The sequence below is a fragment of the Dipteris shenzhenensis genome, chromosome 1 (genome assembly GCF_047967505.1).
Source record: "Dipteris shenzhenensis isolate YYH24624 ecotype China chromosome 1, Dip_SZ_1.0, whole genome shotgun sequence".
Classification (NCBI taxonomy): domain Eukaryota; kingdom Viridiplantae; phylum Streptophyta; class Polypodiopsida; order Gleicheniales; family Dipteridaceae; genus Dipteris; species Dipteris shenzhenensis.
This window is the reverse complement of record NC_141596.1, coordinates 65128589-65200677: the sequence shown is the minus strand read 5'-3', so window position 1 is coordinate 65200677 and position 72089 is coordinate 65128589. Positions and strand designations below refer to the sequence as shown.

Sequence of the window (72089 nt, the reverse complement as noted above, 5' to 3'; positions counted from 1 at the left end):
TAAGGCGGTCAATCCAACAGTAATCGAGGGAATTTCCACGGCAGAGGAAATCATCGTAGTGGACATTCTAGTCTCAGAGTCATTTTGCAAATGAACATGGGAATATGTTTCTTGCAAGCGAGGAAATGCAATAGATTGATACAGTGTATCTAGACACACTAATTACAATCCCAAAGAGGATTTCAACTATCAAGTTGACCAAGCGGAATAGGATCCTTGGTATATCAATAGCGGTGCATCATCTCACATGACAAATCATCAGGAATGGTTCACAGAGATGAAACCATTAGAAGGTAAGAAAAATGTCATCCACACAGCAAACAATACACTGAATCCAGTTCGAGGGACAGGTGTTATCCCCATGAACAATTTTACTGGTACAAAAGGATTGGTGAAAGATGTGCTCTATGTTCCAAAGCTCAGCAAGAACCTTTTGTCAATAGGTCAAATGACGGAACACAATTATCCAGTCATCTTCAACAGAGATGAATGCACTATCAGAGACAAATCCAAAAGATGTCAGCTAGTAGCAAAAGGTGTCAAGGAAGGACGCTTATATAGAATGCTAGCTACAGTACCAGAAAAGCATGCCATGTCAGCTCAACCACAACAGATGCCACTATCTGCAAAATGGCATAAGAGATATGGTCATGTCAACTTCAAGTACTTGTTAGATCTCAGGAATTAGAATATGGCAATTGGGATTCCTAAGCTAAAGTTTCGTGGAAAACTTTGCGAAGCTTGCTGCTTCGATAAACAAAAGCGAACCAACTTTGTCTAAAGTACCTCTGGTGCACGAGGTATTCTTGATTTGATTCATACAAATGTATGGGGTTATGCCTAGACCCGCAACATCAATGGTTCACTTTACTACTTGACTTTCATCGACAACTATAGCAAATATTGTTGGGTCTACTTTCTAAAAGAAAAATCTGAAGTGTTTTCTAGATTTCAAGGATTCAAAGCCATGGTAGAAAACCAGACATGCAGAAAGATCAAAGTCATGAGATCAGATAGAGGAGGTGAATAAATGTCTTCAGCATTCATGAACTTCTGCAAAAATCACGGCATACGAAGATAATTCACATGTGCAGATACTTCTCAACAGAATGCAAGAGCTAAAAGGAAGAATGGGACTTTAGCAGACAGTGTTAGAGCAATGCTTAGTGAGAAACATCTTCCGAATCAGTATTGGGCAGAAGCAATAGCCACTGCAAACTATTTGCTTAATCGGCTTCCTACCGAACCGATACAAGGTATGACTCCTTATGAAGCATTCACTGGACACAAGCCGAACATTGGACATCTTTGCATATTTGGTTGCATAGCATATGCCCACATACATGATAATCATCGTAGGAAATTAGATGCAAAGTCACACAAATGCATCATGGTTGGCTATAGTGAAGAAAGCAAAGCATACAAGTTGTATGATCCCATCAACTGCAAAGTCATTATCTCCAGAGATGTAATCTTTGATGAGGAATCAGAATGGAAAACCTCACCTACACAGGAGATAGAAGCATTGACTTCACAGTCATCTACAAAACAAGTTGATGTGAAGAAGAGCAAGAATTGCCAGCAACACCCCAAGCGGAGCCATGTGCAACAGCTCACACGGTCTACTAGGGAAAGTAGATCTCCAGCCAGATTGACATATGCTCAAAAAGGCAAAGCAATTCAGGTTGAAACAACCAACTATGCTCTTATGACTACCATCATGGCTACAGAAGAGCTAGTGTATTTTGAAGATGCATCAGACAAGCCAGAATGGCAAACTGCTATGAATAAAGAAATGGATGCTTTGTATAAGAATAATACTTGGGAATTATGCGACCTTCCATTAGGAAAGAAGGCCATAGCAAACAAATGGATATACAAAGTGAAGTACAATCCAGATGGCAGTATTCAAAGATACAAAGCCAGACTAGTTGCAAAAGGATTTGCACAGCAATATGATCAGGACTATGATGAGACTTATGCTCCAGTAGCAAAGATGGATTCCATATGGTTCTTGATATCACTAGCGATACTCAGTAAATGGAATGTGTACCAACTCGATGTCAAGAATGCATTTCTCAATGGTTACCTAAACGAGGAAGTCTACATGCAACAACCAACAGGTTATGTTTGAACCAGGAAAGAAGAATAAGGTTTGCTATCTTAAGAAAAGTCTCTATGGCTTAAAGCAAGTGCCCAGAAGATGGTACAGCAGAATCGATAAGTATTTTGCTGATCTAGGATACATGAAGTCCAGTGTAAATCATACTCTCTACTACAAAGCTCAAGGGGAAGACATTACTATTGCACTTTTGTACGTAGATGATCTGATTGTGACAGGAAGCAAGGGTAGCTTTATTAAAAAACGAAAACAAGACTTATCTGTAGAGTTCAACATGAAAGATCTTGGACTTATGCACTATTGTCTTGGAATAAATGTTTGGAGAGATTCAGATAGCACATTTATGAATTAGCTCAAGTATATTGACAGTCTCCTGAAGAAGTTTCATATGGCAGATTACAAGATTGCAGCCAGTCCCATGGAACAGAGTTTGAAACTTACTAAAGATTCAGAAAAGCCTACAGTCAATGACAGATACTACAGGCAGCTCAGCAGAACTCTTATATATCTGAATATCACTCGGCCAGATATCTGTTATGCAGTAAGCTCACTAGCACAGTTTATGGCAAATCCAAAATAGTCTCACTGGAATGCAGGCTGCAGCCAAAAGAGTCTTGAGATACATCAGAGGTACAAGACAGTTTGGAATAGAATACAGAGGAAGTCATCCACAGTTGCATGGATATTGTGACAATGACTATGTCGAAGATCATGAGACCAAGAGATCGACATAGGGATATGCATTTTTCCTTGGTCAAGGTGCTATATCATGGTTGTCAAACAAACAACCAACTGTTTCTTTATCTTCGACTGAAGCAAAATATAGAGCACCCACTACAGGTGCATGTGAGGCTATATGGCTCAAAAGAGTAGTGTCAGAAACAGATTACTTTGATGAGTCAAAGCTAACAACAATATACTGTGATAATCAATCGGCTCAAGCATTGGCCAAGAATCCAGTATATTACTCCAGGACAAAGCACATTGATGTCAGAGAGCACTTCATCAGAGAAAGAGTGTTACTTAGTGACATCACACTGCAGTATTATGATAGCAAAGAAAATGTTGCAGACATCTTTACCAAACCACTTGGTAAAGAGCTATTCGAGAAACACTGACTAGCTCTTGGTTTGACACAGAGGAAGGACATTCCCATTAAAGGGGTGTGATGGAATGTAATGCTCAGTCCTTCTTCGATTCCCCAGAATCATCATCTTGAGAGAAGGCCTACTTCATGATGTTGATCTTGAGGGAAGGTGTTGAGAGTTCACGCTCAACATCATGTGATCACGTGTGCATAGCGCCATCATGTGATCATATGTGCATAGCACTAACCCAATAGAGTGCTATAAAGGAAAGGGTTAGATCCCCTAACCCTAACCCTGAATGGTTTTTATATATTCTACATTTTCAACTAAATCTAGTGTACAATTAATCATTTTTTATGTGCTCTCTAACTGTGCCCTCTCTCCTCATCTCCACTCTTCTCCTCTCCCCTCTTCATATTTTGTCACAAGAAACTTTCATTTGTCAAATATCATGGAGAATCAAACCTCATTCGCTATCAGGGTAAAGTTTGTTTCCCTCTTTAATTCTTGAATACTTTTGTTGCACATCCTAAACTTAATCATGCACTAAATTAGTGAAAGGTAGTTGTCATTCCCTAAGCTCAAGGTAGAGAGATCTTGCATGGATGCACCAACCCTATTATGTGAGAAAACCCAATAGATTGATTCTGAACATTCTCCATAAAAAGAGTGGGAGTGAGGTGTTGCTACTATTTCAACTTCAATATACCAAAACTCTACCAAAATCTAATCTACTAAAGCACCTTTATCCATATTACCATCAACATACCTTTCTCATCACAATGGTGTAGCCATTGTAGGGTTTTCTTTTAGGGAGCTCCTACTTGATGCCTTTCCTCACCTTTTGGAGGAGGTTGTCAAAGTGAGGGATCAAGGAGGATTAAAGCACCAAAAGAGAGACATAGGGTAGCAAACACTCAATCTATTGCAATATGTGTACTCAACAATACATGATAGGCTTCTTATATAGAGAGAGCCTTTAGAATAGTCAAACCATGTGGGATCCTCTGATCCACATCTCTCCTTGTGGATATACTCAATCCACATCTCCAGATCATGTAGTTCACATCCTAGGGTGGCTACTTTGATTCTTTCCTATACCATACCTTCGCCTCTAATTATGTGCTCATGGCACCACAACTCTCAACACCTCCCCTTGGTGCCATGATCCTTTGGCTACTGCAAGGTGGTCAGATGTGAGTTACAAGATCAAGTCCTCCCCTGGGTGCTTACATGGCTACTCTCAGGTGGTCAGGTTTGATTTACAAACATATGGGCTGAAGGTGGCAAGGATGTTTCTTCTCAATACATGTTCTTGTCATTTGTGCTTATGGCTTGATGATGACTCCATGTAGTTGATTTACTAGTTCTTCAATCTAAAATCTTCTTCCTTGCATCCTAGTTCCTTGCAATGGTGTCGCTTTGGTTTGTTCTTCAGTCTACAGTCACTTTGATAGTGACCCATCCTTCCGCAATGGTAGCACTTCGTTGATGTTTTACTGAACAATGCTTGTTCTTCATTATAGTTGTTGCATGTTGATGTAGATGTTGATGTCGATGTCGATGCCTTCAACTCTCTTTCTTTTTCAAGAAGAGAGGATACTCACTCCCCAAACTTGGGATCTGGAGATTCTTCCAAGTGGTTGTCAGTGCACTATACAGAAGGTGCTTGGATGACCGTAGCTTGGAAGTTGCTCAGGTGGGTCACTGAAGATGCCAAGACTCCTAGGCTTTAGCCATCCCTACCTTCTCCAAGCTCAGCATTGCTCCATCTAGCCAGCTCTTGCACAGACTATGGTGGGCTGGAGGCTTTGTAAAGCATGCATATGTAGTCGTTTGCATGAAGTCGTTTAGGGTCTCTCCTCATAGGTCGCGATGAAGGAGTCAAGAGTAGAAAGCCGAGTCGGAGCTTGTTGTAGCAGGTCCTTTGTTGTATTGGAGCGATATTGTAGCAGGGCCTTTGCTACCTGAGTCGAGATGTAGTCAGAGCTTCAACTGCATGGAGCAGTGGGTCGATAAGTGGCTTTCAGTCGGTTACAGTAGAAGCTGCTTCACAAAGCCCTTCAATGATACTCTCTCCCTCTCTCAAACAGCATGAATGAAAGTGCTCTCTCTCACACAATATCTCAACCAAATGCCTTTGGAAGAATTCTCACCTAAAGAGAGAGAATGAATAGAATTCACTATCACTCAACGAACGGAAATATCTTTCAATAAAATGGATGGAAATGAACTCTCACGAAGAACACTCAAGAGAACTCTCAAACTCTCGATCACTCTCACTCTCTCAAGAATCGCAATGCCTCAGCGAAAGCCAAGGGAGCTCTGATACAATGTCAAAGTGAGGGATCAAGGAGGATCAAAGCACCACAAGAGAGACATAGGGTAGCAAACACTCAATCTATTGCAATATGTGTACTTAACAATTATGATAGGCTTCTTATATAGAGAGAGCCTTTAGAATAGTCAAACCATGTGGGATCCTCTAATCCACATCTCTCCTTGTGGATATACTCAATCCACATCTCCACATCATGTAGTCCACATCCTAGGGTGGCTACTTTGATTCTTTCCTATACCATACCTTAGCCTCTAATTATGTGCTCATGGCCCCACAACTCTCAATAGAGGTCAAAGGGCGATTGCAAGGATTGAACGTTAGAATTTTGTTGGGTTGTGATTACACCATAATTGTCAGATTATTTTACCCATAGGAGAAAGATGTCCATCAGAGGGGCTTCTTCTATTTTCTCACAAGAATCTTCAAGGCCTATGTATTGGGACTCCATGTCCATAGGAAAAGGATGTCCATTAGAGGGGCTCCTCCTATCCCCTCACAATAATCTTCAAGGATTTTGTTAAGAGACTCCATGTCAAAGGAGTCACCATGAACCTTCTAGGTAGAGTGGCAAATAGGATTTTAGATCAGCTCCTCATTGAATATATGAATCCCATAGGCAACATTGATCATTTGGTAGGACATTGGTTTAATCGACGAGAAATCTTGAAAGTAAGGAGAAGAGAGGAGGAAACACAATGGGCAAGAACAATATATAAAGAAGGGGTTGAATTGCACGATGCAATAGAATACCATGACCATAACATGAATGCTATAGGTAGATAGAATAGTGTTGAGGAGACCAATGGAGTGGTCAAGAAGAGGCACAAAGGGGATGGACATGCGATGGTGGTCATGCACTATGGAGTAATTGAAACTACATGGGGAGAATTCTAGAGGTGAGGGGAAGGGATAATTGTTGAGAGACCACACTCAATATCATGTGATTACATATGCATAGCACTAACACATATAAAGTGCTATAAAGGAAAGGGTTAGATGCCCTAACCCTAACCCTAAATGGGTTTGTATATATTCTACATTTTCAACTAAATCTAGTGTACAGTTAGTCATCAGTGTGGTGTGCCCTCTCTCCTCATCTTCACTCTTCTCCTCTCCCCTCTTCATATTTTGTCATGGTATTAGAGCTCCGTTGCCTTCCGCTGAGGCATTGCGACCCTTGAGAATGAGAGAGATTGAGAGATTGAGAGTTCTCTTGAGTGTTCTCCATGAGAGTTCACTTCCATTGAGAGATTTTTATCCATTTGATTGAAAGATATTTCCGTTCTATCATTGAGAGTTCTTCATTCTCTTGAGAGATTGTGAGAACTCATTTCGTGAGAGAGAGAATCGTGAGAGAGAGATTTCTATTTATTTCCATTACTCAGAGATTGTGAGAGAGAGATTCTTACTTTGGAAGAGGAAACCCTGCCTTTGAAAGTAAAAGAGAGAGATTTTTTTTCTTTTTGGAGTGATTCTTGAGAGAGAGCTTTCAAAGCTCTAATTTATAGGGACATCCGTATGCTCCAGCAAAGAGTGGGTGGAGAGAACGCTATTATATAGCTCCACAACAGAGGGGATGGATAAACAATGAAGCCAAGCTTCGTCTTCTTATTGTCATCCACAAACAACCACTCAAGGAGTAAATATCCAAGCCCAGACCCTATTCCACCTCTAAGAGCATTAAAGACTAGGAATCCTTGAAGGCCTATGCAATTGTTTGCCAGTTTGTGGATCCGATCAATGACCTTATCCAATACTCCTAGCAATGTGCTCTAGCTTCAAAGCCATATGGGTAGCCAAGCTCCCAGCACATAGGCTCTCTCAACATGCATTTTCAACTAGCGAGACCAGAATGCATTAAGAATACCTCATGCTATCTCCTCTTCAACGTCAACTATCTCCTCTTCAACAACAAACTACCAACGGTCCATAGAAAGTGGCTCCTTGGCGGCTAGCCCTCTGATAACCCGAACTCCACCAAAGTGCGAATGATGAGCAACATAGAAGTTTTAGGATCTCCTGAGTCCACCGAAACTGATAGATCTGCAAATGGTTACTCCAAACTTGAGTTCCAACACCCGGGCAGAAAAACGTAGGAACTGACACAGTGAGTCAGAAATCCAATGAAATTATCCCAGATTCAAGAATAAAGGTGTTTCCAAGCTCCTGAAGTGAAGTGGACACCAAAAGCAAGTAATAGTTGCCTCTACAAGTCAATGCGGAGTCTCTGTCGTCGAGCGGAACAGGAAAAAGCTTTAAAAACGACTTTTTCTTTGAAAACACTTAACAGGCTCTCAAAACCACTTCGCAAAACCAAAGTGACTTTTCCAAAGGTTCCTCCAAGGTCTCTGCATACTCGGATGCAAGTAAAGTCACCCACAAAGCTTCCCATAGAGCTTCTCCTTCCTCCCACAGAGCTACTAAGCTTCCAGGCATTCACGCACGCTCAGCTAGATCACTCGAGCTCTGATACCAGTTGAGAGTGCTCTCAACGGAAGTGGAACAGAAGAGGGAGAGAGAGAGATAGAGAGCCACACAAGTTTTGGTGGGTGCAAAACCACCCTAATCTTCTTTTTCATTCATTTATATATGTATTTGAGTATTGTACATAACCGGGGTAAAGGCACAATGACCTTTAACCCCCACACTAAGGAGGCTCAAAGCGCACTAAATAAGACATGAGAGGGAGATAGCAAATCTATATCTCTTGCAATGTGTTCTCAACAATACATGATAGGCCTCTTATAGAGAGTGCCCTTTGAATGGTCAACATCTGTGGGATCCTCTGAGCCACATCTCTCCTTGTGGATATCCTCAATCCACATCTCCACATCATGTAGTCCACATCCTTAGTCCACATCCTAGGGTGGCTACTTTAATTCTTTCCTATACCATACCTTAGCCTTTAATCTATGTGCTCATGGCACCACAACTCTCAACATGTCATACAACAAGACATACTCTTTTCCCTCAAGATTAAACGAGGGAAGAATGGGCACAGTGAGGTCGGAGCTCTCAGCCTCAACATCATCCACTGTGACAGCATCTCTTAGGGTCTCATTTTTTAAGGCCACTAGGTCTAATGCTATAACTTCAAGCTCCTCCTCTTTCGGGTTGATCTTCTCTTCCACTTCTGGTAGGTCTGACTTATCTTATGTTTCCTCTTCCTCATCACTATCCTTTGGGTCCTCAACTGATCCATCAGCATAGTGTACATACATGGCAAATGCAAGTGACTCTTCAAGTATCCTGTAATTGCCTTTGTGTAGAGTGAAAATTCCCTTGTGGCAGTCTTGAAAACTCTCAAAACAGCTTGTGCATTTGATACCTCATCTTATCATTTGTGGCAATGTCCTTGAAATGTACAAAAGTCTTACTATTGAGACAACTTTTGATCCTTCAACTATCAGCTTGTGGAAGGATTCATACACCTCTCCAAGAAAATCCTTGTGTTGTGTCAAAAGAGATTGCAAATCCATCTCCTTATTGAACATCTCATGGTATTTGTGATAGTGCATTTGGCATTCTGACTTTTGTAGAAATTCAAAGAGCTGCAGTTGGGGTGACTTCTTTTCCTCCTTCTCCTTTCCCTTAGCAACTGACTGTCCACCTTTGTCTGAACCCTTGTCATTGGGCTTTCTTCTCTTGACTGCATCAAACAAAATTAACATTGAATCTTGTAGATATAGCTAAAAAGAAACAGAAGCACTCATAAAGAAATTATTACCAGGAGATTCCTCCTCCCTCACTGCATAAGTAAGCTGAGAGGTCAATGGTCTTCCTAACAAGTCTTGCTGCATCACCTACATCACCTAGATGGTTAGCTCCTCTTTGAAAGTTTGCTGAAAAATGCAATATGACTGTCTCCCTAGTTAAATACACTGAAATCGCGTTTTCTAGCAAAAAATTCTAGTAGTAGTGAGAAATTTGCTCATAAAAGCGATATATGGTAATCTTAAGCTAAAGAAGGCTCAAATCACATTTTCAAGAAAACTTCTTGGCCACACAGTATTAATCTCTAGGCTTCATATAAAACATCAGGTCCATACAAATTCAGGTAAATCTTCAAGGTAGTTGTCTTGATCGTTCAAAAGATGAAGCAAATGCCTAATAGCTAATGCAGTAGATGAAAAATCAAATCTTTACTTACAATATTGACATTATTTAATTACTTTCAAATACCTGGGGGGCGCTCCAGTAGCTCGGATATACTACTCCTCAATAATCAACCCATCATCATAGAAGTAACTTTATGTATCTCCTCTGCGATGGTGGTAGTGGTAGGCTGTCTCAACAGGAGTAGGGTACGTGCCCACGATATCGAGCTGCAAGATGACACAATTTGTGGAGGGGTTTGTACAAAGAAACAACCTCCTAATAAACTACATAAACAATATAATTTGAGATCGATACTTACAAATTGAGCCTCCCATGATTCAACACCCCCTGCTCTAAAATGCACGCTTCCATATTGCTCCATTTGGATCCTTCATGCCTCCACGTGCTGCAGACTAGGGTCCGCCCTCGTTGCCTTCATTGCGTTCTTCCACTCACACTTGTGAGCGGTGTAGGGTGGGCCCCTTGGTGGTTGACCTCCCTCGAGCCTGGCATTCTCCGCTAGTACCTACCTCTTAAGTGAAGATCTTTTATTGCTAAGTATCGTAACAATCTTTGACTTGGCCCATTTATCTGTGAACTGAACATTGGGGGGATTGGGATATCTAGAGCGAACAATAGCGAGGGTCTCATCAACCAACCTTTTTGGATGGTTTTTGTAGTGAATAAAGCAATCTCTGTAGTTGTTAGCAATTATAGAGTGCATGAAGGCCATGATGTCCTTCCCCCGTGCATCCATCAAGATGCCTCTTGTCTGAGTGATGTCATAGTAGATCGTACCATCACCCTCTGGCATGGCTGCAACATCTGAATCATCCTCGTCCCCACCACTACCCCTCCCAAAGCATTGTGCCATGTATCCCCCATCGCTCTCCCTGCTACTACACCTGTTATCGTGTCCTGTCAAGCTAATACGCTAGCCATTCGTAGCTAGAGAAGCGACTCTCGATTGCATGGGACTACGCTGAGTATTCATAGCTAGAGAACCGAGTCTCGATTGCACGAGAGTACGTCGATGGCTCTGCGAGGCAGAAGGGCCTCTTGACAGCATGGGGGAAGGGGCTCGACTCTGTAGCCGGCTGGGCTATCTCGACTCCACTGGTATAAACTCAGCTGGTGTGGGGTTGGGGTGGTTTGGAGTCTATAGTGCCGACTCCTGGGGGTGTTTAGAGTACCCGTCATGTAGCCGTATAACTCCCCAGGACTAGGAGGGTGCCCCAAAAGGTTATATAACTCCCAAAAGATGGTCTCTCGAAGATCAGGTGAGGCTGAAGAGCTTCCTTGCCACATGATGAACTGAAGAAAAGAAAAAAAGAAGATTACTGATGAACTAAAAAAAAGAAGAAAAAAGAGAGAAAAAGTGGGGATAAAAGAGAGAAAAAGAGAGAAGGAAAGAGAGGAGAAAAGAGAGAAAAATAGAGGAAAAGAGAGGAGAAAAAAAGAGAGAAAAAGAGAGGAGATAAGAGAGGAAAATTACCATGAAAAGAGAAGGAAAGAGACGATAAAAGAGAGAAGGAAAAAGAGAGAAAAGATGAGGATAAAAGACAGAAAAGAGAGAGAAGGAAAGAGAGGAGAAAGGAGAGGAAAAGAGAGGGAAAAAAGAGAGGAAAAGAGAGGAGAAAGAAAGAGAGAAAAAGTGGGGATAAAAGAGAGGAGAAAGGAGAGGAAAAGAGAGGAAAAAAAGAGAGAAAAAGTGGGGATAAAAGAGAGAAAAAGAGAGAAGGAAAGAGAGGAGAAAAGAGAAGAAAATAGAGGAAAAGAGAGGAGAAAAAAAGAGAGAAAAAGAGAGGAGATAAGAGAGGAAAATTACCATGAAAAGAGAAGGAAAGAGAGGATAAAAGAGAGAAGGAAAAAGAGAGAAAATGTGAGGATAAAAGAGAGAAAAGGAGAGAAGGAAAGAGAGGAGAAAGGCGAGGAAAAGAGAGGAAAAAAATAGAGGAAAAGAGAGGAGAAAGAAAGAGACAAAAAGTGGGGATAAAAGGGAGGAGAAAGGAGAGGAAACAAGAGGAAAAAAAGAGAGAAAAAGTGGGGATAAAAGAGAGAAAAGAGAGAACGAAAGAGAGGAGAAAAGAGAGGAAAAGAGAGGAGAAAAAAAGAGAGAAAAAAAGAGGAGATAAGAGAGGAAAATTACCACGAAAAGAGAAGGAAAGAGAGGATATAAGAGAGAAGGAAAAAAAGAGAAAAGGTGAGGATAAAAGAGAGAAAAAGAGAGAAGGAAAGAGAGGAGAAAGGAGAACAAAAGAGAGGAAAAAAAGAGAGAAAGAAAGAGGGGAGAAAGGAGAGGAAAAGAGAGGAAAAAAAGAGAGAAAAAAAGAGGAGATAAGAGAGGAAAATTACCATGAAAAGAGAAGGAAAGAGAGGATAAAAGAGAAGGAAAAAGAGACACAAAGAGAGAATGAAAGAGAGGAGAAAAGAGAGGAGGGCAAGAGAGAAAAAGAGAGAAGGAAAGAGATGAGAAAAGAGACGAAAAGAGAAGGAAAGAGAGGAGATAAGAGAGAAAAAGAGAGACGAAAAGAAAAGGGGAAGGGGAAGGGAAGGAAGGGGAATTACTTTTCTTCATTCATGCAATCACTTATTTCCATCATTTAATATGCAAAAGCTGCTTCTCTTTCTTCTCTTCTTTGTTCACCCTCTGCTTCTCTTTCTTCTCTTCCTTGTTCACCCTCTTCTCTTATGTGCTTGGGGATGATTGTGTAAGCTTGGAGATGAGTGTGAGTGCTTGGAGGTAAGTGTGGATGCCCGGAGCTGTGTCTACGAATAGCAAAGCAAGCTGCGTGACATTAAAAGTATGTGAAGAAAAGCAAGTGCGCTAAAAGTAGGTTCAAAAAGCAGCTCGCAGTTTGCGCATCTAAAAGCGCATCTAAATATGCATCTATCAACGCATCTATAGTACGTTTTAGACGTGCCTATAGACGCATACCACAGTACAGATGCGCCACAGAGTTTAACATTATCAACTCATGCAAGAGCAAATTTTTTGGGTTGTTTATTTGTAGGATGTCTTCATCTTCAACAAGTAGCTCCAGTGAGGATGAATCCCTCCGTATCCACCATCGCGAAATATGATTGGAGCAAAAAATCAAATGTATGTGTGATCGATGTCGAGGAAACATGTATCGTGCACGCAGAATTACACTCAATCACGTCTCAAAGTATGGAGAATGGGATGCGACCCTCATACACATCATGGATCTCGTGTGCCATCAGTATCTAAGAGCGCTTCCAAAGGATATTCATGTGGATTGGCTACTTGACAAAATGGAGAGAGCAGAGAGAGACGAGGGGATGCATATCACAATGGAAGAATGGGAGTATGCTAGGGGATGCATGAGCAAGGTCGGTATATAGAATGTTATGCATAAGTTAGGAGCTTTCAATAATTTAGATTGCTTATTTAATTAATTTTGTCTTGGTGTAGTGTACTATGTTCAATGCTATATGGTGTGAGGGCAAGCATTTTCGAACACAATGGATTGATGATAAGAGAAACACACAAGATTGCGGCGTCATTGCTAGCTTTGAGGGAGCCAATGGAGCCATGGATGATTATTGTGGCATAATCCAAGATATTATTAAGCTTGATTTTCAACGCTTCTTTGTGTATGTTTTGGATGTAAAGTGGTTTAAAGATGTGGTGGAAAGAGGCCCTAATGCAACAATCAAACGCCATGCAAGTGGCTTTGTAACTATTGACTCCACAAAGTTTTGGCAAAGTAAGGACACACTAGTACTACCGCAACAATGTGAATAAGTATTGTACACACATATAAAAATACTCACTTTTAAATATTTGATACCTTCGATGCAAGGAAAATAACATGATTGTATTTGTATTTGAATTAGGTTGTCTATCAACCAATGGTGGATAATAATAGATGGTGGCATGTCATACCTATTACGCCACGTTCCAAAGTGATGTGTACATTTACTAATATGGAGCGTATGGAGGATGATCATGGCCATGGAGGCGATGATGACTGTGATACGAGAGAGGAGGATGATCATGAGATAGGAGATATAGATATGGAGGCCATTACCTGTGAGGATGAGCCTACCATTGGTGATGCTGATTTCAATGAGCACGTGAGTAGCACAAGTAGTAGTGGGTTGAATGTATTTGTAGATCTCAACACTGGTTTGGATTTTGAAGTAGATAGCTTGGCAAGGGTTGATCTCATTGAGGATGAGATTGAACCGATCATTGATATTGGCAAAACTATTTCACATATTGTCTTATTCTCCTCACCTCACTTAATTTTTGTATATGTGGCATGGGTTTGCAAAAAAGCATTGATATTTTTGTTAAAATTGTGTGCTTTGGTAATCATGGGCAATGTTTGGAAAGCAGTGATGTACATTCATCAAGCTGCCCCAAAATCTCACATTCTGTATTCTATGTTTTGCATCTAAATCCGCATCTAATACATAGTGTAGACGTGTTGGTAGAGGCAAGAATAAACGTGCTTATAGACGCACTATTAGACGCACTAATAGACACGTGAATAGATGCGCTATTAGACGCGTCCGTAATTTCTCTATTTGAATAGCGCCTATATACGCACCCACTATTTTGTGCATCTATGAAACGCGTCTATAGTTGCTTTGTGTTGTTGTGAGTTATGCATCCAATGCCCTTCCTATCTCCTAGGACAACTTTGAGGGCTTTTGGGTCGGAGACATTATGTAACATATAAGTACCATACTTATTCAATACTTTGCCTTCAAAGACTCTATTCTTAATACACAAATCTATGTCTTGAACATATAATGGCTTATTATTAGGAGGCAATATTGGGATTGGTTTCTTGCCTTCATTCCAATTCGAAGGAGACCCAACTGGGAGCAAGGGGTCTACAAGGCAAATAGGGTTAAGGGTCTTCGCCTTCTTATCCTCACTTGCTAACTTATCAGGGGAAGACCTCTTCACACACTACCTATAGTTAGGAGAACCTCTCACGGAAGGAGGAGGAGAACCTCTCACGGAAGGAGGAGGGGAAGCAACCAAAAGAGATGCAACACCATGCAATATAGAGGGGCTGGTATTGTGACTGGTAATAGGGGAGGACTCATTGATCAACAAAGTTGTTCCTTTCTCCTCAACAAAAATTTGATCTGCTATGCAAAAAGTATACAAATTCAAAAACTGTCTTTAACAAACTACAATGTCTGCATATGTTTTTTGTACTACCCAATTAATAGTAACTTTATAAAACAAATTCCATGTTACATTCTTTGCTAAGTACATGTACAATAATGAGAATCTCCAGATTGAAAATGTAGAAAGTAGCTTTGGAAATGTGAAAGTGATAACTTAAAATAAAAAATACAGATTTGTTATGGCATTTTTAGAAACCTACCAGTATTGCTAGATTAACCTGTCAATAACTGTCGACTAAAAAAAAAAAGGAATGCCAGTACTACCAATATAAGCTGTCTACTGACTTTATAGATTAACATGCCAGTTATGCCAGTTTTCACTATCCTCTGGCTATAAATTATATAAAAATCAATATCTCATTAAATAAAACAAAGGGAATAATGTCTTGCACTTTAAACCATCTAACATCTTGTCATTTCATTTTTGAAGGTCATTGTAAATGTATTCCCTGCTAACTTTCACAGCTTTGTACTCTAATAACTTCCTCAAATTCGATCAATAAAGAGTGTCATACAATAAGATTAGAAGTGCTTATAAGCATTGTTGCAACACTAGAAAATGAGTAATAGTAGTAGTCGATCTCATATCATTTCAAAAAGCACTATTATCTGCAAATGAATATCTGCTCAAAGTGTTTATTCAAAACGAGTTCATAGCATGTCCACACCAAGTTGATCTTTCTACTGAACATAATATTGGAAGGAAGAATGTATAAGTCATAGAGCATAAGAAAGAGCATGGATGCTATAGGAATGAACTCAAAAGACTGACACAAGGAATCGAACCTTCACATTCAGCCATTTCAACATCTATATCCCACACTAGAGAAGGATAGAGAATGAAACATAAGCTGCGAGTGAGAGAAACTCACAGATACTATGTATTTATAGAGCCCTCTATAGATGTAGAGATTATAGCATGCATGCCCACAAGGAGAGCATGATTAGAACACGGGGTTTCAGTAGAACAATCCACTAAGCAACTTAGTTTCAGGAACAAGAATGGCCACTTGCATAACATCAGGGAAAGAACAATCTCGTTACAGGCTGTTTGAGAAAACAATTATATTTAGCAAGTTGGTAAAGGGCAATCTATCAGAGAACTCTTAACCGAAAAAGATGCATAGAAGATGTTGAAAGCATGAGTTCTCCATGAGGATCTTACCTGCAAACAGAGAATCTAAGTGAGTATTTGGTTCTTTTGTCTTATGCTGAATACATTACAACGATTAACACTGAAGAAGATGAACACACAAATCGAGGGAGCAGATTTGCAAAAAACCCCCACAAACATCCCACTAGAAACTCTTGGCACATTCATTCCATGGGCATGGATGTTCACAACGTGGCGGCGCAATTACCTACAAAGGTTTAAAAAATGTCAGCAAAGAAGACAAAACTTTTAAACAAGGTTAAAAGTTGCAATCATGACAGCTACAGAGGAATGGCAATGAAATCCGGCTTGACAGATAGAACGCCAACAAGCCATGGAGCTCTCCAGCCCTCGTGCCACTGGTAGCAGCGTGGAAGGGCTCTTCTTGCCTCCCCGCTTGGCACTGAGCGCATTGTGGGGCCTAAAGGCCCTTGCTCCTAGTACACGTCTAGGCCCCCTCACCATAGAACAAACGTTGTTGGGCATCGAAGCGAAACAACACAGATACACCGCCGTCGAGCACTGAATCGCATCTACTGCACAAGCAGAGAGAACAGAATCTGTTGAGAGGGAGATGCCGCCATAAAGGTAAGAATGGAGAGGCTTACAGATGGAGGCAAACCCAACAAAGAGGCAGAGAGGAGAGAGAGGCAGAGAGGAGAGCATCAGAGAGGTAGAGAGGAGAGCATCAGAGAGGCAGATCGTGAAAAACAAGAGCCATTGCCACACAACGCATGCAAGCAACCCAAAGGCACAATTGCATTGATAGGGTTCCTAAGATTACCCCTAACCTAACTGCACACTCAACCCTAACTACACAACACTAACTTACTTCTAACAAAACAATTAAAAATATAATGATCCCCTAATCTTGTCAACAAGACTTTCTTCAAAGGAAACCAAAAATCTACACAAAACAAGAGACATCCCATAAGCCCCTTGCAGGTCCAAAAATCCCAAAAGCAGAGATACATAATACATACCAATTCAATCTCTCTAGATACAACTAGCATCTCACATGAACATAGAGTATGGTGCTTGTTAGTTGCACCAAGATTCAGATCGAAAAAAGAGAGGGGGAAGTAACCTCTTTAAATTTTCATTACCCTACTCTCCTCCAATAATCTTCATCGCATTCATTGGCTTGTACTTGTGATAAACCCTCACCTAATACACTAGATATTGGAGCAATCGACCACTTCTTGCAGCCAAAATGAATACTCTCTTCCTTACCCTCATCCTATCATGACTCAATTTTGGTCCACCTCACCCCAACACACTAGGTGCAAGAGCCATAGCTATGGACTACAACATTGCTATGAATGAAGAGGGCTTGTGGCTCTTGTTATAAGCGAAAAATTGGCGAGAAACTAGTAAATATTACCATTAGTTAGATGCCATATTATCATTGTATTGGAGGTAGTATTTAAACTCTATAATAATTCAATAGCCCTCCAGTAGCTAGCCTATTACCGCCTATTGTTCTATTATTACTGCCAATAATGCTTAAAATATGGGTAGTACATTTATCTGGTTTATTGATTATTTCTCAACCTCTCTCTCTCTCTCTCTCTCTCTCTCTCTCTCTCTCTCTCTCTCTCTCTCTCTCTCTCTCTCCATATGTACAGTTATAATCATGTTGGCAATACTGAGGCACACACGGAGCACACACCCCAGCACTAGTTAACACACACAATGTATACACTTCTCAATAAAGATGGCATGATCAAGTTAGCATTTGGGAGCCACACACCCAACCCCAATAGACACACATAAAAAACTAGAAAGAAGAGAAAAACAAATTAAAACATTTAGCACAAGACACTCTCATGAATGGCAAATCAAAGGAAGTGTGTGATGGAATGATGTGAAAATACTCTTTCATATAGTTTTTCATTTATCTCACACATAAATGGATGAATTACAAGACACCACATGAAAGAATGTAGATATATAATTCCTCGTTTTCTTGCACAATAGATGACATATACTTTTTAGTGTGCGCACCACACTTTGGTTAAACCACACTACATTGTATATATAGCACATTGTAAATACAATTATTGCACGACATTAGGTCATACCATGTAATGTGTGGCCAAGCAGCTGCTCTCCTTGACTTGGTCTCAAAAATCATGGTTTTTGTATTTTAAATGTTTTTTAGTAATTTCAATATGGATAAATCATTAAAAAAATTTTAAACCATTTATTAAAAAAACCTTGCCCTTAAATTCAACATACCTACATGTTGTGCAAGCAACTAATGTACTCTCCACATGGATCATTTCTTGCCACTTAGACCTAATTGTTGATATTCTTGTCGGACCAATAGGGATCACTTTTGACTTGAGAGAACCGGAGACTCTAAGAAACATTGCTACTATGAGGCTCCTATGAGGCCTTCAAATTATGGGGGTATTCATATTAAAGGGTGCAAACAATATCAAACATTAATACATCCATATGCATCACCATGATCAACACCCCTAAAGTGCAAATTGTGCTCTTGGCTTGGTGCAGAGAGATCTTAATTCTTTTTATTGGTGAAAATATATGCCAGTTGAAAAAGACTCATTTTATACTAACTGATAATGCTAAAGAAATGATGAAGAGAAGGAAAATTACTATTTTTAATGCCTTAAATTTTAAAATGAGTTCCAAAAGTATGTTGCAAACAAGGAAGGTGGTCACCTTTAAAAGTGATCTCAACTATAATTTTGACTTTGGAGATACCTTTAGGTATTTTCCTAGGTGCATGTTGTCAATATGACATCATTTGAGAGCTCTCATATAACAATTTGCCCCCTCTAGAAGAAAAATTTCCACATTGTCAATATGAATGGCTTGAGGGGTTTCTAACTTTAGGTTTACATCTTTTTATAAGCACATGGGTCTATCCAATTTCATGTCTTTGCATTATTCATTATTTAAGGTCTAAAAAATCCACAAGTTCTTTATAGAAAAGGGGCTAAAATTCACTCAAGTAGGCACCCTTCCATGTAAGATTTTTTTGGAGACCCTTGTATTTTAATAATTTCATACAAAATATATTTTTTGTAGAATAAAGAAGTATTTTTCTGTTTTCAAAAAATATACTTTGACTCTACATTCACGTGAATCAAAGAGTTTTATACATTCTTCTTATGATCATTCCAAAGAACTCTAGCATGGAATAGCAAGTGCATGAAATCCAAACAGGAAAGCTCATTGAACTAGGGTTGACAAGCAAGAATGACCTTTGCAAAAAGGGAGCATTTACAAGTCATTTTATTTAAAGATGTCTTTGAATTTGACTTTGTCTTAGATATTGTTGAAATTAGAGTATCTATGGAAATATATGTTTTTAAAAGTTAAAAAAAGCTACTTAGAATCAATCTAGGAAAGTAATTATTCAGAATGATATAGAAATATGATGAATATTAGAAAAATTAGTTGGAAAAAAAGTGTCTAAAATGTATAAATATGTTATCATTCTCATAAATGTCTTTCTAATGTGGCATGATTGGCTTCTATCTCCAAGTCCCCTGTCAAAGACTGCACTATAGCTGAATTATGGCTTCCTAGTATCTATGGATCAATATCCCATTCAATGTTTGCCATGAAGATTTTGACTTTGAGTTGTTCAAGTTCTTTATCTTATATTCTTGGTTCTACTTACAAAAATTTTGAGCAACCTAGGGTTCCGAGTTTTGCAACTGTTACTGGTTGCCAAGACATGTATACAATTGTTTATGTCAAAATTTTTGTAAGTAGAACCAACAATATAAAATAAAGAATGAGGAAAATACTATTTTTTTAGTGGAAAACTTTTGTCTGCAATTTGCGTCTTCATTCTAGAAAATAATGTACACACATATGAGAATAGGGTAGCTAAAACCATTTGCACTCTTATTGAAATAGGAGATATATTTGGAAGATGGATTATGGATATTATTCCAATGAAGATAAGATTAAACATAACATTGTATTAATTCCCTATTAATTCATACCTTGATACATGCAGAAGGAGTGGTGGGTTACATATGCAGGAGGATGTAGGAGCATGTGAAACTAAGTCTATTTGTAATTATAAGATGTTCTTAACTCTTCAAAATATTTGCAGCCTATTTGTGATTATAAAAGTGTTCCTATTATAATCAAGAGTGTGTCTTACGCACGGAGGTCTATTTTTTCAAACTATTTTTTAAATTGAACCCAAATTGATTGCTAGTTGATGTATTAACACTTTGATTGTTTTGAAAAACAAACTTGCTACTGTAAGAAAGTGCATTATTTACGTTTTGGTAAGACACATCTTGGAGATCCGAAAAACAAATGTTGGAATGCTTAATTTCTAATCTTGGGATACCTAATGATGGAAAAGCTTGCATTTGCTTTTGCATTCCTATTACAGTCTTGTGTGCTCAACATGTTTGCTCACCTTGGGGCATCAAAAAGCTAGTATACATGTACGTGATACAATTATATCAAAAAAGCAATTCTAGATAGACAATGCTCCAATGTATAGTGGACCAACACATTGCTTGTAACAAATATTTTTTACATGCCCATAGATCAAAACCCACATTCAATCCCAAGGCCACCACTCAATGAAACAATGACATTTCACACCATTAGAAGAGAGCACTAAAAAAAGAATATATGAGTCTCAATACAAAACACCTTGAAGAGACCTTGAAAGGACATGAATATCTAGAATATGTAGGAATGAGTATTCTACAATTTATGTAGGAATGAGTATCCTACAATATCTCTAATATCTAGGAATGAGTATTCTACAATTTATGTTATGGAAAATCATTCTTAGATCATTGTTTTTTAATTGAGAACCAAAGGACATATACACTAATATGTTCACTAATAAATTAAGCTTCTTTGGCAATCAAATGTGCATGTAACCTCAACCGCATTTAGTACATGACTAAAATGGACAACACAATCACATAACGTTTGTCAATGAAAGAGCCAAGTGTGTGTATTACCCAAGAAAGCATGGGACAATGAAAGCACGCATGCAATCGTGAAAGAATGCAGCAAATGGGTATATCTCCATGGAGAACAAACTGATTGCATCTACCCAAGAAAGAACGCAGTGAATATACATAACAAATTGGATGCAGATAATGGGTGATTGTATTCTCCATCCTTAACAAATTGAGTGCCCAACTAGAATTTTTCATCGCGTTGTCATTACCTCTTTCTCAATTCATGTGAACACATTCGAGAACGGAGCCTCTGCGAAGAACGAACTCCAAAAATTGTTCTCTTACCCGTAAAAGGGTTTAGTATTTAACAATGTCAAGGTTTCAGAATGATCAACAGGACGAGTCAAGGTTTAGTATTCAACAATGTCAAGGTTTCAGAATGAACAGGACGAGTGGAAGTTGCACAGAACGTCCAAAGGACGTGTAGTTTCGTACCTTGGGACAAATCTAGGCAAACGTACAAAACTGGTTACATAGCTACTCTAATCACAAACTACATAAAGCTTCTCCTAAAGAAGTGTGTTATGAAGCTACTCCTAAAGAAGTGTATTGTAGTAGCAAAACTTTTGATTGTTCTGGGTGCTTGATCTCTGAATTTCAGCCGAAAAGATGCTTTACGTACATAGACATGCAGATTGGACCTCTATACTTCTTCGTCCAGTTCCAGAATATAGCCAAAATCGGGTCATCTCTCTAGTCCACGGTAATTGAAGTAACTTCTTTCGGAGCCGTCACAAAAAGGACTCCATGCTTCATTTCGGACTTGATTTGATCGGACTTTACATTCTCCGGCAGCAAAATTTCTGCATCGTAGGTCCCAAAATTATCCTCAGCCAAAACATCGTCCTGCTGCGCTTCATCTCGCTGCGGTTGAGGATATTTCCCTCTGATAACCAGCTTTCCATTATCGAGATATACTCGCACATCATCTCTACTTAAACCAGGCATGTCCATGCGGAACTTCACCGCTGTATCATCCTGCGCAGCAACCCACGGCCTTCGTGCGACACTGGACGCCACTGAATAAGGAGGTGAGCGCAGAGGAAGCGTATCGTCAACAGGGAGCCCTTCAGATTCACAGAGAATTTGAGAGTCAAAGCCTCTATAGATTACATTGATGTTTTCAAAGAAAGAATCAGACAAAAACGGTAGCCTTTCAGATTCAGAGTGAAAACCCTAGAGTAATTCGACAAAAACCACATTCTGAACATTGGCCTTGGGCACCTACCTTCGATGAGAGATGTGTCGTCAACGTCCTCGATTTCATCATCAGTGGTGGTGGTGTCTGTATCATTGTTTGGACGAGTCACCAATATTTTTGAAGAATACCGTGCCAGAAACGATCGAGAAGCGTACGTATTGATGGTCGGAAGGAGGGACAGCCTCAAAGGCAATTTACTTAGAGACATTGCTGAAATTTTGTTCCTGCCATGTGATTTACACCATCATGCTTCTGTGCGCTTCACCTAAAAAACAGGAGTCGTGACAGAGGCCGAAATGCACGAACGACCACATTGCATGCTGACTTATAGGTCCGGATCCTCTACAAAAATCCGAAAAGAATAGCCAATATGTACAAAATGCAACATGTCTTTGAGATCATCTTTGAACGTTTTGCGATCATCTTTACAAACCGTAAAAAACTCTACAAACTGTAAAAAGAGACTGCATGATTCGTTGAGGTGACCGACTGCGATAGGGCGTTGATAAGCCTTCTTACGGCAGGCTCTCAACGAAGCTTGGCCGACACGGGAAACAGATGAACAAATTTTCAAACCTTAAAACATATTATCTTTACATCAACGCATGCAGCAAACCACAAGCATACAATTCTTCCTGAAATTTTCAAGCGCGAAGGTTTGTTTTCCATCTTAAAAGAGAAATCCGATGCACGATGTTGAGGGACATACCGAAGCTCAGAACGAAGCGGCCAAGAAAGAAAGCGAAACGAGCTGGGGCAAAAGGTCCCGGTGAGAAAGAAACATCAGATTCGATCAAAGACCCCAGAAACGATTTCGAGAAATAGGAAACATGAACATGGAGATCACCTGAACAGGACGACGTGGCTCCGCAGGTCCTAGAAGCAGTACGGGCAGCTCGGACCGCCAAGTTTAGCCGGCCTCCCGCTAAGTCTTGCCGCTAATTTTAGCTATATCCCTCAAACGGCATCACGCACATGGCCTCTAGCACATTTGGGTGCAATTTTGTAGGGCTCATTACTTCTGGATGGACGCTCAAATCCTTTGTAAGAGGCCTTTCTCGCCGTCGCCAACCTTAGCACAGATGCCAACCCCCTGCCAGAGAGGAGCATTTCCTAGCATCTGTCCCCACGAAGGGCATGCTGCGCCAGGCCAGTGGGTATCCGTCAGCAACAACGAATGAAAATTTTTGAAACTTGCCTGCTTTAGGAGAGAGAGAGAGAGAGAGAGGGAGCACGGGGGGATAGATGGCCTTGATGACATGGCTTTTTTTTAAATAGAAAAGTTCTTCTAACTTTGTATGATGTGAACTTTGTTCTTCTATGTGTATTCTCTTGAAGGCCAATGCTAATTTTGTGGGTGTATTTTCTTGAAGACCAACGTTGAATTGCAAGTGGGGATGATGCTTTCTTTCACTAGGCTTCCCTTCCAGTGACATTTAGCTTATGTCCCAACTGACCTGAATCCCTATCTTCCCATAGCTTCGCTTTAATAAATTGTATTTTATTGAACTAAAGATTGGAGAGTCACAAGAAATTACACCAAGACTATCCTAGAAGGCCTTAGAGATTTTTTATAGATGCCCAAATCAAAGAAATTGCTAAAAGCTACTTGCTTTTGCTTTTCTAAAGCACAATTCATTGCCATCCTAATTTTCTCCACCTGAGCAATCCTTTTTGTGATTTTGAGAATATCTCCTTCACTTTGAAAGCCAAAATGGCCGAATCACTATGACCCTTTCTGTTGGATATGCCCTTTCTTTCAACATCCTCTTCTCTTGAGGGCTCTGAGAATAGGAAGTATCTGAATGTATTCTACATAACAAACTACGAATTCCCTTAAGCCAGAAGATAAGATTTAACTATATCATGATCAAGCACTGAGATGAGGAACTCCTTTGATCTGAAAAGTTTGTGGGTCCCCTCAAAATGAGGAGAAGCAATTGTGGGCCAATACACGATTGGGTGTAGCCATTTTTTGTGAGGTTCACAGATTATATTGCATATGGGTAACTTGCCTAGCCCATAACTTATGCATTGCCCAAAGGAATTTGACAAACTTCGTCTCCAAGCAATAGTAGACATTCCAAACTTGAGCATGCATCCTAAACAGTATAGGATACAAACAATTTATCAAAATTCTATTCTTCACATACATGCAACCATGTAATCATTCAAAAGTACACTGCTTGATCTTTCCCTCAACCAAAGGACACTGACCTAATAGAAAACATTTGGTATAGTTTAAGGGGCATCCAATGTTGTGCTACAATTACTACACCTATTTGAGGGGGCTCTCCATAAGTTTTCCTTGATTGGTTGAAACCTAAAAAGGATTGAAGAAATGGAATCTACACTTAGGGGACTAATCCATGGTGGTGTTAAAACATTCAACGTTGGCCATATTGGTGTCTATATTCATCCTAGATTGGCTGAAATAAAAAATATTCAATCCATGCATGTGCAAGATCTTTGAATAAATCCAACATGATTTATAATTTTGCATAGCTTCTTTTTCCATGCATTTCTTTGCTATAAGTGTCAAGGTCATTGCATTTCATAATCCATAGCATTAAACATGCTAGCATGCCCTTTGGCCTATTTGTCTTTTTTACATTTTAGGCCACATTGCAATTGCTTTGGGGGAAGCTAGTCTATCAATTTGCTTATGTGTATAGCCAAAGGGAGAATCATAGCCCATGTGAGCTTTCAAATTTTCATGCCTCCTTCTCTGGTAAATCTTGAGTATGGTACATGAAAAGTTGCATCTCCGTGCATCATGCTATAGTGCAGTGTACCTCTTCCTATGCACACTCTCATTCAATATTACTTTATCATTTATTTGGGTAAGTTGGACTCATCATCTTCCTTTTGTTAATGCATCACAAGCTAGTTGGTCTCTATTATGTCGGTTCACCGATCATTATGTCAATATGAATCTCATCATGGCTTGCAAGAGAAGAAGATAGAGGCTATGAGATAGGATAGCTCGAATCTTTAAAATCTTTAGCTTGCACCCAAAAGCTCATACAGTGATAACTCTAGCAACACCTCGGGAGATGCATGCCTAGGTGGGTTTAGTATCTAGCTTAAGAAGGTACAAATTGGTGGGCATCAATAGAACAAGGAAGTCAATATTGAGTGTCATTGTTGTGGTACAAACATGAGAGTTTTAAGGACGACTGCAAAAAAGGGACGAGATGCAAGAAATCTGATGAGCACATCATACAAATGCTTGGCACCTTGCGCATTAGCAAATGTCATCACAATAAGCTAGGTTGTCTTGGAGCTCATGTGATTGTCCTAAACTAGCTTGATGGTTGAAATTGTTGTTTTGTATTGGCTTAATCATTGAATTTCCACCATTATTTTTAGGTAAAAGAAATTCATTTAAAAAAAAGAGAAAAACATTTTTTGTAGGTTCAATCATTGGGCTAGCTGGAGTCCTAAACATGCCTAATGATTATCCTAAACCAGCTTTGTGGTTGGAAAAGAAAGGAATAGTAAACACAACTAGCATAGCAACTGCAACAAGAAGGCTCATAAGTTGGATATGTCCACCTTCTCCACCTTGCTCCAAATAGCTCGGGATACCATACAGCTCCACATGAGATGCCTCAAAGTTTCTATTGCCATCTCGCATAAGGGGCAATGATGTAGGGATACCTTAGAAACGTCGCCTTACCCGGTGACTTTGAATTCCAGAGGCCTTGCAGTATTGTCTTCCACCAGCCCATACCCCTCCTGACAAACCATTTCTTGTGCAATTTAGCAATTCACTAATGAGACATGTGCATAAACTACTTTAGCCGAAATTTGTTGAAGGCTTGTTCTATCTAGCTTCCATTGCATGACCTTCCACTTATCCGAGGCTAAACAGTTGGTTGGCCAGTAATTTGGCACCCTCTCCATAATTGCCTGCATTAGGTCCCTCTCACTTTGGTCTAAGAGATACTTGGCAATTAAGAGCTCGAGGCTATACCAGTCGGCCTCCCTGCTATTCCACACATCTTCCCATCTCTTTATTCCCTTCCTGAAAACACTCCTCGCCCTTGCTATATCATGCAACGCAAAGGGATCTTTGCAAAATGCTAAACTCCACCATATGCATTCCTTTAGACTAGAATAACCTCTCAATCCATCCCTTCCTCGCCACCTCATTCTCTCAGCGCACATTTTCCAAGCAAACATGAGGCTCGCTATAATCTCCAAAACAGTAATCTTCAACGGAAAGCCTGAGTAGAGTAGGTTGTACCACGATGGACCCCCCCCATGTTCCTACTCCCTCACTTTTCCCCTACTTAAGAATTTCACGATCTCCACCCAGGGAGATCTACTCTCAAATAAGTGAGGCATCCATTTGCTTATGAGCGCTATATTCCTCAATTTGATGTCAGGGAGCCCAAACCCACCATGCATCTTGGGGACTTTTACCAGCTCCCAAGGTATCCCAAGCATTCTCCTCTGGTTACCTTCTTCCGCCCATAAGAATGACCGAAACATTCTTTCTATCTCATCCCAGTGGGTTTTGGAGAAACACCAGACTGTAGACACGTGGACACGTGGTTCAGGTCGCTGCCAACACATGTTGAATTACTAGCACTCTACCATTCCACCCCAGGGCCACTCCATACTTTCAGTTTAGCCTTTTCTCTTCTACTTGAACCAATTAAACCTCATCTTGTTGGTGATTCCAATGCATAACGGCGGGCACTGAAGATATCTAATTACTTCTCCCCATTGCACCAATTGCATTTGACTATTAGACAACCAACTCGGTGGGGGGGAGACACTAGTTTTGATTAACGAATGTCTTAACCCAATTACAAAGTGACCCTAAGGCTTTATGGAAGAGAGAGAATGCATTCATTAGGTCATCCATGCTGTCCTTATCTTCCGTGGAGAAGGAAACATTGTCATCTGCAAAGAGCTATAGATTAAGCTGCCCTCCTAATGGGAGTGAAACGCCCTTAATAGAGTTAGCTGCCACCCCTTGCTTAATCGCATGAATTAGTGGAACAGATCCTAAGGCAAAGACCTAACGGATGGACCTCTTTAGATCAAAAGCCCCAACAATCCCGCAATTTAAGCAAAGAATGGCTGACACATTGCCAAAAAGAGTTGAGACCAGTTTGATTAACCCCCCTCCGAAGCCCAGTTTTTCTAAAACTACCACTATGCATATCTATCTCTCACAAACAAACACATGCAAGGCTATCTACTCTCTTTTTTCCTCTCTCCAAGGTTCAAGGCCCTTAATGAATTTCAACTCATTAGCCTTCCAAATTCAACCAAAGGACTGAAAAGGGAAATGATGGACTTTGAAGATCGAGTTTGAAATAAGTGATTTTAGAGAGCAAAATCAAGAAATCAAATTGTGCACACTACAATAAAACGAGTCGACTTCAACTACAAATCCAAGATATTTTGGTTGTTTGGATGCATCAACTAATTTCTTGTAATGAGTGCTTGATTTATGCTCTAAAAGTGCAGCCAAAAGTTTCCAAATGATTAAGGAATTTGAGTGCAGATCTCTTAGCGAGTCTTGACAAAGAATGTTATCCTCATGGTATCCTCAAAAGGCTTCCACAATATTGGACTAATAGACTGAACTACAAAATCTTGTGACTTACTTATTATGGTTACTTTTACTAAATTAGGTTGACCATTTGAATGAGTTCAATTAATGATGTGTCAATTTTGATTGGAAGTCAATAGGGTTGATCAATGTGGCAATATTAGATTGCTAATGTGGTAGTGGGTGATGATGTGGCCTATTGATCATGATTGCAATCGTGGTGATGACTAACATGGCATGTGTCAATGTTGATGTGGTAGTTTGTCAATGATTATGTGGTAGGTTGAGGTGGTCAATGACAAGGTAGCTTAGATGGGTCCACATGGCACAATTGTTGATTTCTTAATCAGCAGTTTGAATTACTAACATGTTGGTTCAAATGGTGAGGAAATCTCATGTGACTAGGTCCATTAGTTAGTTTATTAGGTTTGATTAGATTTATTTCAATCCGAATTCCGCATGTCAATACAGTGATGAAGTGGCAATAAGATAGTGATGACCAGCCAACTTCAAGAGTCAAATTTGAACTATTTGGATGATCCATGAGGTATACATCCAGTAGTTGATGTGATAGTTTGATTGTTAGAAGAGTGACATCATCCGGTAAAGGACTCGACTATATTTCAGACATTGGGTTGTGTAATTCCAAGTTTTTTGGAGGCTTTTTTCCAATTTTGGCCAGCTATAGCGTAGATTGTAGAGTGGGGGTTTCAGAATTGATAGACTTTATTTCATGGTTATGCCTTGAATCCAATTTGCTAACATGTCAGCCTAGATGCTACATGGATTGTGTAGTCCAAAACGTAGAGTGGGCTAGAGGGATTTGAACTCAGGACTTCTCGTTTATGTGATACCCATGTTACCACTAGGATAATTCAAAGGTTCAAAAAAATGACTAATAATAAAGGGGCATCAGATGAATGTTTATTTCGTGTCCCCAGATCAACAAATTGAACTAAGAGGATCTATGGGCATAGTAAATTACTACAGAATGGTAATTCCTAACTTTAGTAGAACATTCATTCATTCTTGATCAATGTATTAAATGCATCAATTTTTGTGTGGACACAATAGTGTGAAGTTAGTTTTGTAAAGTTAGTAGAGCATGCGCATGTTTTTTGTTTTGCAATGTAAAAAATATATATATATTATATACGTTTTTTAAAAAAGCTTTGGAACAGGAGGATGGTATAGTGAACTAGAGAGTTCACTGAGGTTATGCTTCAAAACTCTTCGCACGATGACTCGTTGTGAGTTGTTAGCAGCAAAGTATAGAGTTGTTAGCAACAAAGTATAGAGTTGTTTAATTCCATTGTACTTGCCTCTTTGAGGTTAACTTTTTTAGCTCTCCAGATAGAGCCAATTGTATGCACCCTTACAATATACCAAACTCTCCCAACATAGGATTCATGCCACATTTGTCGCCTAACAAGGCCACCTTCCACTTAAGGCGAAAAAGTATATGCATATTGCTAAACTATCTAATGACTTTTCTCCACAACATTTCACAGCTAGACATTCCCACAACACATGGAATGTGCCCTCCTCCTAAGTGTTGCAAAAAATACAAAAGGGTGAAATTTCTTGATTCCATTTAACTGCTCTAGTGTTCACAAGATTTTCAATTAGAACCCTCCATAGCAGCAAGCTAAGCCAAAAATACGGCATAGCAAACTAGACCGCCACATTCCTTCTTTTCCATGCGTCATCCTTGTCCCTCAGAGGATATTTTCCCCATTTCTTATCGGCCATTGTTGCAATCTAGTGTCCCTACTGTAACTTCAAATCCCTCATAGAGCATTTGCAAAGAACTTTACCTACTTTATTTTACAAACCCCTTGAGATTTCCCCTATCAACATAGTCCAAGTGTCCCTTATATTGAGCAACAACCACTACATGACCAACTTTTGACTATTAGACAGGCTGAATTGATCTACCGATTCCTCTTCACTCAGCCATGTTCCACCTCCTGGATCCCAAATGCTCCTAAAATTTGTTAACCCTTTATCACATAGACTCTTGACTTGTCTGCCCGCCACCACAAGAGGCTTAAACATTCCTCTGAAGGCCTATTTTGACAGCCACAATGACCTAGAAAGGGAGGCATCACCTTGTAGAATAGAGCTTCCTTCACAAGTAACATCTTTAAAAGATTGTTTCCAACCTGCAACTAGCTTGGTCAGGATGTTAGATAGGTGGAGTTTTACATCGTATTGACATAATACAATATCTTGCCAAGGTGAAATTATTCCACTTGGAGCATTTATACTCCATAGATATATGGCAATCACTACCCAAGGTTGGTTACAATGAAGCTTTAGAAGCCACTTTGCATTCAATCTCTTTTATTTTTGCATTCAGTCTCTTTTATTTTTGCATCATCCCTTCTAGTACAAGTCCTCCCACTTCTTTATTAGCTATCATCACACTCCAATCAATGGAGTGCAATTGATCTCTCCAATAAAGTATCTCATGACTTTATCCAGTTTTCTGAATGCATTCTAAAAAAATGGAAAATTTGACATCACAAACACTGCCATAGAGGTCAATACATGTTTAGCAACTACTTTTCTCCTTGCAAAAGATAGCTTGGAACTCTCCCACACAACGAATTCACCTTTTATTCTTTTCATGCACTAGTCAAGCTTCTCCCTTAAATTTATTGCAAAACTAGCAGGGCCGCCCTAATACCTGATAAGGTCTCCAAGTTTAATCCATGTAAAGGCAAAGGCAAAAGTCCATGCAAGCATCTTATCCCAACCTAACCATATAGTAGTTGTCTTCTAGTGATTGATTATAGAATCTGACACCACTTCAAACTCTTTTTAAATAGCAAGAAACTTTCTTATATTCTCCTCCTCATCAATTAACTCGGATGCTAGTGTTATCATCAACAAAAAATAGAGTGCACATAGAAGATAATTCCATTAGGTATAGGCATTCCTCTTACACTTCCTTAATTTAATCAAAAGTCCAATTGACACAACAAAGGCTCGGTAGCAATAGCAAATAGCAAAGGAGCCAGGGGATATCCTTGCCTTATTGATCTCTTTAGAGCAAAGCAGCCTCTTAGGTATCCATTCAGTGATAACTTAGCAAATGCATTAGAAAATAGAACTTCAATCATATCACCAAATCACTACCCAAATCCCAACTTCTTCATGGTGGCAATGACAAAGGTGGTTGCCAAAAAAAACTCGCTTCTCAACTCGCTCGAAAAACTCGATTCTTGCCCATCCCCCAACATCACACCTTCATAAGGAAAAATACTCCTTTGCGTATTGGCTAGGAATGCATCGACCCTCTCCTCATAGCTCGGCACATAATGTAACTGCAATGCTTGGAATATGTTGAACAAAGACATCAGTCACCAATATACGTGACACTTCTTCATAGCTTTTGGTGCCAACTTCTTCATTTGCATTCTGACTAGAAGATTCTCCTTCAACCCTCCGCTTATCCACAGGCATAGGGCTAAGACTTAGATAACAATTAGTTGCTGCAAGGTACTTCCTCCCATCTCGGAAGGGCATGCCTTCGTTAGTCTTAGCATGTGCATGCTCGATGATGTGTTCTCAATTTCCTACAAAAATAATGTTTTGTTCACTTAACCCTTGATTCTAACTATAATTTCTCTCTTATAAGTCCCTAGGTAGCCTTCGTGGAGGTTTGGATATGGAGTGTGAGCTCCGACATCCTTAGTGTCGTAATGATATGGCTAAGATCTATATACATTGGTTAGATCTGGTGCATGTTGCTAATGGTGCAATTTATTTTTTCGGTCTTTATTTTTTAAAATTTTTATCAAGGAATGTATTAAACGTTCACTAGCCTGACTTGGCTACTCGCATTCAAACTCTTCGGGCTGCATCCGTGCTGCGTGGAAATGTCAGGTGTGCCCCTTGTAGGAGTTGGTCATAGGTGTGCGAGTGGGGTAGCAAAAATGATGAAAATTTTATTGCTTCCGAATTGTATATAGAGACTCGTACTACTAATGGATTACTCCTGAATTGTGTATAGAGAGACTTGTATGCCGAGAGGGGTTAAAAGAATTCTCACAAAAAAAGAGAGGGGTTAAAAGAAGGAAGGGGATTGGCCAAATGGAAGATAGGCTAAGGGGGGAGGGAGAGCCAATGGGAGGGAAGGTGACGTGGAAGGTACCCTATCCACTAACAACGCAAAAGCCATTTGTTCATCAATAATCACCTCATCCTCTTATTCTTCTTCTACGTCCTCTTTCACGTTGATCACTTAAGATAGTTTTTCTGCTTTCAAGCTTGCACAGAGCTCTGGCTATGGCGGCCTCCTCTTCCCTCCTAGCCCGCCCTGAGCTCTTGGGCCAGTCCCTCTCCCCTTCCTCCTCCCTCCCTTCCTCCTCCCCCTCCCCTTGCTCCCCCAAAATTGTCTCCCTCTTGGGCAAGAAGAAACCCAAACCTGCTGCCAAGGCCAAAGCCCCTTCCAACCCCGAGCTCGCCAAGTGGTATGGTGAGTTGAGCTTGCTCCCTCTCCTGCTCGTACATTGATTTTTCTTTTGCTCTTTTTCGTTTGTAACCTGCATTCTGCTCCTTTTGTAGGCCCTGACCGAAGAATCTATCTCCCCGAGGGTCTTCTTGACAGATCTGAAGTCCCTGCCTACCTCACTGGCGAGGTTCCTGGCGAGTATGTTTCCAGCTTGCACGATTTTTTATTTTCTATACTTGCTCAGGAAATGTATGCACGGACCCCTGCTTTGCGATGATAGCCTTCGTGTGGCGCCTTCTTATTCTGTTGTGTTTTTCAGCTATGGCTTCGATCCCTTCGGTTTGAGCAAGAAGCCCGCTGACTTCGACAAGTGAGTGACCTGGTCGCGCCTTGCAACCTTTAATTCCATAGTCTTGGGCGGCTTACCAAACCGTTGTTTTTGGCAGATACCAAGCATACGAGCTTATCCACGCTAGATGGGCGATGTTAGGAGCTGCTGGCTTTATCCTTCCCGAAGCGTTTAACAAATTTGGCGCTTCTTGCGGACCTGAGGCAGTCTGGTTCAAAGTATGTGTCTTGATCAGGTGATGTAGCATTCTGCCAATCGACTTTCCTCTCGTAATAATACCTGCCATTTTTGTAGACCGGTGCCCTGCTCCTCGAAGGTGGAGCGATCGAATACTTCGGAGCTAAAGTGCCTGTAAACCTCGCCGTCGCAGTGATTGCGGAGGTCATCCTTGTTGGTGGTGCTGAATATTACCGCGCCACGAACTTGCAGGTGTATATTCAAAGGACTCACTGAATTTCAAACTCGACTTCCATTGCTACGATGACAGATATCTGATTTAATCCCCATGATTTCAATGCAGGGATTTGATCGTTTACATCCGGGTGGCCCCTTTGACCCCTTAGGTTTGGCCAAAGACCCTGAACAGTTTGCCCTCTTGAAGGTTAAGGAAATCAAGAATGGACGACTCGCCATGTTTTCCATGTTGGGTTTCTTTATCCAAGCCTACGTTACTGGAGAAGGTCCAGTTGAAAATTTAGCAGCCCATCTGAGCGATCCCTTTGGCAACAATCTGCTGACTGTCCTGCAAGGTGCATCAGAGAGGGCTCCGAGCTTGTAAGCTCATTGATTCTGTACGAATCACGAAAGCAAATGTAAATGCTTATCTTTGTACGCCCAGAACTGAGTCTGTTGAAGTCGTCCCCCTCTTGGTCGTTGCCACAGCTGCCTCCCTCTGTCTGTAACGAGAAGGTTTTTGAGAGGTTAATGTACATTTACGAAATTTTCTTGCACCTGCTCTTGTCTTCTCAAGGAATAATACCCAAGCTTATCTTTTCTCAATCGTGCTTTACCTATATAAATCATGGTCGAAATGTTTTTTAACTCTCAGTCGGTAGAAGCAAAGAGGGTGGATACGTATGTGGTCATGTTGTCCAACACTATCATTTCATCTATTTCTTTGATTTATGCACTTAATTCCTATCATTAGGGAAGCCCACAATAAGGAAATTGCTGCCTTCATTGTACACGTAATTGTCACCAGTACTTGTAACATTACTAATAATACATTCCATTTCATCTTTTCCTGACGCCCTTCTAACTCGAAAGTGTATCATTTAAGTTATTCATTTGCTTAACTTGGCATGAGAGCATCTCCTAATATCTAGTCTATCCGCATAGATATTCAAAGAGAACTCAAACCAATGAGCAAATTGGCCATGGTAGAACCACATAAGTTTGATTTATAAATGCATAGAGACACATGAAGTATTATAGAACTGTAATTTGAGAAAAAGAAAGGGGGGGGGGTGTGAACACGAGTTTTTGGATTTAACTCCCGGTTCTGAAAATATATTTGGAAGAAATATAAAGATGTGGTATTATTAAAGGAAGTTTAAGCAGTTGGATTGGCACAAGTGCGTACTTCCAGAATGAAATAATGGAGACTGAGAATATCAAGTATGTGAGGGAGTGCAAGTTGGATAAAAGAGTGTGGAATAGATTTGGAATCATCATGGGTCATCATCATAAATAGGACTAGCATATGTGGGTAATTCCATTACAAGTATTAGAATCAAGAGTTACAATATATGTTTGGAGAAATCTCCCAGGTCTTACCAATGAAGACTTTCGTAAAACTACTTGTGTGTGCATATGTGTGTGTGTGAAGGACTATAAGCTGGAAAAAATGTGTGTGTGTGTTTCCCACCATCCGCATTCTCACAAGGGTGTGTGTGTGTGTGTGTTTCCCACCATCCGCATTCTCATAGGTATGCTTCCCACCATTCGCATTCTCACAGATCCGACACACAATCCAAGTGTGGGAAATAGTTTACCCATCACATTGGATTGTGTCGGACTGTTGCCCAAGAGGTATTCTACTACCATCAAAAGGAACTCTCATGGGTATTAAAAGTACCCATTAAATATGATAGTGAATATTGAAAAAAAAACAAAATTGTCAAGCCCTTCTGACCAATCGTCGGTGGAGGGAAGCAATCTTCTATACTTGTTCAAGAAATCCTTTTGACTAGTCTGTCAAGAATACTAGTAAAAAGTATCAAGTAAAAGTTCTTCTCAATATAAACTTTCAAGATAAACATTAATCTTGTCAACAAAATGACCTTGGTAATTGAGGATCTCTTCTTTCAAAAAACAAGGAGAACTACATTGTCCTCCTCCATCAATCAATCTAGTGACTGTGATAAATGCATATGTGTTGGCTACATTTGATGTGGATACTCTCGTATCAAGGGTAATGATAGCATCCAATATCTCCATACTAAACAAAGTATTAAGGCCTGGAAACTAAGGGAAGAAACTGATCCTAAACTCTTGGTTCTGAATTGGGGCCTCAATCAAAAAGCAAACATATCCACTAGTTGCAAGATTTTTGGTATCTTGCAATGGATATACAAGTGTGTGTTTTTCTTAGACAACTACAAGCCTATCTTCAACCTTCTCATTCAGAATAGTGCCTAAGCAACTCAAAATGAACACATATGCTATTGCCCACATCAAAATTACTTGCAAATGAGAGTGAACAAGGAGTGAACATTTCAATAGTACTTGCATAATCTATTACACGAGATTCATTCTACTGATATGATCAAAATAAAATATACCTTCGAAACTTCATCACTATTACACAAAATTCTCAAATGGAAAGCCTATGAAGTTTCTCTCTTGTATGATTTTTCCAAACCTTCAAAAAGAATTTGTCCTTAGAAAATTTTAGTATAAAGCAAAAAGTGATACAAAGTGTTCATCAAAATATTACACCTTGGAGTTGCCAATACCATATCTTACAAACAATCATGCCAAATATTTATTTCAGCCAATCCGACAATGAAATGCATTAACTCACCTGGCACCATCACAACAAGAAAAAAGTTTCAACATTTTATGTTTGTTGTGAAAGCCAAGCTTCAATGATGGGCATTCCCAATTCTTAATGGTTGGCGGGTACTCCAAAACCTTGAAAGGATAATATGTAAACATTTGTTGAATGTAGAAATAATGCAAACTTTTCCTGTAATAAAATCATTTTGGCAAAAAACTCTCTTTACCATGAATCTGCTAATATATCTCCTTGCCATGATGGCTCTTTTTTAGAGTATTGCCATCATACAAAAGGATGTTGCTTAACACAAAAAGTAGATAACCATTTATTGCTAGTCCCACATCCAAGAACAAGATGAGGAGAAACTAAGGATCCCAAGAAAAACCCATATAAGTTTGTAGACCATAATTAAATTTTCAAGGTATCAATAACTTGTAACCCAGTAGATAATTGCACTTTTGATACCCTAAAGTGAGTTGAATCATAAAATAAACCAAAATCTAAATCCAAGATATTCCAACAGAAGTGCAACTCTTATTTTAATGGAGGACTCCCTCTAATTCCAGGGTCTAGTGCATGAACAATGAGCAACTGTTGGTCCTATTTCAACAAGCATGACTATATACTTTAGAACAGCCCCATCTATAGGATTGGTGGATCACCACCTACAAGGGCCATATGTCAACTTCAGAATCATTCTATAATGAACCTATTGATCATCAAAGCTGGTGGTTGACTTGTGTCTTCATTTCTCTCATGCACAAGTCATAACAGTCTACCTTCTTTCTTTCCTAGCATAGGAAACAAATTTTAAACCGATTTCATTAGCATTCAATCCAACACTACCTCTCTTTTCTTTTACTTTGAGAAAGAATGCTAATGGAGCTTGACATATTCACACATGCAATGAAAGAATAAAATAAAGATGGGAAATTTTGGATTAGTTAGGTACTTTTGCCATTGTATCTGTGAATTTGTGCAATAACTTTTCTTTAATTGGATCCTCACGAGAAGCATGTGATAGGAATAAAATAAAGCTGGGGAATTGCGGATCAATCAGGTACTTTTGTCATTGTATCTGTGAATTTGTGTAATAACTTTTAGGCGATTGGATCCTCAAGGGAAGCTTGTGATGGGATATCCCTGGTCACCAAATCCAGTGCCCATGTATGATAAGAAGGACATGCAAGCATTATGAGAACCCATTTAGAGTTTGCAATACACTTAGTTTTTGCGAGTTTCATTAGGTTGAAGCCATAGTGGTTGATGTATGATATCTTCAATGCCATTGTTTATCAAGATCCTCATCAATTTTCTACTTGATAGGATGCTTATGACTCTAAATATAGTCATTTTATAGACATATGAGTGCATCAGCAGACCTATTCCGTCATCTACAGTTGTGGAAAGACAAACTTCTATGGTTATACACAACAATCTTGGAAGATCAGCATGGCAATCATCTTGATAGTTGACTTGCCTATTGGAAGTCCCTTCATAACTCGCATGGATTTCATATCTCGCATGAATTTTGCAAGAATGAATAAACTTTTGGGGAAATTTTTTGTTAGAGAAACTAAGGGTGAGAGCTTTTATTTGCTATGCAAAAAAGCAAGCCCATCTTGAAAACCTAGCTTTTGTGATCCTGGCCGTGGTTGATGCAATCCTTTTCATGATTGCAAGCACCACTCACTCAAGCTTGCAAAATTCAAACACCCCAAGGTCGTAGCCTTATGGAAATGTATGTACATTGCTAGGTCGTTAGAAAAGCAACTTAGGAGTATTCTGGCAAACAAACTTATCTTGAAGGCCTAACATGCTCCATTTTAGAACTAAGCAAAATGTGATGTGCATCATTCAAAAGAGCATATAGATTAGAACCCCATTAGAGTGTGCTAAGGAAAGAGATAAAAGTAAAGAAAAGTGAAGCTTTGTAAAACGCTATCACAAAAACCCGCTGACATGGGTGTTCTCCATAATGACAAGTGAGAGTCCGTAAAGACAAATGAGGTTCCAACACCCATCCTCATTCGAAGTAAATTCAGACCACCAAGCTCCTCCATCTCGACATCTGTTTCTTCAGCAAGAACAAGTCTATTGTGGTCCATAAACTCATTGCTTTTAACTACAGTGTCAGTAGCTGTGCATAATCGTCTCCTTGTGACATGGGCATCCTTATTCTCAACTAACAGGAGCTCAAAACACATAGTGCTACCCAAAAGTGATGGATGAACGAACGAGACCCCTTCCACTACTGCTCGCAAATGCAGGCACTCGCAAATGCAGGCATGGAAAATGTTGCTTGAGAGAATGAATTGAGGATGAAATAGGAGGGGGGTTCATGAATAATAGCTCTTGCAAAGAATTGGGGTGCTAGTAGCTTCCTAGACTAATGAGGCAAGGGCATAAAAAAGAAAAAACTAGGATACGAGGAGTCCATAGCATGACTGAGGCATGGGATTTCATACTTGGGGGGATTTGTTGCAGTTTCCCTTCATTGGTAGTCAATACAATCCTGAATTGAATGGGGAGTGCATCTCAAGTTTTTGGGTAGTGTGCCCTTGGAATTAGCCATTAGACAAGGCTCACGAGGCTTTTGAACACCTTGAGGTATTGCAAAGTCCATTTCGATATCCGGGGCTAGAAGAAGGACTAATCTGACTTTTAGGTCACCTTCTTTTCTTTAAAAAAATCCCATGCTCTCTTCTCATTAAACCTCCACTCATTAATACTCCACCATCTCAATTCTCCATATTTTTCTTGTAAGGTTTGAAAGTGGAGGCATTCATTGTACAAATGGTGGGGGTCAAAGTCCCTAGTGAGTCTTCTCCAAGGTCCTGTACCACTCAATGACTCTTAGTAATCAATTCTCCTTACACTGGGATAACTTAGAGAGATCTAAGGTGGACATATGCCAATAATGCATTTTAAATTGTGTGTGTGTATGTGTGTGTGTGTGTGTAAATTGCTTGCCTTCATTGTACATGTAATTGTCACTATTACTTGCTACACGCTACCAATAATACATTCCATTTCGTCTTTTCTTGATGCCCTTCTAACTCAAAAGTGAAAATCAAATCCTTATCACAAATTAGAAAAAGTAAAATCCAATCCTTATAACTAATAATTATAATTTAAATTAAAAACTTGTAGATAAACAATTGCCCTTGTACATTCTGTTACCTATTGTCAACAAAATGTGAATATAAAATGTCCCCCTTGAAATTATTCACTCGTTTACCTTGGCACCCTTGAAGTTATTCATTTGCTTATCTTGGCATGAGAGTATAGGTATATAGTGTAATAAAGGTGTAACAACAAGATGAATATACCCATCCAAATTATGTGTATGGAGTGAGATTAAGTAGAGTGGGATCATTGAAAGTTGACCTCCATTTTGGAGCATTCAATTTGTTGGATTTAAGTAGAGTGGGATCATTGAAAATCAATAGTGTAGGTTGATCTCAATTATCTAGCATTTAATTTATTGGTCACTCACAACTCCTTACCTTCATGATGAGTCTTGAATCCTTACCTTCATGATGAGTCTTCATTAACCTTTCCACCTCATGGTGAAGAACACGTAAGCTTGTATTTTCTCAAAGTGGTTCACCTATTCGGTTGGATAAGGATAAGTGAAGCAAAGAGGGTGGATCCGGAGCTAAAGAGAGAAGCCCATATCTGTTTGTATCAAACAATTTGTACTTAACATTATCCTTTGACCTATTTCTTTGACTTATGCTCTTAATTTCTATCATAAAGTAAACCTACTTATTGAATAGTAAATTGCCTTCTTAATTCATTGTACAAGTTTGTCACTATTACTTGTTACAAACTACTAATAATCCATTTTTAATCTTTTTTTGATGCCCTTCTAACTAGCAAGTGTAAAGTCAAATCCTTATCACAAATAATTAGAATTTAAATTAAAAACTTGTAGATTGATAGTTGCCTATTACCTTGTTTGTTAAAATCGTACATTAAGCCAACTCAAGATGGTATCTCCATGGTGAGTGTGATAATGAAGAGGTGGGTTACAATAATATGAAATGACCTCATAGTTGCAGTGTGATAACATGAAATCTCCCCCTTGTAATTATTCATTCGCTAACCTTGGCACCCTTGTAACTATTCATTCATAGATTGTAATAAAGGTGTAATAACAAGATGAACATCGCCATCCAAATTATGTGTACAGAGTGAGAATTAAGTAGAGTGAGATCATTGAAAATCAATAGTGTAAGTTTACCTCAATTATGGAGCATTTAATTTATTGGAGTCACTCACTACTCCCTACCTTCATGATGAGTCTTCATTAACCTTGCCACCACATGGTGAGTATATATTAATTTCAATAGAGAGAGAGTGAGAGAGAGAGAGAGAGAGAGAGAGAGAGAGAGAGAGAGAGAGAGAGGGAGGGAGGGAGGGAGAGAGGGAGAGAGGGAGAGAGGGAGGGAGGGAGAGAGAGACTAGTTTGAAATAATAATTTTTACCATAGGTGTCTACATCGCAATGTTGTATATATGCTTGTACACCGTTACTTAAAATTAAAAATATAACTTGCTCTCCATAGATGAAATTTCTTTTCAACTAGTTTGAGCAACATGCTATAATTGTCCTTTGAATATAAACTAAATTTTATCTCATATGAAAACATGTACCTCTAATGGGGAAATGTAGAACTTGAGCATCATGGTTTAGTGTCCTTTAAATGTAACCAAAGTTGATCTCACTGATGAAATTTGCATTAAATGATTCATTATCCGCCTACATTGGGACCCTTCTTCACATTGAAGTTCGCAAGTAGTTATTTCACAAAGGGCATTCACTTTGTCCCTAAAAGAGATCACCATTATTTTAAGGGTGAAGTGAAGGACTACTTATAAGCCATAAGGGAGATGAATGTTTCATTTGGGATTGAAGGGCTTTAGTTACTCATTCTCCTAATAGCTTGTAGGAAATGTTTGAAGTATGTAAAAAATGTTTAGTTCCAATTGGGATTAAAGGGGTTTAGTTACTCACTCTCCTAAATTAGCATGTAAAAAATGTTTGAAGCCTTTATGGGAAGAATGAATTACATCTTCCTCCAAACTTCTTGAGTTCATTGGGTGAATATTCATTTTTTATTGAGTTTATTTGGTGAATATAAAGTCTTTTTCAATATGAACAACATGCCAAGCTATGAAAGTTTTGTAAATTATAATGTAATTGCATGTGGATGTATGTACATATAAGTACATGTATAATAGGTCTCCTAATTTTTAGTATTTCATTGAAATACTATTATATTTGTATAACCTAACAATAATTATTAAGCTGAAGCTCAACCTTTACAAGACCAAAGTATAAAAATAATAGTGGGCATAGCTTAAAACTCATTCATAGAGAAACTAACACCCTTATTTGAAGAAATTGGAGAGTGCTCCATTTTGGGATTTAAAGGGGTTTCGTGACTCTCTCCTAATAGCATGTAGAAAATGTTTGAAACATGTAAAAAATGTTTAGTTCCTAGATTGAAGAGTTTTAGTTACTCTCCTAATAGCATGTGAAAATGTTTGAAGCCTTCATGGGAAAAATGAACCACCCTTTTGTCCAAACTTCTTGAGTTCATTCAATGTATATTAAACTTTTCTTGAGTTTATTTGGTGAAAATAACGTTTGTTAAAACGTGAATGTTGTGCCAAACTGTGAAATTTTGTAAATTGTAACATAACTACATGTGGATGGATGTACATGTATAATGGTCTCTTACTTTTTAGTGTTTCATTAAAATACTATGAGATTTGTATAACCTAGTAAGATGGAGCTCAATCTTGAAAAAAGCAAATTTACAGAAATAAAAGTGGGCATAGCTCAAAGCCCATTCATAGAGAAAATAACACCTTTAACTGAAAAAATTGGAGAGATGCAGGGTAGCTATCAACTAAAACTTTCCTCCCATGTTCAATTCCTTGCCCACGACATATGAATCAAAGAAGGTGCTCGGTTCCAATTTAACAAAATCAAAAGAAGAACTTGGGGTCTTACAATATATTGAACCAAGATAAGAGATCATGGGAGACCCTTTGTGCCCTTCAAAAAACAATAGTAAAAGTGATCATGCATATAGAAGCTCACCTTTCGATTAAGCTTGTAGCTTCCACTAAAAAATTTGAGCAATAGGACAAGACCTTAGAAGAATAGTAATAGCCTCCAGATTTACTAAATAAACAATGTGGGTCAACATGAGGATTCGGTTTGCTAATTATGATGTATGCATGCTAAACGAACAAGCTAGGAGGAGTAGGGGAGATGATGCTCTATACTGTGTCAGTGACTTGGGGAAGGGTAAGGTGAAGATGAACATGCAAGCTCTAAAATTGATGTTCCAAGATTGGGACAGGGGAGGTTCATCAAAAGTTTATGGGAGATTGTGAGGCAATGACATAAGTGTTGTCAATAGGGTTGGGTCCTTCCATCTTGAGAGGTAGGTTGAGGTCACAAGGATAGGTCTATAGGTGGATTTTGTACCTATAATTGGCATAATTGATCCCTTGATCTCATTGGAGTGTTAGGTGCCACAAGATGAGCTTTGTCAAGGAGCTTCTTCTTATACTCAAAATGATGATGGAGAAACAACCTTTTATCAAGATGTAGAGCTTGTTTACAGGTCTAGCTCAAGAATCAGCAGATACATTGCAAGGAATCTCCTGTGGTCAAGCATGGAGAGTTGTCAATCAAGACATTTAATATTGTGATCAATATCCAATTGGAGTCAGTAAGAGTTGATCTCTTCAGCCTTGCATTTTGTGGAGTTTACCTATTCTTCTTTGGTTATTTGCCCTACTTTAAAGATATTAAGAGATAGTTTTTCTTATATCTGCATCTTCCTTGTTCTATGATTGATTTGGTTTGTGGGCAAAGTATTCTATCTAGTGGTTGTAATGTGTGATCAAGCTAAAAAGTGGCTATGTCGAAAACCCTTGGCTATTAGGGGCACTATGGTGGTTCCCCCCTTGTGGAGTCCCTCATTTTCTCCAAAGGACTTCATCACTTCCAAGTGCTCATTTTGGATATTGTTTCTAGTTTTCCTTTGTGGTTGCTCCACTTTTTGGATCAAGCGGCCATGTCAATGGGGAAGATTCTTATGATTTTGCCTATGCAATCACTCCATAGGGGACTAGGCGATGGAGGTTTTGGGATGAAAGCATGATATGGTATCTTTAAAAGTACTTTCTATGGCAAAAAACAAGCGGCACCATTTTTTTACTAATTGTGTACTTGTGGTACTTTGATCTTTGCATGTTAAACCAGAGTACTTTCAAGTTTGGCTTTGTTGGATGCAATGTTTTATGAACTAAAATTCTTGAAACTTTATTTTCACATAGGATTTTAATACTCTTGAATTGGTTGATTACTAAATCCAAGATATGTCTATCTTCCAAGTGGTCACTTTGCCTTTGAAGTGGACACACACATGCGCGCATGTGCACACACACACATGCGCGTGCGTGCACACACATGCACGCACGCACGCATGCGCACACACACGCACATGCACACACATGCACACACACACACACAATAATTTTGATTAGTAAATGTATCTCTCTCTCTCTCTCTCTCTCTCTCTCTCTCTCACACACACACACACACACACACACACACACACACACACACACACACGTATGCTTCCCCAACTATGAATTGTTCTTTTATGTACCCCCCGTGAAATTTTCTCTTTACACTCTCTTTTTAACCACCCCACACACCAAGCACACTAATCCTCCCATACCTCTTCTAATCCCTTCTCAACCCGTGTACTCATTTGCTCCTTACTCCAGTAGTTGACTTAAACTTCACTTGTGACTTTTTTTAAAAATAAATAAATTATATAAGAATCTATATGGTTATCTATACTCCTAGGTAAAGCGATAACAAGCCGGGGAAAATAGGCATTACATGTCTACCCAAACGTAACTATGATGTTCTAACACCTAGTCTGTTTGGATGGTGGCAGGTAAGTGAACCCTAACCTCGGCAACTGGACTGCCTAAGGATTTGACATCTTTTTTAAATATTTTGTTTGTCAAACTCAATATTATTAAAAATTCTTAATTTTGATGGAAATTTTTGCAAACTCTAGTTGTTGCATTTTTCAACTTAGGTGTCTCAAACATTTTTTCCTTATATGTTTTCTTTTTTTTTACTTTTTATCCAATTGACTAAATTAATTGTATGGCTCAATTATTGATGGGACTTTTGAATCTAAACACACACTTTTATTTCTAAAGTAGCCTTTGGTCAGGCTAGTGCCATACAGTTAATTCACATCCATTGGATAATTCTTTAGCATGAATAATCCCTAATCATTTTGTGATCCGCCTTATTTTGTACTATCTTTTATATCTATTTTGCAGAATTGGTTTACACATTCATTTTTTCATATTGAGACTTATCATATAGATCCACTTCTATTCACATGTTCAAAAGCCTCCCAATCCCTGTCTAATGGCTAAGTCCAAGGGCACACTACCCAAAAAAGTTAAGTGCACTCCAGCATTGTATTGACTACCAGTGAAGGGAATATGCAACGAAGCTTTCCAAGTATAAAATCCCATGCCAAGTTATGGACTCCTCATATCCTGCTTTTTTCTTTTTTATGTCCCTGAAACTAAGTGCATTACAAATTCTAAATGGGTTCTCATAATGCTTGCATGTCCTTCTTATCATACATGGGCACTTATTGGATTTGGTGACTAGGGGTATCCCATCACAAGCTTCCCTTGAGGATCCAATCGACTAAAAGTTATTGCACAAATTCACAAATACAATGACAAAAGTACCTAACTGATCCAAAATTCCCTAGCTTTATTTTATTCCTATCATAGGCTTCCCTTGAGAATCCAATGGACTAAAGTTATTGCACAAATTCACAGATACAAACCCTTAGGTTAAAAGGAACAATCAATAACAGGCCAGTCCACATTTTGGTTGACAGTGAGAGCACTCATAACTTCATTAATGCAATGACACTTCAAACAATGAGATTATGCCCATCCACTTTGGATCATGGGATCAAAGTTGAGGTGGCTAATGGTCAGCATTCCCACAGTAAGCAATCTTGTCAGGCTACTCAAGTGCAACTTTCTCAAGACTATACTTTTCATGGAGATCTATTTGTCTTGGAAATGGGACCTATTGACATTGTCCTTGGTTGTGAATCATTGTTGAGAACCTTGGGAGAATTCTCTATGGACCTTGAAAGGCTATATATGAAGTTTATGCATGAAGGTAAGCACATCACTTTGATGGGTCACCAATCTTCTAAATTGTCCTTAATTTCTGCAAGAAGAATGGCCAAAGACCTCAAAAGTGTTTGTGGAGTCTATGCTATTCAGTTGACCAAGTCTCAAGGAGGTAATGGGTTGTTAGTGGAGGATAGACATGCAGTCCCTATTATAGCAATACTCTGATGTATTTGCTGATCTTCCTAACCATCTCCCTCCCATGAGAGATGTGGATCCTGCAATTGTGTTGGAGCCAAGATCTAAGCCAATCAACAAAGCTCCATATAGACTTTCTAGAGCTAAAAGGGAAGAGGTGGCAAGGCAAATAAAGGAACTCCTTGACAAGGAATTTATTACACACAGTCAGTCACCCTTTGCCTCTGGTCAAGAAGAAGGATGGCTCATTTAGAATGTGTATTAATTATAGGGATTTGAACAAAATGACAGTTAAGAATAGGTTTCCTATACCTAGAATTGATGATCTACTGGATGAGCTTAGAGGGGCAAAGTACTTCAAAAAGATTGACTTAAGGTCACGCTATCATCAAATAAGGATGAAGGAGGGAGATGAACATAAAACTGCCTTTAGGATAGAACGTGGGCTTTATCAATTCAAAGTGATGGCATTTGGTCTTACCAATGCACCTGCAACTTTCCAGGCCCTAATGAACAAGGTATTGCAGCCTTTCCTCTATAAATTTGTGTTGGTATTCTTTGATGATATATTGATCTACAACAAAACAAAAGAAGAGCATTTATTGCATGTCCAGCAAGTATTGGAAGTATTGAGGACACACCAATTGTATGCCAAATCAAGTAAATGCACTTTCATGGCTAAAGCCAATAAGAGCTTTGAAGCATTAAAGGAGGCATTAACTTCAGCGCCTATATTGGTATGTCCTGATTTCTCTCAACCTTTTATAATTGAGGCTGATGCTAGTGGAAGGGGCATTGGAGCTATCCTAAAGCAAAGTCATGGAGTTATTGCCTTTGAAAGTTGGAAATTGGATGACAAGTAGTCAAGTTTCCACATTTATGACCAAGAGATGTTGGCAATACTTCATGCAATCAAAAAGTGGCACCACTACATATATGGCAGCCATTTCAAGGTCAAGACTGATCATGACTCTCAGATATTTTCTATCTATCTCAGTCTTCTCTATCACCCAAGCAAAGGAGATGGCTATCCATTGTGCAAAACTATGACTTTGACATAGATTTCAAGATAAGCAAAGAAAATATTGTGGCAGATTCTTTTTCTAGGATATGGGCTTGTACTTTATCATCTATTACTGAGGTTTATAAAGATTGGATCCATGGCATTCAAGAAGAGTATCTCAATGATCCTCAAGCAGCTGTTATGTTCCAAGACTTGCAAGATCCTAACTATCAGCAATATCCCAATTTCAAGTTGCACAATGGGCTCTTGTGGTATAATGATAGAATATTTCTTACTGAAAATTCCTCCTATAAGCTGCTAATCTTACAGGAATTTCACTCATCTCCCATGGCTGGGCATATAGGCCTCAACAAGACATATGATAAGGTAAAACAGAGTTTTTACTGAAGGGACTTTGGAAGGATGTTCTTGCTTATGTTCAAAGCTGTAAGCCCTGTCAACAAAACAGGGAGTTGAATTTGAGGCCAGCTGGTCTACTACAACCTCTACCTATACCTCAAGGTAAATGGACACATATTAGCATGGACTTTATTACAGGCCTACCAGTGACCTCTAAGGGTTGGAACAGTATCTTTGTGGTTGTTGATAGACTTATCAAAGATGCCCACTTCATTCCTACTAAGACCCAATTTACAGCTTCCAAGGTGGCTGAGCAATTCATGGAGAATGTGTTTAAATTACATGGACTCCCTCAGGAAATTGTGAGTGATCGTGATGCTAAGTTCATGGGGCATTTTTGGCAAGAGCTTTTCAGTTCTATTGGAACACTTCTTACCCCAAGTACAGCAGATCACCCTCAAACTGATGGGCAAACAGAGAGGGTTAACCGCTGGTTGGAAGAGTATCTAAGGCATTTTTGCTTTGATACCCAAGCATCATGGGATCAATGGTTGCATCTAGCTGAATTTTGTTATAATACCACCAAGCATACTTCAATTGGTATGAGCCCTTTTGAAGCCAACGGTTTGGCTGTAAAGCTCATGTCCCATCAACCATTATTGATCAAGCATTGACAAGCCAGCAAGCCAAGGATGATTTGGCTCACATGACTGCTCTATTACAGCAATGTAAAGATAATATGGTAAGGGCCCAAGCAAGGATGAAGGATTATGCTGATGAGCATAGGAGAGAGCTTCATTTTGAAGAAGCGGATTATATATTTCTCAGATTACATAAGTCTAGGCATGCTTCCTTGAAAGGTAATACCAATGTTAAACTTGCTCATAGGTATTATGGACCTTACAAGGTTTTGAGGAAAGTTGGGGAAGCAGCTTATGAGTTGGAGCTTCCACCATCCTCTAGAATACACAAAGTATTCCATGTATCACTGCTCAAGAAGTATTTGGGACCTAAGGAGCAAGTTATGAAGAGCTACCTCCTATGGATGAAGAGGGCCAAATTGAGTATATACCTGAGAAAATCCTTGGATTTAGAGATCATGTGTTGAGGAACAAGTCCTACATGGAATATCTTATCAAATGGAGAGGTCTACCTGATGAGGAGTCTTCTTGGCAGCCATCTACAATTGTGGAGCAATACCCTCAATTGCTTAGCTGAATTCTATGGCCAAAATTGAGTCTTTATGAGCAGATTTGATTTTCTCTTGCTATATAGCATATATGCACATGCTGCAGCCAGCATTCACTATCCTTTATCAAATCAGCATGTCTCTCACTGGATTATATGATCAGATCTGTTATATTGGACAGCATAGCTCTTCCACCCAATTGCTTGATTTCTTGGGAATATTATATGATCCATTTACAGATCAACATGCCTACAAGGAGGTATTTGACTGAGAAACTTCATTGTTCAGTTGATATGACTAGAATTGAGCTGTTCAGGTTTACAAGGAGCATTGTATGTCCAGGTTACAGCCTTTTCAAATTTGAGGACAAATTTCTATTTGAAGAGGGAGGATTGTAACAGAGGGTTACTTTTTACTTAGGCTAAAAGTTAGTTGAAAGTCCTTTATTGGCTTGTAAGTGTTTTCTTCCTTTTTTTTAGGGGATACCATAAGTTGCCAAGTGGCATCCTAAGAGGTAATCCCATAAGCAATACTGCTTTGTACTACCCTGGGCCATACCTATATAAGGACTCTAGTTGTGCTTGGCAAGACAATTCATGACTTGTACTTGTACTTCATTATTAAAATAGAAATTACAGCAAGAGTTCAATACTTAGCTGAATTCTAAAAAGGATTGATTTCCTCCTGTCCTTGTGCAGCCCCTCACAAGTCTCTGTTACAGGTCCAACCCATGATCTTCTACCCCTACCTTTTTCCTTAAACATAAGGTACTACTCTATTCTAACCTTCCTGCATATTCTACCAAATTTGGGTGTGTTTACTATCAGTTAGGAGTAGTCCTATTGCATGGGGTTTCTACATAGTGCCCCCCCCCTCGGGTCCCTATAAATACTTTAATTAAAAAGTTGCTAAAAGTAAAATAATAAACAAGAGGCACCGAGTGCCGATAGCACTGCCCTTACAGAACTAAGGTCGTTATTGCCCTTGTCTCCGTCCCTACTCTATCTCTTCCTCCGTGCTCCCTGGCAACTTCCATCTCCTCCCTACCATCTCTCTCGTAGTTTCCATCTCCTCCCTGCCAATCTCCCTCGAGCAGCTTCCATCTCCTCCCTGCCAATCTCCGCTCGCTTCTCATCTCATCCCGCTCTCCCGTTCGATCGTCCTAGTCAAAAGGATGTGAGCGCGCTCAATCTTGGTTGTTAATAGTGAGTTTCTACAGGGACTAAATTTCGACGCGGAGGGAGTCGAATGAAGAAGCATCAAGGCAAATAGATCCAAGGCATCGTTGATCACACTGGCCCTGAAATGTACGAGAAATAGAGAGGAGGCAACGAATATGGTGGCAACAATTATTATGCCTTGCAAACGATGCACCAACAGGCGCATGCATGGAGCCCACTCGAGTCCATCACTCCGAATCGAAAGGAGGCCGTGTTGTTGGATGTTCGCTCTTTGGGTGCTTTTGAGAAGACAATGGGTGAGGAAGCTTGCGGCTGCTGAGCTAGGAATGACGACAGGAAGCTTTGGGCAACCTGTGCGAATAGCGTAGAGGCCTAGGAAGGAGCATAGTTGTCATGAACAGCTAGAAGAAAAAGGGAGCAGAAAAGCATAGCCAGAAGCTGCATGACCTAGAAGCTGTGGAGATGGAAGGCGAGAAGAAATCAAAGAGCAACCAAGGGAAGAAGCTATGTTAGTCAAGAGATGTTGAGAAACCTAGTGAAAGGGAGGGAGAGCGAGGTTCACATGATAGAGACAAGACATAAAGGCAAAGTGCTCATAGACTTATGTGATGGGAAAGCAAGTACACAAGTGCACATAGGGGTTGCCTTGTATTCCACACATACATACCTCAATGATGGTCAATGAGATAATGTCTCACAATATAATCTAGTCTACTCCCAAAGCTCAAGTGACCTTTCAAACTCTCATAAACCCAAAACACCTTTCTTACTCGAATGTAAACTAGAGGCCTAATTCTCACTTAGCTCTGAAATTCGCAACCATCCCCCTTTGAACAAAAAAGAAGCCAGACATGCTCACCTACCATGCCATGCAATCAGCTAATGACCATAATTGCTCAGTTACCCCTTTGGCTCCTTATTGGGTCCAAGGTATATTTCAAAAACCTAGAACTACGACTCATCACAAAGAAACTCAAATACAATCATTTTCAAGGGATTACCTAAGGCAAAGAACCCTAACACAAGCACACAACAGAAAACTCAAGAGGGCCAATCCTCGTCAACCTTCTCAAGCAAAGGCAGCAATGATTTTGTTAACTTGTTTCAATTTCTTCAAGTTCTTCCTCTCCAACCAAATTGGCATGGTGTTCATATTGTTATTTCTCCTTTTCCTTCAAGCAGAATGATTCCTTGCAGAATATGCCTTCTAGTGTCTTAATATCTTCTTTGCAAATGATTTGAAGTCGATGCGACACAGTAGAGAATCAGCGATGATGAATATGGCTCTTTGATTGCTCTACCTCACGTGTGAGTTGGTCCCTTTTTCTTCTTTACCAGAAACAACCTCCCAGAGACCACCTTGCATGAGAAGCAGTCGCATCTTTGTCTGCCATATAGGGAAACCATTTCGAGAGGATTTCTCAAGTGATGCATGAGAAATAGTGCCATAGGAGAGAAATGTTCTGAATTCAAGTTTCAATATTCGATGAAGAGAGAAAAATAGCCTTAATAATCAAAATTGCCAGCTAGGAATGCATTCAAAGATAGAGGGAAAAGGGGCAAGTCACCCATAGCTTGATGGTCAACCTGAAAGACGGCCAGAATTGAAAATACAAGTTCTCCGAAATAATGATTAATTTCCGCGAGTTCCATCAGAATAATGGTGGCAGAAAGAGCAGCTCCATGCAGAGTTCCAACAGAATAGTGGCGGCAGAAAGTGCAGCTCCACAAAGGGGGAAAACATAGAACTGAGTTGCCGACGACGTAAACCTTCAGGAGAGACACAATAGAGTTGTGTTCGTCGGTGGTTGGTCAGCATCCTCCAAAACCAATAGCGATGAGACTTGAAACAGGCAGCTCCTCGAAGCTTCAAAAGTAGAGGTGGTTCAGAAATAACAGGACAGGGGGTTCAAGATGTAGCAGTAGCAGCAAGTTCTTCACACAGTTATAGTGGCGGCAAGGTAATCTTCCAAGGCAGGGCAGCCAGTTCTGAGAAACAATGGGCAGGGGCAGATCTAGATCAGACAGTAGACAACCTCCAGGAATCATTCGTGCTCTTATACCCTGTTGGTTAGGGTTAGCTTCTGTTCTAGAGGAATATTCCTCGTTGTGGTCTTTCTTTGTAACAACACTTGCATTCTCAATACATCACATTTTGGTAGTTATCTCATCCCCATTCACACTTTCCTTAGCCATATGAAAAAAAAGTGAGCTGTGCCAAAAATCTGATAGAGATCTCTGAGAAAGTCCCTGACCTGTTTGACCAAATTTGTAAAAAATATATATGGCACACCCAAAACATTGGGATCTCTCCCACACCACTCTCCTGGGTCCCACTCCTCCCCCATACACAAAAGCTCCAATCTGAGTCCTATGCTGAGAGGTGGGTCCAGATCCACGTACCACCTTCTCTGAAGCAGCTATTATCTGGACGCCGTGAACATAACAACCTAAGTAATCCTCCCAACTCTCCACTGTCCTGCTGTCTGAGGAGTCTGCCATCATCTAGGACTTGAAATGTGAGGGAAGCGAAGAGAGTCCTGATGTAGAGAATCTTCTGTCTAGTGAAGATACCGACCCAGAGTGCGAACCTCCTTCATTTGCACTCTACTCACCTGTGACGGCCCTCTCTGCCTCCTGTATCACTCTTGTCTGTTGGGGCAGATCCATGCAAACCCAGTAGATATGAGGGATACTGACATAACTCTTTCATCAATCAAGTTCAGCGGAGAAGGAACCTATTGACAAGCCACATACAGAGGCTGCAATGTTGAGAAAATCCTACTACTGTCACATTGAAAACTTTATAATGCTGGCCTCCAAAAGGGAAAAATATGACATGCACTGTATGTAGTTTAAATAGTTTTCAGGCTACATATTTGCAATGCACACTATTATATGAAAGATGTTCTGATATGCCCTAGAAAAAAAGATACAAGTATCACCTTGATGTGAGAGCCGAACACAATTTTGAACACAATTTTTATTACATGAGTCGTATATTTTACTTGTTCAAGAACATCAGATAGAGAGCTACAAAGAGAAATATGAAGAAACATGGGAACATATCTAAAAGATTAGTACTGGAAGACGAGGAGTACAATAAAAAGGACAGGGACGAGAACATGAACAACAAGACGACTAGTTTCACTTTACAAAAGTTGGTTACAAAAGTTGGAATCCACTCAAATACAAAGCCACTGAAGCTGGCAAGCCCAGCTTACAAAGACTAGGTTTTGAGAAGCTTACTTTATTCACAAGTCAACACAAACTCAAGCAAATTAAAAGCTCAAGGCAAATAACTCTTTGATTGTGCAAGGTTTTCTGTTTGCAAAGGTGTCACATCATGCTTCCACAGGCTAAAATAAGCCATCCTATGGACGACCTGGTCATTTATTTCCATTATAAATCGATCAATATGCTACAGTGCAGAAGCCGTGTTGTACACAGAATTATTACCATGGTCAACTTCATGCCCGTTCCATGTGGAGAATTCGACCGGACCTTGGCACATTAAACTCGCAATGGTTTCAAGCCCAAAGCTGCTCGCAATTTGTTTGCTTCAGCAATCTCAGGATCCTCATGATCTGTACCATCCGCTGCCGTTTCTTTCTTCTCCTTTCTTTCCTTCTTCTTCTTCCTCTTGTCTTCATCTTCTCTTCCTGCACGATGTTCTCCTTCCTCAAGAGGCCCATCCTCATCAGCACGATGTCTGCGATTAATTGGACTACCACTACGATGCCTCCTTTTACGCTCGGCAGCTGGAGATAGGGAGCGGTCACGCTCTCTCTCCCTTCGCTCTCTACTTTTGCTGCGACTCCTAGATCTGCTCCTGTTGTGTCTCTCTCTCTCTCTGTGTCTATCACGGTCTCTCTCGCGTTCCCTTCTGTAGTAATCCCTCTCTCTCTCCCGTTCTCTTTCCCTGAAATACTCCCTCTCTTTCTCCCGTTCACGATCTCTATAGTAATCTCTGTCTCGGTCACGATCCCTTATCCTATAATCCCGATCCCTTTCCCGGTCTCTGTCCCGATCCCGATCCCGATCCCGATCCCGGTCTCGCTCTCGTTCACGATCTCTGTCTCTATCCCTGCAGGAAACACAGGAAATATAAGCAACAAACCATTCCTAAGAAACAATGCATTTACAAGCCATGCCAACTGTGTGCTTAGAGACAACTCTCAAATTTAACCCTCCATATAGAATAACAATTTTAAACAATCAAGTATGCTCTTGACTTCATCAATGCCAAATCAGAAGGCCCTAAAGCATAAATTCAATAATGGGGGCAGAATGCAATCATAGCATCGGTCCTGTCTAAGGTGACCATAACTGCAAGTTGCATGTAAAACATTTTCATTTCGTTAGTCACAGACAGACAACTGCTGCTCCAGAAGTCTGGCATAGAAAAGCAGATTCCAACCATAAATGTTCTATATTGGCAAATTTGCAAGCTTATTATAATGAATTCCAAACAGCAAGACAAGCGCAGCAATACACACAGAATATATATCTAGATCAATCCATGAACATGCCTAAGCTCAAACACACGAAAGGATTTGTATGTGAGAGGGCATATGTTTATACTATGGTCTACACCCTGGCGCTAATGACATCAATGGGAATGTCATGGTAGCTAGTCTCTGCTATGTGTGAAGGAGTTTATGGTTTTCAACCTCGTAACTGTCATGAGATTGGAACTTCGCTATTTATACTTGAGCATTCATTTACACAAATGTCTTCGCACTGAGTTTTTGTCAGCACACCGGAGGTGAAGGGCAGACTCAGAAGTTCAGCCATGAATAAGGCTAGCACTAAAGGAGAAGGCTAATAAAAAAGTAGTCCACATAGAATGAATGTAACCGGAATTTGATTGACAGAGGGCACTTTCTCACAACACCAAAATACAGCCACCATGTTCCATTTCCATTGCCCAAACACAATACTTAGAGCATATAATTCCACAGCATATCATATACCTAGATGAATACATTCCCAAACTCATCCTCTAAAAACACAACATAGTGCAGTTTCAATCTCATGATAGTCACTCACAAGGTTGAAAACCATAAACTCCATCATGCATAGCAGGGACTAGCTACTATGACATCCCCACTGACGTCATCAGCGCCCAACAGTGGGTGTAGACCATAGTATAAAAATATGCTCTCACACATATAAATCCACACACCCACACATACTTGAGCATCCATTTATACAAAGTCTTCGTACTGAGTTTCTGTCGGCACTCCGGAGGTGAAGGGCAGACTCAGCCATGATGAACGCTAGCACTAAAGGAGAAGTCTAATCAAAAGGTAGTCCAAAATCTCTTCATTCAAGCTACAACTGCTTGTGAAGTCTAAACATTTTCATTTTAGTCTCTCCCCAAGGAGCATCTAAATCTAAATCTAGCTGATAGGGCAACACACCATTTAAAATAGAAAGAATTATCACAATACCAGCAGGCCGCAACTTGGACGAAAACTTCACAAGGTAAAATTTGCATGTCCGCTAATACAGCAGAAGCATATACCTAGATGAATCCAAGAACATTCCCAAACTCATCCTCTAAAAACACAACATAATGCAGTTTCAATCTCATGATAGTCACTCATAAGGTTGAAAACCATAATATCAAAGACTCTATCTCCTCTTCACCAATCACTATTCCTACGTTGACACAGATCACGGGCAATGGCATTTCATTTGTTCCACACAGCCTACTCTCGTGGATCACAGATATTCTAATTCTTTCGTTCCTTTGTTTTTTTCATGCTTATCCACGAGACCCTCATTTCCCTAGATAGTTCTCCTTGCTAAATGTCATCATTTTAGCCTCTCCACTTGGTGCACCTTTTTACCCCTCTCTTGGGGCACATTTAAAACCACTTACCCCTTGGCATTATTGCACATTTAGGTGCACCTAGGCCTTAGCACTCAGAACTACCTAGTCAATGCCATTTCACCCTCACCTAGGACCTTGGCAGTTACTTCTCTTGACCATTTCAAGTACGCACATTAACTATTACAAAAGTTGGTCATCTAAGAGAAAATGCCCACCGATCTTTCCGAGGTCATGCTATCTCGACTAGAGCATAACATTCCTTCCCTCTTCAAGCATCAGCGTCCTCGATGATGAAATCTGGGAACACTCTCCGTAACTGGTATACGGATTCCCAGGTAGCTTCCGATAGAGGCTGACCATGCCATGCAACCAACACCGTGGGTATCTTCCGATTTTGTATTTGTATTGTTCCTCGGTCCAGGATTCTTGTTGGCTTGCGTCTTGCAATATCCTCTATCTCCTAAAACAAAACCACACCTTCGATTAGTGAGTCACCTGTATGCAAAAATTTCTTTAAGCGCGAAACATGAAAAACCGGATGCACCTTACACCCCTGTGGCAATTCTAATTTATAGGCTACACTGCCTATTCTCTTTAAAATTAACCACGGCCCACAGTATCGAGGTGATAACTTAGCACACTCTCCTGAAGGCAACGACTTCGAGTGCGAAGGAACTCTGAGAAAAACTTTTTCTCCTTCCTTAAATACTCTTATAGACCGATTTTCATCCGCATACACCTTGGCTCTATCCATAGCCTGGCGGATATTAGCTCTCGCAGTGCTAGCATCTCCCGCATCTGAACTACAAAGTTCGCGGCACTAGGCACTTTCTGAGGTATTCCAACTATAGTTGGATTTGCTGGTCTATAACCATAGTTCAGTTCAAACGGACTGAACCCGGTAGAGGAATGTTTCCTATCATTGTAGGCAAACTCCAACAATGGCAACCACTTGTCCCACGTATGTTGCCTCAATGACACATATACCCTCAGCATATCCTCTAAAGTCTGGTTGACTCTCTCCGTCTGACCATCCATCTCAGGATGACCCCCACTACTCATTCCCAACTCAGTCCTCAGTGTCTCAAATACCGCTATCCAAAAATGACCGGTAAATCTGACATCTCTGTCTGACACTATGGATCTAGGCAATCCATGCAGACGAAATATATGTCTAATGAACAAATCCGCCACTTGCGGGGCACTAACAGACTCTCTAGTCGGAATGAAGTGAGCCATCTTGGTTAGACGATCAACCACCACAAGGATAGAATCATACCCTCCTTGCGTCGTAGGCAGTCCTACAATAAAGTCCATGAAAATGCTCTCCCACTTACTTAGTGGTATTTCTAAGGGCTGTAAAAGTCCGGGTGGCTTCACCCGCTCGGCCTTGCTTACCTGACACGAGAAACACCGTGTCACAAATTCATGAATATGCTTTTTCATCTTTGGCCAAAAAAAATCTCGTTTCACGAGATCATATGTCTTCTCGACTCCTGGATGTCCCGCACACGGGCTATCATGACACTGTCGAATGACTCTCTGCCTAAGATCATTCTGACCAGGTACTACAACCTTGCCATTTCTAACTAGCATACCATCCCTTATGGTATATCTTGCATAAGTTTGGCCTTTTCTGGATGCCAGGTCATCCTTTTCATTTTCCCCGGGTCTTAACACATGAGCTTTAGGCCACAAGCTCTGGACAAACTCGTCTACTTTTTGAGTTTCTCTTATCTCGGTCATTAGAGCACTCTCTAATACTGTGAAACTCAGGTTGTGCATAATGCGAGACAACGCATCAGCAACCTTATTGTCTTTTCCTCTTCGGTACTGAATCGTTAAATTAAACTCCTGCATGAGCTCTGCCCACCTAGCTTAGCGGCCCCTCAAGTCAGGCTGTTTACAAAAATGTTTCAGAGTATCATGATCCACAACCACATAAAACTCTGAACCATATAAGTAATGCCTCCATGTTTTCAAAGCATGGGTGGCAGCATACAACTCTAATTCATGAGTTGGCCAATTCCTTTGAGAGGGAGAAAGCTTCTTGCTTTCAAAGGCTACTGGCCTTCCCTCTTGAAGGAGGACTGCTCCTACCCCAATGCCACTTGCATCGGTTTCTAGGAACAACGGTTTCTGGGGATCAACTATTTTTAACACCGATCCTGAGACCACAGCTTGTTTTATGGTGTTAAAACTTTCTTGTTGATTCTGTCCCCAAATAAAAGGTACTTTATCTGAGGTCAGAGCAGTCAATGGCGATACTATTCCGGAATATCCCTTGATATGCCTTCTATAAAACTGGACAAATCCCAAGAATGATCGCAACGCGGTCAGACTCTGAGGGATTGGCCAAGTTAGTATCGCAGCCACTTTCTTCGGATCCATTTCTACCCCCTGTGGAGTAATTATGAATCCTAAATATTCAAGCCTAACCATACATAGTATAGTTTTCTTCTTATTCACATAAAGACTGGCTTTCCTCAAAGTATTGAACACTATTCTTAAGTGTTCACGATGCTCAGTAAAACTTTTACTGAATATCAAGATACCGTCAATAAAATGTACTACGAACTTTCCGATATACGGACGTAGTAAATCGTTCATAAGCATGACGAAGGTCGCTGGAGCATTGGTAAGTCCAAAGGGCATTACCAAAAACTCATAATGACCAAACCTGCTTCTGAAAGCGGTTTTATGCACATCCTCGGCTCTAATCCGGATTTGATGGTAGCCACACTTAAGATCTATCTTGCTGAAAATCACGGCTCCATGTAATGCATCTAGCAAATCATCAATCCGAGCCATCGGATACCTGTGCTTAACAGTGATATTATTCAATGCTCTGTAATCTATACAGAGGCGAAACGTATCATCCTTTTTCTTCTTTAATATCACTGGCGAAGCAAAAGGTGAGAAGCTTGGTTCAATCTGCCCCAACTTGAGGTATTCTTCCAATTGTCTACGCACCTCCGCCTCTTCAGCAAAACTCATTCTATAGGGAGGTCTATTTACAGGTTCTGCCCCCGGGATCAGTTCAATCTTATGTTGAACTTTCCGCTCTGAGGTAACCCATAAGGTAGTTCATCCCTAAAACATTCAGAGAACTCCTCTGTTATAAGATTAGCCAGCTTGGCCATCTCACCACTTTGCGTAACATCAGTGCTAGCCGAAGAATCATCAACGGGCTCTACCGATGCTGTGCAAAGAAATAAAAACTCTACTTGAGCTTTTCTGATTTCCATCACGGAAACCAACGGTCCCTGAGGTATATCTTTTTCACCTCGCAAGACATAAAGCACATCATTCATCTTGAATTGATATACGTGCTTTTTTCAATCAATGGCTGGATTCTTCCTAGAATGCCACGCCATACCCAGGGCTATATCTGCATGAGCAAGCTTGGTCATTTCAAAATCAAGCTTCTCAGCATAGTCCTGAATCCGAAGCTCCTACTGGGTAACCCTTTGGTCTCATACTTCAGTTGAACTTCCCTCTGCCATTCTGACTGTATACGCATAGTCAGATGGACTTGTCTTTAATTTCAGCCTCTTCACGAGCTTGGAGTTAATCACATTGTGAGTTGACGCCGAGTCAAACAACACAATGACATCATGATTGGCCACTTGCCCTTTCATTTTAATTAACTCCGTATCATTAAAGGCTATATACCCTGTTGCTACAGGCTTAGATAGGATATTATCAGGTGCACTCGTCACTAACTTAGCAACAGATACACATAACAAACAAGGTACTAACCTCTGAGAAGGTCCCGCCAGTTGCATCTGCATATGTTCCGCATTGGGACTCTCCTGCATTTCCACGTCGCATTCAGATATTATTATATTAGCTGTGCGACGGACTTTATTCAGTGGACAATCCTTCCACTGATGTCGCTGAAGGCAGCCGAAGCACAGTCCTTCTTTTCTAACTTTCTCTTTTTGTTCAGGGGTCAACGAGGACTTTGACCAAGCCCGGGCTGCCATTGGAGTTATTTTCCTTTTCACCCCAACGGTGGTACTTGTTTTTACTGGTCCCTCAACCGGCTTCACCTGCTTGGTTTGGCCACTTGGCTGCGAGACACTTGTCTTTGAAACCCATTTCCTCTGAAATCCTCCTTTTTTCGGGTACTCATACTGAGTTCCTGCCTGCACAAATCCAACAGATCTGCCCCTGGCATCCTCATAGTTCAGGGCTACTGCAATAGATTCATCTAATGTAGTCACATATTTAGCCCGAACTTCCATTTTGATTTTATCGTTCAGTCCATAGATATAGTCTTTTAACTGAACCGACATAGGGAGAGGGTCTCTTATTTTCACGACACATTCCCTGAATTTGTCGGTGTACTCTGCCACCGACAGACTCCTCTGACGAAGATTTCTATAAGCATCCCAAGCTCGGGACTCTTCATCGGGTGGGAGAAAGTGTTTCTTAAATTCAGCTTTAAACCCTTCCCAGATGGTAGGAGCAACTTGATCCTTCTGTTGCTTTATCCACCATCTATCCGCTGCCTCAATAAACAGGTGTATGGCCTCACGGATTTTCTTTAGATCAGATCTAATTTCACAAATGGCGAAGGCTTCTTCCCACTTGTGTAACCAAACCTCGATCACATCAGAGCTACGCTCGGTCATCCGACCAGCGTACTTCTCCGGTCTATAATTAGCGATATTAGGCACTTTGACCCTTGCGCGCTCTAATGAATGGATACTGGGCTCTGGCTCTGCTGGAGCTTTGCCCTTATCAATTCTAGACGGTCTAGCCGACAAGGCTTGTATCATTTCCCTAATCTCATTTTGACCAGCATTCACTTGAAGCTGCTGGTTCATAATCTACTGTAAAGCATCTTCTAATATCGAAATCCTACCGATCAAAGTAGGTGCTGCATGATGTGACATCTGTTGTGTAGACTGTACTCTAGACTCACTGGAATTCTGCCCTTCTGCCTCCATAGTTCCACAATGGAAAATGGTTTTTTTTTTCTTCTTTTTTTTTTCTTTTTTTTTTTCAGTCTTTTCTAGAACCCAAATAAAAGATATATATATACACTTCTTTTCTGTTCTGCTTTCCTGATTTGTTTTCTTCTTTCTCCTGCACACTAAACTCCCAAAATATACAATACTTTAAACGTTCCTTTCCACAGTGTAGGAATAACATGACTATATATAAAACTATATCGAAAAAAGGTGCTTCCTGATTTCTCCTCGTTAAAGATACCAAGCGCCCGATGTAGTTCCGACGTCATATCCAAATAAAGCCCCACCAATGGCTGAAAAGAGAAAAACGGTAAAACTGCGGAGGTCCACTCAATAATTCAGCATCGTTGCTACCACCGATGGACAGCCTGTCGTCACTCGCCTGTGACTTTCTGGAACTATAACGTCAATTAGACACAAAGACTTGGCAGACAATGGCGATGGCGACTCTTCCTGTCCACTCTCCCTACGTTGCCCTTTGTTGCACCGTCAATCGACCAGAATATCTAGTCTATTCTTCATTGACGGTAATTGAACGTAAGTTTCCCGTCAACACCACGCCACCTCGTCACGTACAGGTAATTCAATTAACCACCTCTGCGCTCAATTTGCAATTGTGTTCCGCATAATCTGTGAAGACTACGATAATCTTCATGGAGCCCGTCGACCACAGCCGCTGATATCTCCTCCACCTACTGTCCGTCACAACCCAACGAGCCCTACCCTTACCTTACGCTCTGATACCAACTATCAAAGACTCTATCTCCTCTTCACGAATCACTATTCCTACGTTGACACAGATCACGGGCGATGGCATTTCATTTGTTCCACCCAGCCTACTCTCGTGGATCACAGATATTCTAATTCTTTCGTTCCTTTGTTTTTTTCATGCTTATCCACGAGACCCTCATTTCCCTAGATAGTTCTCCTTGCCAAATGTCATCATTTTAGCCTCTCCACTTGGTGCACCTTTTTACCCCTCTCTTGGGGCACATTTAAAACCACTTGCCCCTTGGCATTATTGCACATTTAGGTGCACCTAGGCCTTAGCACTCAGAACTACCTAGTCAATGCCATTTCACCCTCACCTAGGACCTTAGCAGTTACTTCTCTTGACCATTTCAATTACGCACATTAACTAATACAAAAGTTGGTCATCTAAGAGAAAATGCCCACCGATCTTTCCGAGGTCATGCTATCTCGGCTAGAGCATAACACATAAACTCCATCATGCATAGCATGGACTAGCTACTATGACATCCCCATTGACGTCATCAGCGCCCAACAGTGGGTGTAGACCATAGTATAAAAATATGCTCACACATACAAATCCACACACCCACACATACTTGAGCATACATTTATACAAAGTCTTCGTACTGAGTTTCTGTCGGCACTCCGGAGGTGAAGGGCACTAAAGGAGAAGGCTAATCAAAAGGTAGTCCAAAATCTCTTCATTCAAGCTACAACTGCTTGTGAAGTCTAAACATTTTCATTTTAGTCTCTCCCCAAGGAGCATCTAAATCTAAATCTAGCTGATAGGGCAACGCACCATTTAAGATAGAAAGAATTATCACAATACCAACAGGCCGCAACTTGGACGAAAACTTCACAAGGTGAAATTTGCATGTCCGCTAATACGGCAGAAGCATATACCTAGATGAATCCAAGAACATTCCCAAACTCATCTTCTAAAAACACAACATAGTGCAGTTTCAATCTCATGATAGTCACTCACAAGGTTGAAAACCATAAACTCCATCATGCATAGCAGGGACTAGCTACTATGACATCCCCACTGACGTCATCAGCGCCCAACAGTGGGTGTAGACCATAGTATAAAAATATGCTCTCACACATACAAATCTACACACCCACACATACTTGAGCATCCATTTATACAAAGTCTTCGTACTGAGTTTCTCTCGGCACTCCGGAGGTGAAGGGCAGACTCAGCCATGATGAAGGCTAGCACTAAAGGAGAAGGCTAATCAAAAGGTAGTCCAAAATATCTTCATTCAAGCTACAACTGCTTGTGAAGTCTAAACATTTTCATTTTAGTATCTCCCCAAGGAGCATCTAAATCTAAATCTAGCTGATAGGGCAACGCACCATTTAAGATAGAAAGAATTATCACAATACCAGCAGGCCGCAACTTGGACGAAAACTTCACAAGGTGAAATTTGCATGTCCGCTAATGCGGCAGAAGCATAGCATCACTGATTCACAAAAACAAGGGAGGCTAGAATGCCCCTACTCAATAAGCATACACACTGACACCTATTGGCCCCAACACTTGGCACACCTTGCGGGCATTAATTTATTCATTGGTTAGTTTAATTACAAGGGACTCCCCTCCTGAACTCACCCCCAGGTGCAACCCAATACAATGCCAACCAGTGGCTGTGCAAGTGACCAACTCCCAATGCTATCCTCTTGGTTCCCTTCAGTAGCCAAGCATATGACAAGTGGAATAATCCAACATAGCAACCTCAGAATTCAGTGCACACAGCACCAGGCAGGACCCAAGAGAGAGGCGTCCAGGAATATGACCTCAGACAATGAAAAGGAAGCATTATGTCGCGAAGAATGTCGAGAAAAGCATCAGAAAAGGCCTCGAAAGGAGAGAGGCGTCCAAGAATATGACCTCAGACAAAAGGGAAAACTCAGCCATGCCGAAGGCTAGCACTAAAGGAGAAGGCTAATAAAAAAGTAGTCCAAATCATATCCCTAATTTTAGCGACACAGACAAGCTTGATGGGACAAATAAACTATTGTGGAAGATGAAGGTAGAGAGAGAGAGAGAGAGAGAGAGAGCTAAGGATACCTTACAAAAGGAAAAAGTTACAAGCTTGCTATATGTGAAGCTTTATACAATCAAGATTGAGCTCAAGGCTTCAAAGGACACCGCAAACATAAAACTCTTGAGCATGCAGCTAACTCCAAAACGACCTTCCAACAATGAATTCAATGGAACACACAGCAATCTTATACACTATGCAGAAAAAGCACAATCAAACTCATACGCTATGCAGAAAAAGCACAATCAAACTCATACACTATGCAGAAAAAGCACAAAACGCACAAACAAATTGAGGAAATACCATGCAGAATATGTACAACTCACCATACTTCTCACTGTGCACTGCCAGCACAAAGAAACCTGGAAGAGCTACTGCAAAATCACTATAGGAAGCAAGCACTGTCACTGATGGCGATGAAAAAGCCAGCAGAGACTAATGCCCAGAGCTACCTGATATCGGGAAGTCAGGCAGCATAGCACAATAAAATCTGCTTCCAATTACAAAAAAAAGTAGAAGAAAATAAGGGATAAAGAGAGAACTCAGCAAAAGGAAATGTGATTTGTAAGTCGTTTAATCACTAAGACTCACTTCAGAAAAACAAAGCAAGCTATAAATACATATATAGAACATGTGTGTGTATAGATATCTGTTATGTATGTAATATACCTTTGTAAGACTAGAATAAGTCCAATCATACAAATTTAGAATTATATGTATGTAATGTATTTATTATTTATTTATGTATATTTATATTTATATAAAATGCGTCTCTTTGTGTGTGTGTGTGTCTCTCTCTCTCTCTCTCTCTCTCTCTCTCTCTCTCTCTCTTTATTAGTTTCAAAGGGATCCACTCTCTGGCAAATATGATTCATGATGATGGTACCATAATATCTTTTCCTTTGGCCGCCACGAAATAAGGTTTAGGGATGCATTATCGCCCTCTACGGCAAACCATTGCTCACATGTCCTTACCTCCAATTGAGCTTCAGGACGGGCTTGAAGATTGGACTCTTCATTACCCAGGTTCATCAGCCCGACCTTTGAGATTATCTCATATTACGATATCTTCTTTGTATAAGGTTCTTTTGGCCCCACCTTGGGTTTCTATGAAGGCAAATCAACTCTGGCGCATGAATCGCCCAAGGAAGTGGTGGAGGAGGAGATTGCAGCAGCTTTGGAGGTCCAAAGTTCCTGTGGCGGGTGATGCTTGGGGTCTTTCCGTCAAGACAGCTTTTAACACGCAAGCACATTGCTCCTACTGTTTGTCACCGATGTTTTGCTCCACATGACTCTGTGCCTCATCTCCTTTGGTGTTGTCTACACACCATAAGCTTTTTGGATCTTCTTCAGCAACATTTGAGAGCTAGATTTTCTACTGTTACCTTTGACAAGCATTTCTAGCTTTTTGGGATTCACCCACACAGACAGGAGAATTAGTTATTTTTCTTCTGGGTTCATGACTGGGCACTATGGAAAGATCGAAATCACAGAGTCTTTGGTGATCCTACTTTTTCCACTTTCCCTTTTTTCAGACGCTCACTGCAACAATCTTTATTTGATTGTCTACAGACTCATTACATAGACTATGATGGATACTTATCATATACTCAGATTTTTAGTTAATGTACTTTTGAGCTCCCCTTCCGGGAGAAGCTACTTCGTAATATAAAGCAACAAAATCTTCACCAAAAATCAGTGGCATATTGGAAAAGGATAGAGACCATCCACAAACGTTTTCTCATTTGTGAGCTAGGATTTGAAGCCCGAACTCCGTAACCCATCCTGCTTGCACAAACAAGGATGATACCTCTCGAGGGGGAGGCATTATGCTAATAAATGGCCTAAAAATCCCACGCAAGGCAATGTGAGGCCACAAGAACCATAGGAGGAGCTAAAAGGATGGAAAGGTGTGAGACACTAGCTAGATCCCAGAGGATGGAGAAGAATTTAGAAATATGGTCGTGCAAAAAATGCTATAGAAACTATGGCAAGACCCTAGTCCAAAAAATGGACTTCTACAACAAGAAATCGATCAAAAGGACAAGTATGAAATGCAAGCAAAAAGAGGGCGTAATTATGGTACAAATGGCCATTAATCTGTGAAGTAAGGACCACCTCTCATGAACTGAAGGTCAGGAAGTGCACGTATCGGGAAAAATACAGCAGCAATGCCACCATCCTGACAAACCTTCTGGGGATACCATCCCAACAGCTAGGTACCGACATAAAGGAAATCATACGGCACCGCAACAAAGCCCTCGACATGGCGCAGCAGTTAGCTAAATAAATGCTTGCCAGCATAGCATAGGAAGTAATATATGAAATCCTTTTTAGAGTTTTAGATGTAGCAAAATACTATCATTTTGATAGTGGTCACCACTCCCATTGATCGTAAAGGGTCTCTAGAGGGAGGGAAGAAGTTTTGGGGGGGAAGAGAGAGAGAGAGAGAGAGAGAGAGAGAGAGAGAGAGAGAGAGAGAGAGAGACGCACACATGTGGTGAAACATGTACCCGTTAGCCACTTAATGACACAAACATACAATAGTTTGATGCCCGAATCAAATTGTTCATTTAAAGATTCTATAGCATTACAAATATATGTTATAGACTTATTAATAATCTGCATTATGTTGGCAGCACCACTTTTATATAAACAAACCACTAGCATGAGTGCAAGGCAACATGTGACCTGTAATCTCGATGACTATCACGACCTCTATCCTTGTCTCTATCCCTCTCCTTCAAAGGGCTTCTCCTTCTGCGGTCCTGTATTCACACAAGTGTTTTCTAATCAAAATCACAAATTATTATTTTAGAATCATCCACATCGAAATCCAACCACTTTTAAATAACACCACTATCTGCATATCTCATTAAAAAAGATTTACTTACTTTCCAACCTTAAACAAGTAAAATAAATTACCTTATCCAAATCCAAGTTATCTAACGCTCCTAAAGGTTGTTCTTCCTCCTCCTTTTCTTCATCTTCTTCAAAGTCATCCTCCAATGCACTACGTCGAGGCTCTAACAAAGCAGCCCCTTCCAAGGTCCACCTGCTTCAACAAGTCAATCAATTATATAGTCACAACTGTACAATACCAAGCATTAGAAAATGAAATCTCATCACTAATAAGCCTTATGATGGGAAGAATAGGAATACACACACACACCTACCTTTGTAAGACTAGAATATATCCAATCGCACAAATTCAGATTTTTGTTGTTCTAAAGTCCAACATTTTACAACAAAAATCAAAGAGAAAACGAAAGAGAAGAAAAATGAGGTAACAAAAAGAAAAAATGAAGACAAAAGGTAGACATACTTAGCAAGCAAAGCAACGCTTACGTCACCATTAGTGCCCAAGCATAAGCAACTATACTAGGTTTCTAAAGACCCGGGAGTCTCTTGGGCAAACAAAATACATCAATTAAAAACAGTAATCTCTCTCTCTCTCTCTCTCTCTCTCTCTCTCTCTCTCTCACACACACACACACACACAAATGTATGAATGAAAGAAAGTACTTACAGAATAAATGGATTAGTTGGCAACTAAAAGAAGCACTTACACTTATGTACCGCTTCCTACAAAGATGCAAAATTACATTCCTAACTTAGAAGCACATGCATACTCTATTTAACTCTCTTGAAGCTAAAAGCACATGCATACTCTATTTAACTCTCTTATCGACAACATTCCACAAGAAGCAACATATTTTCACATGTCCACCATGGACCAAGGGGATGAGTGCCACATAACATCCTTTGGTCCATTTTAATAGCTTTGCGACATTCACAAGCATTCACTCAACCCTCCACTACTCTAGAACAGTGAGTCAATACATGTGTATTGGTGCATTTGACTTATGCACACTAGTCGAAGAGACTAAAACCCTAGCAAGTGGTTTCTCGCGCACACCATAAGGACAAAAAAGATGCCAAGATACAATATACGGACCTATAGAACAAAACATGAAGCCTCTACAATAATAGTTTTGACCAATAAAGAAGCACACTAATGCCAAAACCATCATCTTCTCTAGTACTAAGACACATCATGCCATGAAAGGCCTCCAAATATTCATGTACACAAACAACCTTTCAACGGGTAAGAGAAATGCAACTGCATTGTAATTGAAAAGAGTTTAACATGTTGAACTGAGAAGCTGAGGGAAAGTGTAGCATGTTGAACTGCAACATGGCAATCAAACCAACTTGCCTGATTGGCCAAAAAATGGCCAGATTGCAAGTGTAAGATAAACTAAGTTGCAAGATTCTCTTGAGAAGAAGAAATTGACAAAGAAGATACGCCAGCTAAAGTGGATGAGAGATGCAAAGAAAAACTACTTCCTTTATCAACAACTGAAAGATAAACAATGATTATCGTTAAGGCTGGGCAATAAAACGCCATTGCAAAACAAAAGCGATTCCATCCTTCTTATTCTCTTTTGCATTTTGAATCGGCCTGAGTTTTGTATCAACAGAAAGAAGCCATAGCAACACATCAAATACCTTTTAGGTACTCGGGGTAGAGTAATGTCACAGCTATACTCCTGGGTCAGTAACTCATCGATAAACTCATCCACATGGTTCAGAGTGTAACCTGCAAATTCAGTACATTCAATAACTCAGCATCTCACAAAAACTCAGTCCAATTCACAAATTGGCAGCAATCCTATATAACTATAGATAATATTTCATGAAAATACGTACTTCCATCCGCAATCTTTCTTCGAATTTTTCTATAATCATTGTACAACGGTTCCAAGTATTGATACACATCTGTAGGTTTCCCGACCAATCTGAGATAAAATGCCCCTAATATCCGCACATACCTGCACCAATTGTTTCCCAAATGAAAACTAAACCCCCAAAAAAAAGAGTAGAACACTTGACGTTGACAAACAACCAGGACATTGCTGGAAGCGTGGTGTCCACTTACTTGTACTCCTCGTTTTTTATGAACTCCACTACTATCTCCTTTTCCGGCTGGATCTGAAGCATCTTCAATGTCAGACACATAAAAGGAGTCGCTTTTCTGTTACCACCAAAAGTGCCCCCAAAATGGTCAAGCTCCATCGCCTTATCGACCAAAGTTTCAGCTGAGACAAGCCATTCCAACCGCTGAGCTTAAAGAAATGCAGCGCACTGGGCGACCTTCTAGTAGAATTCTAGTGTACCGGGAGCAAGATGAGCGTGGTGATATTCACAGATCGAAAATCTTAGCGCGGATAGTGTAGTGACAACGAACGCGGGACAGGGAAGTTACCTGTAAGGCCAAAGCATTGCTCTTTCCAGTACGTGTTCTGATAAATTTTGGAGCGGAGGATCTTCTCGACTAGGTTCTGCGGATTGGTGCCATGGACACTACGCGCTGCAGGATCGGTGCGATTCGCCATGGGAAGATTGAAAGCCCTAATTTGGATCACCACCTTTCTTATACATCAGAACCCTAGCAAGGTCTTAAATTAAATAGGCCGCCCAACTTTTAGCTCCACTAGTATGTGGTTGGGTGTGTCTGCCCACTGGTGCCCCTCGGTGCGTGAGTGTGCCCAAACACATGAACGCTACGTCTTTTGGACCCGTCCTCCTGAGCTCGGGCTCAAACGGCAACCAACTCTCATCATGATACGGGTGACTACTGGACACTATCCTCTGCAACCCTTAGAACTTGTCTCTCTGGTCAGTGAACTACCAGCTGTAGGTACGCATTTACAGCGGTCAAGTTGCCTAAAGAAAATCAAAGGTTTGTAACCAGCCTGATCATGTGAACAAGCTCTTATTAGAGGTAGTGCTATGGTGAAGAATTGAACAAGCTCTTATTAGAGGTAGTGCTATGGTGAAGAATTGGATTCTCCTTTGTGAATTTCCATGAAGGATGAACCCAATTTAAAAACTATTAGTTTGTAGATTGATTTATAAATTTGTGGATTAATTAATAGATGTGTTCTGACTTGAATATTCTTGGCAACCCAATTCCTAACTTTAAATCGCAAGGTTTATGTTCACAATGGTGTAAAGTATATCTTACACAACAAACAAGCGATTTTCGTGACTTAGAGTGAAGGTCCATCATCCTACTCATGTGTTGAAGGTGCTTGGCTTCCTATAGCCAGCATCTCCATAGTTGTCCATAGTTGCCCTTTTTTGGCTCTAGGTTTACACCACCATCATTTGAATCATGTAATATTGAGTAGACCTAAGCTTCACCACTAAAGCTTCAACTATCTTCTTTGGCACCATACCCACAACCCATTCCTGACACATATGGTGTCCCACTCTATCTGGATTAACACCTATATCGAGGAATATTCCTTTGGCAAATATCTAAGCTCTTCTTGTTTATTTTGAAGTTATCCCTAATGCTTCAACCCCAATATCAAAGGACTATTCTTCGAACTAGTGGAAGTCCACCAAGTCTTTGGTCAGACCCTTGTAGCATATTATGTCTTGGTCACATCCTTGGCCTTCAAAGCATAGATTTTAGGCACTACAAGAGTTGCCCTGGTCATTGTCCACACAATTCATACAATTTGAGAAACTTTTCATGTAAGGGGACCAATTGTGTTCACTGTGCTTTTTGCTTGATGTAATGGGTCAAATCATCTCCATATAGGCACTTGTTGACTTCTGTGCTCTATGAGTTCTCCTTTCTCATGTGATGTTGTATGTGCTACATCTTGGCCTTGTTGTTCTTCTCCTTTAAAGGTTAGGAGATCCCTAATATCCATGGTTAAGAGCATGATGATCCTCTTTTTTTCCCCCCAAAGAAGAGAAATGTCTATTAATGCTTGAAAACACCGTACAAAGCAGCTTTCGAAAGGAGGTGTATATGGTAAATACAAAAGAGACAGGTTGCCAACTATAGGACAGCCTGCCTACTTCTAGATCTCTAGCTCACTGCTGCTACGAGGGACACCGAAATAGGAGCTAGCAACCACGGTGGTGGTCTATACATCCCATGAATACCCCTCGCAAAAAGGGTGTAAAAGATTCCTACAGGCCAGGCCTTGTAGAAATGCTCCTGCCTTTAACGGTCATCGAACCTGGAGTATCGTGCTCCCAAATGGCAAGCAAATTAAAAATGGTGTCCTGCCAAATTGCAAAACTAAGGTAGCTATCGGGGAGACCAATCGACCTCCCATCACCCGACTACACCGAGCCGACCCAAATGTTTCGAGCAGTAATGTTGGACACTCTCTCCCAAACATTATCCTCTGGTAGACTCAGCGGAGTGACCATGAGGGTAGAGATGCACTGTAGATCTCTGTCTGAGAGACTTGTTGTCCATGTATCCTGCATGCCCTTGAGACTGAATCAATCGAGAAAGCGTGTCCTCCCTCTATGAGCTAGGCTGCCATCCCCCAAGTCAAATCCCTCATCATGCTCTGTGTACTAGCCACAATACTAAGGGAAGCCAACTATATCTGCTATGGGACCGGGCATCCCCATAGGGAGTGAGGGATCGTCTCCTAAACTCCTTCCGTGCAACAGATACACCTACCATCTACCTGCATTTACTCCAACTAGTCCCCGATGATGGGCAGACCCTAGTGAGCCATTAGCCAGAAAAAGTAGGAAATCTTGTGTGGGTGCAAGCCTAATCAATGTCATTCCCTCGAGGGGGTTCATGCTACTACCTCAAGCTGTAAGTGGTGCCCAATGCGAGTCATGTAAGGGAGGAGACCCCGATTGCCCTACAAAGGCTGGCCAAAACCACTCTCCAGGATCCCACTGGTTATCACATAGGGGTGTGCCCTCCCAAAGGTGCCACATTGCTCCCTCAGGGTCCATAAGACTATGGTGGGGTTTATGTGCCAAGTCCTACCCAAGTGGTCTACTATCCTAACCCTTCCCACCCAGACCCTCCAGGGACACCTCTGTCTCATCATCTAGCTTTGTATGTACCTACAATGAGCCTTAGAATCCCACACTATAAAATTGACACTGGTAGGATCCAAGAGATTCTGGAAAGAAGCGTATCCTGAGAGGTACCCCGGTCCACGAGAACTATACTAACCAGCAATGCGGGGTCTAAGAACTCCATAATCCCTCCCCCCACAAATCAAGGACCACTACCCCAATCTCCACCATTCATGGTGGGAGGGATTACAAAGTTGTTGGATCTTGCACTGCTAGTTAGGACAGTTCTCACGAACTGAGGGTACATCTCAGGATACGCTTCTTTTAGGAGTCTCTTGGATCCTAACCATTGTCAGTTTTACAGGGTGGGACTCGAAGGCTCATTGTAGGCTAGGAAGTCGCCTCCAAGCCTTGCAAGGATCTGGCTAGTCCATTGTCCCACTGTGCCCATCCAATGTGAATCCACTGACCTAACATGCATCTCTTCGAATCCTTTACCTCCGAGTGCCATATGAGCGACTGCTTCTCAAACTCCTCCTTGCATGTGTTGGGATATCTCAGGGTGTATGCCTCAGGCACACCTTATGTTTCTATGTGTGAGTGCTAGAGGCACAGTTAGGTGACCATAAGCACAGTTAGGTGGTGGAAAAGCCACATAGGATGATTGAGTGAATCTAGGAGCAGATTGAGGAGATGATTGTGGAGCTTTGAGGTCATCAGTGATGTCAGTGACCTTGTATGAGGTGCCTACTTAAGGACCTCTTTCTTCTTCATTCTATATGCAAGTATTCTGATTTTGTGTCAACTCTACTCTTTCCTTTCAGTATTCCAACATGGTATCAGAGCCATTTGATCCCCCTTGAGCCCATTTTTGCCACATCATCATCTTCTTCCTCTTCTTCTTCTTCACCATCTCTCCCTCTTCTTCCAAAAATTTGCTTGAGCTTGTTCTCCTCTGATTCTCACCCATTTCCCACGCCCTTTCTGCTGGAGATCCCTCTTGTTGGGGCGAGTTTTGGGCTGGAAGGAATTAAGGAATAAAACACGCTGCTCGTCGCCATTGCAGGAAAATCGTCGAAGTTCTCTGCTGCAAGTTCTCTGCGCCTGCTCTGCCTTTTCCTAATTCCTTCCAGCGCAAGCTTCTCCATACCTAGAGCTACCTTGTGCTGAAATCTGAGCAGCAATGGCTGCATATTGAAGGAGAAAACAGAGAAAAACCAGTCGACTTTGTTTAAGAAGGTGAAGGCGACCTGACGCATATTTTCGCCTCTTCTTCCCAGAGGATCTACTGTGGTATACCAGCTTTCTTTTGCCTTAGAAAGCCCCCTTTCTTTTGCTTTGAAGAGTGTGATATGAGCCCTATTAGTTCGCTCTCTAGTTTTGACAGTTTTGACATACTTTTAAAAATGATGCTACATAAAATGCTACTCTAGCATTTCTGGTCTTTTGAAGTTTACAATAACTTCACTACAAGTGTTGCTTCAGTTTTGTTTTGAATTGCTAGACCTGGTTTTGACTGGAAAGTATTCATTTTAGCCACTTCTATGAAGCATGTAAGTGAAAGCATCATTGTTTGAAATTTGGTCACAAGAATTTTGTTACATTAAATGCTTATATTTTGAAGCATTTCAGTTGTTATTCTAAGCCCTGTAAGAGAGAAGATACTACCCAATACTTGGGTTAGAGCCTCTCATGGCTTGCTTATGCAAAATATGTGAAAAGCCAAAACATAAAGCAATGTCTTGTTATGCTACAAAGGATGAAAATGCCAACCTGACTTCCTTGTTGAAGATTGCCAAAACAATGGTTGCCAAAAAGGAAGCAACTACAGAGATCTACCCTCTCATGGCACTTTTATTTGACTCCAAGTACAAGAAAAAGATGAAGGTCAGA

The 72089-nt window shown here is 40.4% G+C and overlaps 3 protein-coding genes across 4 annotated transcripts; 1 reads left to right on the top strand and 2 right to left on the bottom strand.

Moving 5' to 3' along the window:
* Nucleotides 1-21549: 21549 nt before the first annotated feature.
* LOC147906217 (small heat shock protein, chloroplastic-like) lies at nucleotides 21550-22959 on the bottom strand. 2 transcript variants are annotated; one of them, XM_087384512.1, is made up of 3 exons: nucleotides 22873-22959; nucleotides 22191-22387; nucleotides 21550-22029 (listed from the first exon to the last, which is right to left on the bottom strand). In XM_087384512.1, the coding sequence occupies exons 2-3, from the start codon at nucleotides 22369-22371 to the stop codon at nucleotides 21656-21658; spliced, it is 555 nt and encodes a 184-aa protein (XP_087240638.1). In that variant the 5' UTR covers nucleotides 22372-22387; nucleotides 22873-22959; the 3' UTR covers nucleotides 21550-21655. The 2 variants fall into 2 exon arrangements, with proteins under 2 accessions (XP_087240638.1, XP_087240647.1); XM_087384521.1 differs by lacking the exon at nucleotides 22873-22959 and having other exon boundaries at nucleotides 22191-22436.
* An 8991-nt stretch (nucleotides 22960-31950) lies between these two features.
* On the top strand, nucleotides 31951-33499 carry LHCB5 (light harvesting complex of photosystem II 5). The gene is made up of 6 exons (XM_087377182.1): nucleotides 31951-32224; nucleotides 32314-32398; nucleotides 32520-32570; nucleotides 32647-32767; nucleotides 32844-32978; nucleotides 33070-33499. The coding sequence occupies exons 1-6, from the start codon at nucleotides 32035-32037 to the stop codon at nucleotides 33325-33327; spliced, it is 840 nt and encodes a 279-aa protein (XP_087233308.1). The 5' UTR covers nucleotides 31951-32034; the 3' UTR covers nucleotides 33328-33499.
* An 18354-nt stretch (nucleotides 33500-51853) lies between these two features.
* On the bottom strand, nucleotides 51854-67794 carry LOC147906215 (PRP38 family protein). Its single transcript, XM_087377176.1, has 7 exons — nucleotides 67603-67794; nucleotides 67276-67435; nucleotides 67047-67168; nucleotides 66846-66936; nucleotides 65259-65388; nucleotides 65025-65101; nucleotides 51854-52795 (listed from the first exon to the last, which is right to left on the bottom strand). Exons 1-7 carry the CDS (start codon nucleotides 67730-67732, stop codon nucleotides 52222-52224), a joined length of 1284 nt encoding a protein of 427 aa, XP_087233302.1. The 5' UTR covers nucleotides 67733-67794; the 3' UTR covers nucleotides 51854-52221.
* Nucleotides 67795-72089: the final 4295 nt, after the last annotated feature.

What these genes read in the sequence shown, in the direction of transcription:
- LOC147906217 (XM_087384512.1), bottom strand. Translation starts at nt 22,371, where the DNA reads ATGTCTCTAAGTAAATTGCCTTTGAGGCTGTCCCTCCTTCCGACCATC. An exon ending in CGACACATCTCTCATCGAAG is followed by an intron (nt 22,030 to 22,190) that starts GTAGGTGCCCAA and finishes GTGAATCTGAAG; the next exon opens with GGCTCCCTGTTGACGATACG.
- LHCB5 (XM_087377182.1), top strand. Translation starts at nt 32,035, where the DNA reads ATGGCGGCCTCCTCTTCCCTCCTAGCCCGCCCTGAGCTCTTGGGCCAG. An exon ending in ACTGGCGAGGTTCCTGGCGA is followed by an intron (nt 32,399 to 32,519) that starts GTATGTTTCCAG and finishes TGTGTTTTTCAG; the next exon opens with CTATGGCTTCGATCCCTTCG. An exon ending in ACCGCGCCACGAACTTGCAG is followed by an intron (nt 32,979 to 33,069) that starts GTGTATATTCAA and finishes ATTTCAATGCAG; the next exon opens with GGATTTGATCGTTTACATCC.
- LOC147906215 (XM_087377176.1), bottom strand. Translation starts at nt 67,732, where the DNA reads ATGGCGAATCGCACCGATCCTGCAGCGCGTAGTGTCCATGGCACCAAT. An exon ending in CTACCCCGAGTACCTAAAAG is followed by an intron (nt 65,389 to 66,845) that starts GTATTTGATGTG and finishes TTGTTGAAGCAG; the next exon opens with GTGGACCTTGGAAGGGGCTG. An exon ending in ATAACTTGGATTTGGATAAG is followed by an intron (nt 65,102 to 65,258) that starts GTAATTTATTTT and finishes GTGTGAATACAG; the next exon opens with GACCGCAGAAGGAGAAGCCC.